The 70671-nt window shown below is 36.8% G+C and overlaps 7 protein-coding genes and 1 pseudogene across 9 annotated transcripts; 4 read left to right on the forward strand and 4 right to left on the reverse strand.

The window, feature by feature from the left end:
* Nucleotides 1-2309: 2309 nt before the first annotated feature.
* Nucleotides 2310-6629, forward strand: LOC132282474 (probable phospholipid hydroperoxide glutathione peroxidase). The gene is made up of 6 exons (XM_059784180.1): nt 2310-2622; nt 4058-4134; nt 4645-4706; nt 4944-5062; nt 6133-6300; nt 6400-6629. The coding sequence occupies exons 1-6, from the start codon at nt 2365-2367 to the stop codon at nt 6430-6432; spliced, it is 717 nt and encodes a 238-aa protein (XP_059640163.1). The 5' UTR covers nt 2310-2364; the 3' UTR covers nt 6433-6629.
* Nucleotides 6630-8112: 1483 nt separating this feature from the next.
* LOC132282527 (probable glutathione peroxidase 8) lies at nt 8113-11406 on the forward strand. 2 transcript variants are annotated; one of them, XM_059784245.1, is made up of 6 exons: nt 8113-8275; nt 8629-8705; nt 9069-9130; nt 9461-9579; nt 10825-10992; nt 11099-11406. In XM_059784245.1, exons 1-6 carry the CDS (start codon nt 8222-8224, stop codon nt 11114-11116), a joined length of 498 nt encoding a protein of 165 aa, XP_059640228.1. In that variant the 5' UTR covers nt 8113-8221; the 3' UTR covers nt 11117-11406. The 2 variants fall into 2 exon arrangements, with proteins under 2 accessions (XP_059640228.1, XP_059640227.1); XM_059784244.1 differs by having other exon boundaries at nt 8115-8275; nt 11136-11406.
* A 1027-nt stretch (nt 11407-12433) lies between these two features.
* Nucleotides 12434-28789, forward strand: LOC132282528 (probable glutathione peroxidase 8). Its single transcript, XM_059784246.1, has 6 exons — nt 12434-12602; nt 26333-26409; nt 26749-26810; nt 27154-27272; nt 28151-28318; nt 28512-28789. The coding sequence occupies exons 1-6, from the start codon at nt 12549-12551 to the stop codon at nt 28542-28544; spliced, it is 513 nt and encodes a 170-aa protein (XP_059640229.1). The 5' UTR covers nt 12434-12548; the 3' UTR covers nt 28545-28789.
* Nucleotides 28790-29031: 242 nt separating this feature from the next.
* Nucleotides 29032-29763, reverse strand: LOC132282526 (putative ripening-related protein 2). Its single transcript, XM_059784243.1, has one exon. It carries the CDS (start codon nt 29706-29708, stop codon nt 29148-29150), a length of 561 nt encoding a protein of 186 aa, XP_059640226.1. The 5' UTR covers nt 29709-29763; the 3' UTR covers nt 29032-29147.
* Nucleotides 29764-31176: 1413 nt separating this feature from the next.
* LOC132282903 (AT-hook motif nuclear-localized protein 5-like) lies at nt 31177-38933 on the reverse strand. The gene is made up of 5 exons (XM_059784725.1): nt 37914-38933; nt 36753-36820; nt 34776-34907; nt 33961-34122; nt 31177-31787 (listed from the first exon to the last, which is right to left on the reverse strand). The coding sequence occupies exons 1-5, from the start codon at nt 38350-38352 to the stop codon at nt 31551-31553; spliced, it is 1038 nt and encodes a 345-aa protein (XP_059640708.1). The 5' UTR covers nt 38353-38933; the 3' UTR covers nt 31177-31550.
* A 3421-nt stretch (nt 38934-42354) lies between these two features.
* LOC132283160 (tubulin beta-7 chain) lies at nt 42355-44925 on the reverse strand. Its single transcript, XM_059785075.1, has 3 exons — nt 44435-44925; nt 44031-44300; nt 42355-43346 (listed from the first exon to the last, which is right to left on the reverse strand). The coding sequence occupies exons 1-3, from the start codon at nt 44826-44828 to the stop codon at nt 42676-42678; spliced, it is 1335 nt and encodes a 444-aa protein (XP_059641058.1). The 5' UTR covers nt 44829-44925; the 3' UTR covers nt 42355-42675.
* A 2645-nt stretch (nt 44926-47570) lies between these two features.
* Nucleotides 47571-58391, reverse strand: LOC132281175 (glutamate--cysteine ligase, chloroplastic). 2 transcript variants are annotated; one of them, XM_059782903.1, is made up of 16 exons: nt 58218-58391; nt 57290-57635; nt 56590-56740; nt 56248-56355; nt 55162-55254; nt 54449-54532; nt 54058-54126; nt 53907-53977; nt 53740-53808; nt 53111-53204; nt 52865-52954; nt 52697-52777; nt 52176-52268; nt 49925-50005; nt 49754-49823; nt 47571-47951 (listed from the first exon to the last, which is right to left on the reverse strand). In XM_059782903.1, exons 2-16 carry the CDS (start codon nt 57625-57627, stop codon nt 47863-47865), a joined length of 1581 nt encoding a protein of 526 aa, XP_059638886.1. In that variant the 5' UTR covers nt 57628-57635; nt 58218-58391; the 3' UTR covers nt 47571-47862. The 2 variants fall into 2 exon arrangements, with proteins under 2 accessions (XP_059638886.1, XP_059638887.1); XM_059782904.1 differs by having other exon boundaries at nt 58155-58391.
* A 10821-nt stretch (nt 58392-69212) lies between these two features.
* Nucleotides 69213-70671, forward strand: part of LOC132286209 (protein REPRESSOR OF VERNALIZATION 1-like) — an 8030-nt pseudogene continuing 6571 nt past the window's right edge.

The raw sequence follows: 70671 nt of genomic DNA on the forward strand, positions 1-70671 counted from the left end.
ATATATTTGGTAATATCATTCACCATATTAATCTTTATTAGACAATTACACACTCCATACAAAATTTTATACAATATAGCATTTCATACTATATGTATGTAAATATTTGCACTGTACATGTACACACAAAATTATCATTGTATTTTTTTCACGTGCAGCGCAGGTGACAAACAACTTAGTATTATTAAATAAATAGTAAAATTGCAAGGACGAACGCAAGCAGTGAGCTCACCTCCATTGGATTCACATTCACTTAATGTCAGCTGACACTGAAAACGCATTCATTGTACACTTTGATTTTGTGTGAAAATGACTTACGGAGTATTTTAGACTATAAAAATGTCATTATCTTTTTCATTTATAGTACTGTACTAAAATATTTTATGTTATTTCACAGATTGTTCACTAGCGAACTAGGGTCCATCTAAACAAATACTACTTGTGAAGGAGCCGAAAGTGGACTGGGTCATCTTTGGGCCGGTCCACCCAGTCCAAAGCGTTCTTGAGCCTTTGAACCAATTACAGAGAGAGTTTTTAGGCCCAGAGGGCCATTGGACCACCTCCAAGCCCAACCTCTTCGGCATTATGAAGGGCCCCCCATCCAACACAGCCCGAGAATAAGACCCATTGAAAACAGGCCCAGATTTGAGAGTTTTGAGATAGATTTTAGGGCAAATGTACACTTCTATAAATAAAAAAATTAGAGAGATGAAAAGAGGCCGATTGTGTGAAATGTAAGAATATACTTTCGGAATATAGAGAGTAATTTCTTGCATCTTCAACTTGTTATTCCACAGTAAAAATATGTTTGGAAAAGAAAAAACAACTATTAGAAGCCTTTTTACCACTATAAATAGATATATAATTTGAAAACCTATAGTATTTTGGCATTGATATAAAATCCATTATTATTTGAGCAAATCAACTCGAACATGTTTTGAACTGTATTTTTTTTTTTTTTTTTTTTTTTTACCATGACCCAATTTTTAAAATTAATAGTCAAACTTAATAACTTGATTTAATTGCTTATGTACTATGCTATTAAAGTAGGTAATTATAAGATCGGCTTCAAGACATTTAATGACAACAATTAATTAAATTAGACTACCCTTTAAGATAAAAGTATTATTATTCCAATAAAAAATAATATCATTGACAGACTTTAATACTCGACTTAAAATCGACAAAGATAAAAATCTGATGTGTAAATAAGCATCATTACTATCCTTGTTTGTTTCTATAAAATACTCTTGTTTATTTCCATAAAATACGTCATTTTTTCCTTCCTTAATTTGTACAAAATCTAGAATAAAAACTATAATGTTTTTATAATTTTTCAATACTTTGCAATTTAAAAAAATAAAATAAAAATTCCTCCCATTATTTTTGTTTCTATGAGTCATATAAATTATTAATTTTGATCATTATAGAATCTAACAAATGCCTATCAAAATAATAGATGAATATTAATGATCAAAGACATAATCTTTTATAACTAAAGAGAGATACACAATCTAATTATATATAGAACATGTAATCTGAAGTATCTCAGAGTCATTACACATGCTCTAAGGAAGAAAAGAAAAAGAAGAAAAAAAAAAAGAGTCGTTAGAGAGAGATGCAATGTGATATGGTGATTGAAACTTTAATTATCAATAAAGATATAAGATTAAGATAGAAATCTAAAAAGATTATAACTTTTCAAATAGTTAATTAACTTATATTTTAAAACAGATCTCGTTATTTTTGACACATAAATAATCATATAGTCTCAATAAAATAGTAAGTTTTTATTTATGGAGGTAAATAGCATAACTCTTTTTTTAATCTGAACTCCTCCTCTGATTGCTCATTTTCAACATTGAATTGAAAACAATTGTAATTTGTGAAAACATTTCATCCCTTCTAAAGATTTACCAATCTCATAAACATTAGAAAAGACTTCTCTATCCATCGAAAATTTGTTCTAGAAGTTGTTTGCAAACGTTCAAATAGGAGTGCCAAACGAATCAAAAAGCATCCAACACCTCGACCTAATTCACACTCTGTGTTCACACCTAGCCTCAATCTCCACCGCACATCAGATCACCTGATCACACCGCCGCCGCCATCACCGTTGAATCAGTGCACAAACATCATTCGTTACGTAGCTCTGATGCACCATTTCTTTGACTGACAAGTGACACGTCTGGTATATACTGCCACGTGGTTAATTTGTATGCCGCTACTTGTAAATCATATCTTCACGTCTCCGCATCACAAAACAGAACAAGGTTGTCTCTCTCTCTCTCTCTCTCTCTCTCTCTCTCTTTCTATATATATATTATACATATATATCCTATTGCATCCCTTCGTTTATCGTCAATGCTCTGTTCTTCGGCTCGTATTCTTATCCGGAAAAATTTTAGCATACCGAAGCAAACCCTTTTCGCTTCTCCAAAGATTTATTCGAGTTCTCTGTTTTCTCAGCCAATCAAAAGAGGGTTTTTGCGTCCTTCATCGTTTCCTCCTATACATCACCGAATCAATTCAACAAAAACTCCTTCGTTGGGTTTGAGATCAGATCGCACAATGGCCAGCCAATCAGAGAAGCCCACATCAGTTCATGAATTTACCGTTAAGGTTTGTTTTTTAAACCTCTCCATATGGGGTCTCTGATTTACAATTTGTGTATGTATGTATACGCCTTTGTATCTTTGAATATATGCACACACACACACATACACATATAGATAGATAGATAGATATAGATACATGTATATATTTAGAGGGTTATGGTTAGTTGGTGAATGGTGATGATGTTAATTAGGAGTGTCAAGATCCGAGTTTTTGGCATCTTTTACCCAACTGGGATTCTTTTAATTTTTATTTTCATATGAGATTGTATATCTTGTTTAATGATCTACCCGTTCGTGTTTGTGTTTTAACTGAAATTGAGGGAGTATTAGGTGTAGAAAGTGTTCAAATATTAGAAATATGTGGTCACAATTGGTAACACATTTAAGGACTAGTAGGGTAGCATATTCATGAAGCAAAGAAAGTATATAATAGGAAGTTCAGATTTTTAGCATGTTCACAATTGAGGCAAGTGTACATTTTTAGCTATCTTTCTAACATTTTGTGATATTCTTTTTCAAATTCCTTTTGATTCCATATTCTATGGATTGCCCTTTTAATTATCAATTGGGATGTCTTTTTAGGTGTCATCTTTGTTATATATGCTGTTTGAATATCAATACTGCTCTGTTTACTCAAATGGAAGGTGAATTGCAGGTTACAAGTTTAGGAATGTGGTCACAAGTAACATGAATTTGGATCGAAATTTGATATTATGAGAGGGATTCATAACCATCCTTGTAGATTCTGTGAAGTTGTCATTTTGTATTTGCTAAATACCAACTTGTTTTTATAATTGTTTCCCTTATGATCCACGGGACAATTCTTCTAAGTTATCTGCAAGTTAGTGGTTTTTGAGAAAATGAAAAAGAAAATGTTCTCTTTTTGTCTTTTTAATTGGAGCCTCAATCCTTGGGAGTTACCTACAAGTTAGTGGTTTTCGAGAAAAAAGAAAAAGAAATAAATGTTCTCCTTTTGTCTTTTAAATGGGAGCCTCAACCCTTGGGAGCAAGCAGTTAGATTTTGTCTCCTACTGTGGAATTAAATTTTCTTTCCCAATGAAGATGTGGTAGGTTTCTATTGTCATCTTGGATATTGAGTAGTTTTGGAAGTTGATACTAATATTTTACTCGAGGAAATGATAAAAGTATCGAATCGGTTTTAAAACCAACCGAGGTGTCAAACATTGATTGAAACACTATAATAGGAGAGAGTGCCTATCTTATTGATTGTTGTGTAAGAATCCTTGTTGGGCACTGCTTATTGCAGTCGCCATAAAACTGATTCGGGCATCGTATCATTACTCTTTACTTAAATAGAAGTGAATTTTTGTTACTGTCATGTGTGTGCTCAATTGAAATGTTTTCAAGCAGTAAGCCATTAGTAGGAGGGCAATTTTACTTACGAGTTTCATATGTTATCATATTCCTCTTCTTTGCAGGATGCCAGAGGGAATGATGTTGACCTGAGCTCTTACAAGGGGAAGGTCCTACTAATTGTCAATGTTGCATCACAATGGTATAGTTGGCTCCTCATCCTTTTTCTTGTAGGATTTTAATCTCAAATATTTTCCTTTTTAGGTTGGGCTGGATTGTTAATTCAATAGAGAGCTGACTTTTGCATGATTAGTCCCCATTTGATTTTCACCAGCTGGAAGATGTCATTAGGTTCCTTGACTACTTTACTCATAATCATCCTTACACATCATAGATTCGGAATGATCCATATACACTCATATATGTACATATATGATGTATATACATGTTTGTTGATAGCCACTAGTGGGACCTGAAAAGTTTTATTTTTTTATTTTTAAAATCTACAATGGACAAGAAGTTACAAACCATTAAACCCAGAATTTCTTTCAGCCAATAGCTTAGTTTCCTCAAACTACATCTTTCCGAATTAACATCCAGTATAGCTCATTTTCTTTTTAGAAATTATTCAATATCTAACTACAGTAGATCGGTTATATAGCAATTTGCCAAAAAAATGTTTGTCATTGAGTGCTCAATTTTTTTTATGCAGTGGCTTAACCAATTCAAATTACACCGAATTGAGTCAGATATACGAGAAGTACAAAAATCAAGGTAATTTTGGTATTCTTTTTCTTTGGGCCTGGCACATTCTAGTAATACCAACTTTTTTTTTCTATTAGTATGTGATAGCATTTTCCTGCCCTATGTTATAGGTCTTACGATTTCCTTTGCAACTGATATGCTATTACTTATATTATATTATATATATATATATATATAGATGTAGAAATATTTAAATGCAGACGTTTCTCCATCTTGAAATCGACTCATCCTTTTATCTGAATGCAGGTCTTGAGATTCTGGCATTTCCCTGCAACCAGTTTGGAGCTCAGGAGCCAGGGGATAATGAACAGATATTAGAGTTTGCTTGCACTCGCTTTAAGGCTGAATATCCTATTTTTGATAAGGTAGGAACTTCTATGGAGATGATTAAAAATTCTCACTTTTATGTTTTTTGTCAAAACATAGTTTTGTATCTAATCTTCTCAACTTTAAGGGGAGCTGTCATTGAACTTTGTTTTCATGCAAAAATGTGGTAGATATGCAACAATTTAGATTTAATTAAATTTTTAATACTTGAGCTTTAAACTTCAATTAGCTGCTACCTCTTTAGCATCAGGTATCTAAGAGTATCCATTAATATGTTACATTTATATATATTGTGTACTTGCAAAATTATCCAAAACCTGGAGCGTAGGTATTTGACTCATACCTTAAATCTAGTAAGCAATTGTATAGGAATGACAAGTTATATGTTTCTTGTCTCCATCAATGTGATGATAGTTAATTCTGAACACTAATTTGTTTGAGCTGATACAATTGGGTTGTTACATTTGTGCATGTGAGTGCCTGTTTTCCTTTAGTTCATTTTCTGATGATACTTAAGACAATTACTGATACCTGATTTATCTGGACCGACTCATTCTAGATCAGCAAGTTGGGCTGTATATCTTTGTTTTAATTTCTAAGTAGCATTCTGATGATACTTAAGACAATTACTGATACCTGATTTATCTGGACCGACTCATTCTAGATCAGCAAGTTGGGCTTTATATCTTTGTTTTAATTTCTAAGTAGCAGAAATACAAAGTTCATCAAGACGGTATGCTAAGGGTTTGGTGGGTGGGGTTGGGGTTTTTGAGTTGGTTTAGGAGGAGGTTGAATAAAACTTTTGTTGCTTACATGTCCTTCCTTGTGTATCATTCTCTTTAACCAAGAAATTAGGAAGTCTTAAGACCATAGAAGAATAAACTTATTCCACTGGCTATGTAATAACTTGATGAAGATTGTATAAACTTTTTACTAGTCATCGGCAAGTCCTGGTATACCAATGAGACGTCACCTGTCAGACGGGCACTATGCCATCTCTCTTTACAAATTTATTCCACTAGTTATGTACGCGATGCCCCTCTGCCAAATTTACGACTTTCCTCTCTATTTTGAAGAATAATTTACTTTTTGTGTTCTTTAAACACAGGTTGAAGTGAATGGTTCAAATGCTGCACCGCTTTACAAATATCTGAAGTCAAGCAAAGGTGGACTTTTCGGAGACAACATCAAATGGAATTTCTCTAAGTTCTTGGTTGATAAAGAGGGGAAAGTGGTTGACCGTTATGCGCCGACAACTTCTCCTCTTGGCATCGAGGTGAAGGCCTAAACCCGTTTATTCCCGTTGCGTCCATATTCATTGAGTTATATGATAGCTGACAAAAACTTTCTGGTTTTTGTTGTTTTTATTTTGCAGAAGGATGTGAAGAAATTGCTGGGGGTTGAATGAAGGTTGAATGTGGTTTCTTTTCCAGCTTATTAGTAAATAATCGTCACCGATGATGATAATTCCCATGAATAAATAATGTACGAGGGATCTCGCAATTTTCACACCCTTGTTTGTAATAGAATTGCAGTTATGTTATGACACCCTTGTTTGTAATAGAATTGCAGTTATGTTATGAAATGGATAGTTTTCCTTTTCTATATTTTGTATTAGAAATTTAGAAGTCACACACACACAGATAGATATATATATATATATTCGCTTATATGGAGGAACTTTTATATTGATGGTTTAGGGATAACTATGCACCCTCTTGGGAGAAAGTATACAATCACCTTGTATACCTGTAAAGGCACAGTTACATGTTTTTTTTTTTTTTTTTTTTTACCTTGTTGAAAATTACATAGTTTTCGCGTGAGTTTTCATAAGCGATTTGTCATTTGTTTGAAAACGGTTTCTTGCTTTTTTACGATGATGTGGTATATCAGGGTAAGCTGTTTTTTTATGAGTATTTCTAGAAGTTAAGAAGTTCTTTTTGGTACAACAAGGTATATTTTTTTAAAGACAATAGTTAGATCTACATTAGTGAGGATATATAACATATTCATTATTGATGTGGACTAATAATAAATGGGCGTGTCATTTTTAATTACCAAATCAAATATTACAATTTTAAATTTACATGTTATATTCATAAACCTTTAGGTCTACAAATTACTAGTAATCAACCTAAAATTTTTCACTACTTTTTAATCCCAGTTTAATAAATATTTTAGGAGATGAGTGTGACTCTCTTTTTCTTTTAATAAGAGAACATATTCATAGGTGCTTTCTCCTCTTGCTGGCTTTGTCTCATTTCAAAAAGGATTAGCTAAAAGGTCAGGAACAACTTATGTATAAGTTGTGATTCAGGAGTTGAAACATGCGTTTTGATCTAGATAAAGAGGGCTCACTGGAGCATCCGCCCGGCAACTACAAATAAATTCAAAATCCCTTTTTATTTTTATTTTTTATTTTTGTGGTGATTATTTAGGTCCTACAGCCAAATAAATCACATAAAAAGTCTCACCTGATTCATATGTACCCTTTTATCAACTTTTTATCAAAATAATTAACATTTTAGTCTGAAATCTCGGATAACTTTAATTAGAATTTATCAGTATTTAGACTATTGCAAGAAACAATCCTAAACTACTAATTTGTTACAAAATATTATTCTACCTCAGTTTCAATTAAATAGCAACTTAATTTGAAAGTAACTTGCACAAAGAGTAAACTTGTACATCTTCTTTTTGTACCAAAAGTCAGCAGTGTGGTAGTGGTGGTGATGGACGGTAGGGGGATGGGGAAAGTTTGGGTTGGGTGGGTGGTGGGTTGTTGGTGGTGGTGATGGTTCATAAATGGTTTGTAAATATTTTGCATAATGTATGAAATAATTTGGATCAAATATATAAATCTTTCTCAAATACAAAATTATTAGCATAAAGTTATCCTATTTATAATATATTGTATTAAACACTCATTCTTTTAAAAATATGATACTTTTGTAATATATAAGCGGTAATTTATTAAATAATTCCTTAATATTATTACTTTAACATTTTGCAATATCATTGTTAGTGGAATAAACACGTGGAAGTAGATTACAGGTTCAAGTAAAGTCAAAAACCATGTTCATACTTCCTATCTCTGTCTTTCTCCTTCCCACCTTCCCAATTCCCAGTGTCAGTGTCACTCAGACTTCTATTGTCTGCCTACAGAGTTATTCTTCTTTCCCAGATCAGCTTCTATAATGGCAAGCCAATCCACCAAGGATCAAGAAACAATCTACGACTTCACTGTTAAGGTTAGATTATCCTCTAATGTCCTAATATTATATTTGTGTTTGTATTTGTATTTGTGTAATATAATTTGGGAATGTTTTATTTTTCTTTTCAGTATTTCTGACTGTAAAACCCTTAATATCATATTTGTAATATATTTTATTTTGTTTTGTAATATTTTATTTTGAGGTAGAAGCATAATATTGGTTGCTTTCTGTTTAGCTATGAGAAATATCATATACGTGTGCGCATGTGTGTGTGTCAATGAACAGCTGCGCATGGATCTATGAGACTTGTTAGACATCTTTAAGGAGAATTTTCCTTTTTAATATTATAAACCAAATTATTCATATATTATGCTTCCTTTTGGTAGCAGGATGCTAAAGGAAATGATGTAGATCTTAGCATTTACAAGGGAAAAGTCCTACTGATCATTAATGTTGCTTCCAAATGGTATAAGTCCATTTGCTTTTCTTTTTCTCCATACTTTCTTATTCATCTTTGTGGTGATTCTTTTCTAATTGGGCTCCTCTTATACGGTAGACTATATTTCCCAAATTTACTACATCTCAAATTATATATTGGTTTCGCTGAAAATTATGGGGCTGATCGATCTTCTCATATGGATTTTACTGATTAAATTGATCACCAAACTTCATTAGTTTTTAAATTATAAAATTTTGTTAAGGGAAATCTTATGGGCTCGGCTTCTCCTATTGTTTCTACCTGGTTCTTCAATTCATTTTCATTATATCATCTGCCCTAATAAGTTTTTTTATTTGTCATTTATTTATTTACTTTTGTTAATTATGACAGTGGATTGACCAACTCCAACTACAAAGAACTGAATCAATTACATGAGAAGTACAAAGATCAAGGTTTGTGTTTTGGACCTTTTGTAGTTGCTTTATGAATGGATGTTATTTCTTTTCTTTCTTTCTCTTTTCCCAGGTAAACTTTATGCATGCCATTTTTTTTATTTATTTCCACAACCACATGGTAATAATTATGGATCTATGGCATTGTAGCAAAGCGTAGTAAAGAATTTTGCTTCTCTCTATGTGTAGATCATAAAATGTTTCTTATATACAGAGGCATCAGGATTGATATGAAATTTTATTTGACTATGCTTATATGTTTCCATAAAGTTGAAACTAAGTGATAATTGTTCGACTTAATAAGCCTTTTTTTTTTTTTTTTTGGTGCAGGCTTGGAGATATTAGCATTTCCATGCAATCAATTTGGTGAGCAGGAACCAGGAAGCAATGATCAGATCTTAGATTTTGTCTGCACTCAATTCAAATCAGAATTTCCCATCTTTGATAAGGTACACGAAAAATAAAATAGAACTTTGTATTTCCCATTATCTTAAGCTGACTGCTAACTATAGTTCTAAACTCCTTTTTTCACGATAAGGTTTCTCCTGCATATATAGACCTTTTCTTTCATGTCATACTCATGGTGAATAAATTAAAAATATATATATAGAGTAGCTAACTTACCATTTAATTCAGTCTTCACAACTTAAAGTTCGCTAAATGTTTTTTTCCCCCGCTACCCTAGGGTGTCCCTAACCCATTTAGAGTCTATAATACCTTTGGGTGATGAGTTATTGTTTGGCGTAATGGTAAAAGTTTGAGATGACAAGCATGAGGACAGAAGTCTTAAAGGTTAAGTTTGTCTCGTGTCTTCCCCTCCAAGCATCCTGAGCAAGAGAGACATTCGCTGGGTAATACACTTGCACTTATATCTTTAGATGCATACAATCTCCCACAAACCAAGCACGTGACCGATAAGTAGAGGACAGAGCTGCATGTAAGATGTCTAGTTTTTGAGCCGTTGTCTCAGCCAACTCAGCTACCATATGGGTTAGATAGAAATAATTCTTATGTTGATGAACCCTTAAGCTTCGTTCCATAGGAATGAAAAAATTTGGATGGAAGGGAGAGAAAAAGGGATGGATGAGATATCGAGATTGTGTCCTTCCCTCTTTTTGTTTGGTTGAATGGAAGATTAGAGAATAAGCTCACAAATTATTGTGTTCGTTAAAAGAGAAGAGAAGAGGATGTTTTAAATTGTTTTTACCATTATACCCATCACTATCTATGGTATTGTAATTTATGGAGGATAGTATTGCAACTTAAAACTTGTATAATAGCCTCACTCGTTTTCCCTCCTCTCTTCCGCCGATATTAGGAAGGATAAAAATTTGTGAAGGAGGAAGGATGACTTGTCTATCCTTTCTCTCCTTGTCTTCTCCCTATGGAACAAACGAAGAAAGTTTATTCCTTCCTTTCTATCTTCCTTTTCCTTCCTCCCTACCGCACAAAGCATTAATGTGATGGAGCTCTCTATTCAACTTTAAGTCGGACATATGGTATACCAGTAGCAGTTTACAGAGCTATCATTATCGTATGAGCTATATCAATTCTATTTTCAGGATGTATGCTATATGATTTCTCATCCTTCACTTTGGAGCATCAATATATGAAGGGTCTGAAATTTTGATACAACCTTTTCCTTTTTAGTTGTGTCATATTGTATTTGGCTTCACTTTCTATTCTTTTTCCAGATTGAAGTGAATGGAGACAATGCTGCTCCTCTATATAGGTTCCTAAAATCAGGGAAATGGGGAATCTTTGGAGATGATATTCAATGGAACTTCACAAAGTTCCTTGTTGATAAGAATGGGCATGCTGTTGATCGCTATTATCCCACAACTTCTCCTCTTACCATTGAGGTAAAGTCGACTTTCCATTCTTCTGATTTTGGTAGTTCATTTCAGTTGTACTCTCTTTCTGTTGCTTTGCAGCAACTCATATGATAAATGATATATATATATATAGGTGATGGCATTCTGCTGACTTTGTGACACTATTGCAGATAGATGTCAAGAAGTTGTTGGGGGTCATGTAAGTGCTGAGATTTGAAGGCTTCACGAGGTCATAATAAATGTAAAGCAAGTGGATGCTTGACTTGTGTTTGGTGTCTGGTTCTGTGCCGTTGAGATGCATGAAAGTTGTAATGGATAATATTATACTTAAAAATCTAATTGCAGTTCCTGAAAATGCAGTTCCAAATTCAAGTTTTTGTTGTTGTGTGTTTAATCATGACATTTTATTGATACCTCTAATGGTAGAGATTGATTTTCTCACTTCTGGTTCAAACTGAACCATACCTTGTCCATTTTTATATCACTGAATTGACCAACAGATCATGTAAATACTCGAGGTTCTAGTATTTTCTCTGAGGCCTGTCTGAAATTGAGTACATTTAGTTGCTTTTTTCACCTTTTAGCAAAATTTTCATCTCTTGAGGTTATTTTTTTACATATGGTTCCTTTTGTGATCGTGCTCAATGCCTTAACAGCTATTTATTGCAGAAAGCATAAGCAATTGAGCAGTTGAAGGGATCAGGCTACTTTCAAGTCTTGTTTGATTTTAACTTTTTTGTTTTTTATAATTAAAAATTGTATAAAAAGCCCTCAAAAGGGGAGTGAATCCCAAGAGAAATACACAAAGCCAAAGAGAGCTCTTCAAAAAGGCCAAAAAATCAACAATCTCGTCTAAAGGAGATTTTAGAGGAGATTTTAACTTCTTTTTAAACATTGATTATTGGCCGGCTATACTATAATGCTTACATAAATAGGAGGTTGTAACACACAAACAAGACTTATTGCAGCAACCATGCAACATCACACAAAAGTAAATATTTTTTAAGTGGTAATTAAAAATAAATAATATTTTTGATAACTTTTTGAATTTTCAGCATGTTCTTCTTTCAAATTGTATTTAATTTTTAATTAAATAAGTTCTTCATCCTATCAAAACAAAGTGCAGTACCTTAGTCCAAAATCTCAAAAAAATTATTTTTAGAAAAATATCATTATTTAAACTATTGCATGAAACAACCCTAAAAATTTGTCACAAATTAGTTATGGACTTCTCGGATGGCACTAGAAAAATGTGTCATTTTTCTTGTACCAAAAATCACTAGGTGAAATAATTTTAATCTTATAAAATTGATATAGATGTGGTGCCGACTCACACCACTACCATGGCCTCCTAATCTTATTGTCCTTAGTTTTATTTTATTTCATTAACAGGGTCACTTAACATTTTGCAATATCATTGTTAGTGGAATGAATAAACACGTGGAAGTAGATTACAGGTTCAAATAAACTCAAAACCATATTCATACCCTCTCTCTGTCTCTCTTTCCCAGTGTCTGTGTCACTCGAAATCCCTTTTATTGTCTGCGTATTACCTACTCTTCTTTAGCAGATCAGCCTGTATAATGGCAAGCCAATCCAAGAAGGATCAAGAAACAATCTACGACTTCACTGTTAAGGTTAGTTTCGTCAAATATACTAATATTATATATGTATTTGTGTATGTATATGTGTGTGTGAATTTGTTTGTGTGTGTATATATATGTGTGTGATAGGTCCTGTTTTCCTGGTCTGTGGACGAGGCCGACAAGTTTTCATAATCTGGGAATCTTTTATTTTCCTGTTCAATTTTTCTGACTGAAAACCCTCTGGTCATCAAATGAGAAACATCATCTATTGTAAAGGGGTGTCTATTTCTGACCCTTTGGCTTATCAGTGGTTTCTGAGATTATTTATTTATTTTTTTAGTAAAGTGCTTTACGCTTGTAAGTTAGCAACCCATATGAACAGCATAATATTGGTTGCTTTCTGTTTAGCTATGAGAAATATCATATACATGAATTTGTGTGTGTAGGTGCAAAATTTCGCTCAACCAATAATGACCGAGAAAAATAAAACAACTCACTCAAAAACAATAAAAATAAATAAGAACAATGTGTAGAGAAGTGTGGAATTACTTGATCCTTTATTGAAGGTCTTAGCCTCTATTTATATACAAAAGATTGCAGAATTATGGTAGGACTCGCGTTGCTTGCCCTCCAATTCTTTCTATATAACCATTCTTTTCTAATAGAGTTCTTTCCATTGTTGAATTTTCCATACATAGAACTTGCCTTGTACAGAACTTCCTATCCGAATTTTCCTTCTATGGTAAATTCTTCAAATGGTAGGATTTGTGCATTCTTGGGCTGAATATATTTTGATCCGGCTGGGCTTGGGTAACAGGCCGGATGTTAAATACTCATATCTGGGCTAACGACAAGCTGGGCTGATGGCTTCTTGATTCGGCCTTGATGGAATGGTCTTGGGCTGTAAATACCCTCAACTTGGGCTTGAGCATGATGGGCCTTATATGTCCTTGGCCTGTAGATATGGGTAGTGGTGACGTGTGTGTTTTTTATTGGAGGGAGTTTTTTTCCCTCCACACTTTGCCCCAAATTCCATTTTTAATTGAGTGACGGCTCCTATTAAAGAGGGAATTGAAACCGGTTTTCACTTTGCTTCAGAAACGGTTCGTGGCCTTTCGTTATTACTTCCTTCGCACAAGATTTTGCAAGAGTTACATTTGCCCTTGCTGCACTTCTGCGTCCTTCATTTCATCGCTTCCTTCGCTTTGTCAGGTTAGTCTCGCATCTTTCTCTTCAATCTTTCATTATGAGTACTTCATCTACTCCCGAACGTGTAGATATCGGGGATTCTGAATCCACACCTTCGTCTTCCCCCATTCGCATTAGGGCTCCCCCTCCTAGGGTTTCTACAGATCGCCCTTCGTTGAATTTGTCAGGTACTTCCCCTCTTCCAACCGAAACATCCACCTCAGGCTCTGATTACGTTCTTACCCATGAAGAGAAGAAAGCAATCATCTCTATTCGCCGCATCAAATTCTCTATTGCTTCGGTAATGGAAGAATTTGATGTTCCTGAAGGAGTAGACATTGCAGAATATCCCGAGGGTGCCGATTTCACCTCCGGCGAGGGAATTGAGGAGGATGAGTTGCTTCTTTCTGTAGGGCACCTTAACGCCCTCCGATTCCCTCTTCATCCCTTCTATCATTTAGTTTTCAATAAGCTAGGTCTTGCCCCTCTTCAAGTAAATCCCAATTTCTTTCGCATCCTTTCGGCGTTGTTGGTGCGCCGGAAATTAGAGGCTCTGGATTTGACCCTTGCCGACCTTCTGCTTACATACAATATATCTAAGCATGGGACCGAGCCTGGTCGCTTCTTTTTTACCTCTCCCCTTCATCAAAGGATATGCACGAACCTTCCTTCATCCGAAAAGAAATGGAAAGAAAGGATGGTTGTAGTTAAAGGGAAATGGTTCGTGTCCCAATCAATTGCGCTTCCCATTCCGCGCAAATTCGGGAAATTAGGTATAGAATATTTAACCTCCCTTCATACCAAGTGTTCTGGCTGTTTTCCTTGCCAAGTCTTAATATTTCGCCGTATTTATGAATTTCTTGGTGTTTTTTTAGCTACATTCCCGGCCTCCGCAGCAAGGAACAGACTTTCTTTTCTTGAGGAACGAGTCTGGAGTAACCCCTCGCCTATCGAGGACCTGGTAACTTCCTCCAACCTCAAGGACATTGCCTCCAGTGCCGTTGCTGCAGACCTCATGGACCTGGCTTTACTATCCTTTGACAGTTTCCCTATGACCGAGGAGGAGATACGGCGGGCTGAGGCTTTAAAAAAGAAAGCCGGAGATGCCCAACCCTTGGTCGTCATTGGATCAACTGAGGAAGAGGTGGAGGTTGAGGAACCACCATTGAAGAAATCTCGCCTCAACCCCTCTTCCTCTGGCAAGGGCAAAGTCCCCTCTAAAAGCAGAGGGAAAAAAGCTGGGGAGGCTGAACCTGAAGATGAAGTCAGGGCCTTTGTTCTTGCTGAGACTGGAGCTCCTTGGACTCCTTCCTTCACCAGGGCTGACAGGTCAGTCCTACACTCAGGGGATTCTGTGGTTACAGACCCTTCAGCTGCACTGGCGGTGGCTCGAGGAATGTGGCTCCCAAAGGACGAGGAAGCCATCAGCCAAATGGGGTTGGAGCAACTTCTCCCCTCTGCCCCAGTCCGGGCCATAGAGGTTTGCATTGCACCTTCAGAATTATGCTACTCTTGCCTGCTTGTGTTTCTATTTATGCTTATATTCGTTTCCCTGTTAAACAGAGTCTATACCACACCATGGCCCTCTGCGCCACTGCTGAAGCTCAATCCCTCTCCATTAAGAAGTTGGAAAAGGATCTTGACAGCGCAGAGAAGAGAGCCACTACTGCCTCTACCAATCTGAAAATAGCGTCTGAAGCCAAGGATGCGTATAAGAGGCAGTTGTCAACCTCTGAGGTTAAGGTGGATTCTCTTCAGGCCGAGGTTCAACGCCTGACCGAGGCTCTTACTACTTGCTTCAAGGCGGGGAAGCAAATGCAGGGGCGTTACTCCTGTCTGGCACACCTGGCTAGTGCGAAGGCGTTCCGGTCTGGCTATAATCAGGGCTCAGGCCCTAAGACGATGGATCCGGACGCCTTTGACAAGCAGGTAGGGGTGCACTTCCCATATGATGAAGGGCCAGAGGCTTTGGAAGCTGAAATTCGCTTTGCCGAGATGGTGAAGGCACACCTGAAGGGTACTCCTAGCCCCCCTGCTCCTGCGGCTACCTCAAGTCCTAATGTAGTGGATGCTTTTGAATCTACTCCCTTCGATCCGAAGAGGAAGTAGAACTATGTATTTTTTTTTTTTTGTTTTTATGAACAGCCTATTTTGGGATAATGAATATAACTTTTCGTTTTAGGTTTACCTGACCTGTTTTTGCTGTATGCTCTTGATATATTTCTCTGACTGGTAATGTGTTTAAATACTAAACATTGTCTTTATACTTCGGATTTATGTTATCCGTAAAAATGCAAGGATTGTGGGAAGAAGGAGATCCTTTTAACAGTTTAGTTGATATCGCAGGATGAGTCGTATGGACAATGATTTAACTGTTAAATGAACCTTCCTCGCCTTCTACTTGCCTTCAGTATACATACTCTTTCCTTCTCATGTGTTCCTGATGTGGGGTGGAATATGATGAACTTATGACATATCCGTATACACAAGGTATTAAACACTTGGAGTCCGGAGGAAAGAGTTCTGATCTGAATAGGACACTTAGGGTCCGAAGCCGCCTCGGATATTCAGGATCCGAGGCGAATTATACATTCCCTGGCGTGGAGCCGGAGGGGGGTTTTGCCGAACCGAACGCGTAGGGTCCGAGGCGAGATTTTCGCCGGGCCGAACACTTAGGGTCCGAGGCGAATGACCTATTCTCCGGCGCTGAGCCCGAGGGGAGGTTTAAATGAATCACTCCCCGGCGCTGAGCCAAAGGGGAGGTTTTGCCGAGCCGGACACTTAGGGTCCGAGGCGAGAGAACTACTCCCCGGCCCTGAGCCTGAGGGGAGGTTGTGCCGTACCGAACACTTGAGGTCCGAGGCGAATGAACTACTCCCCGGCGCTGAGCCCGAGGGGAGGTTTAAATGAATCACTCCCCGCGGCGCTGAGCCTGAGGAGAGGTTGTGCCGAACCGAACACTTGAGGTCCGAGGCGAATGAATTACTCCCCGGCGCTGAGCTCGAGGGGAGGCTTAAATGAATCCCTCCCCGGCGCTGAGCCAGAGGGGAGGTTTTGCCAAGCCGGACACTTAGAGTCCGAGGCGAATGAACTACTCCCCGGCCCTGAGCCTGAGGGGAGGTTGTGCCGTACCGAACACTTGAGGTCCGAGACGAATGAACTACTCCCCGGCGCTGAGCCCGAGGGGAGGTTTAAATGAATCACTCCCCGCAGCGCTGAGCCTGAGGGGAGGTTGTGCCGAACCGAACACTTGAGGTCCGAGGCGAATGAATTACTCCCCGGCGCTGAGCTCGAGGGGAGGCTTAAATGAATCCCTCCCCGGCGCTGAGCCAGAGGGGAGGTTTTGCCAAGCCGGACACTTAGGGTCCGAGGCGAATGAATTACTCCCCAGCGCTGAGCCTGAGGGGAGGTTTATTTCATATTTTTCCTCAAATCAGTTATTATGAGGCTGAAGACTCAAAAATGATAGGAAGCCAAGAAAGCGAGTAACAGTGGCTGTGAAGTTCTCCATTTGTCGACTTTAGAGACCTGCGTCCACTGATACTCCCTTCTTGGCAGCCAAATGTTGTGGACCGCGCACATTTATTCTCTATCTCTATCCGATGTGGGACATAGACTAAATTTTGTCAAAAAAGTCGGTGTAAGGAATGCCTCTGGTATTGAGCTTGACAGCTTTAAATACCAGTGGGCCCTCCTTACACCGTAATTAACTATTTGAATATTCCCATATATAACAGAATGTAGCACATACTGTTTTATCGATGTGGGATAGAAAGTTTTAAGCACAGGCCATAATTCATGTGTTTTGTGTTTGTGTGCTTGTTGGGTTTTGTGTTTGTGTTTTGTTCGTTTTTGTTTTTGTTTTGTAAAAATCATTGTTTTGTGCGACTTGGCATGCATAAAAATTGCGTAATCATAGAGTTCGTATGACTCCCCATTTTTATAAAAAGAAACAAAAACAAAGGAGAGTGATATTGAATAGAGAAGCAAAATAAAGAAAAGTTTGGCTAACTGCGGACATATTCAGCCTTATTTGTGAAGAACTTATAGCAAAATTGACAAACTTAACTAATGGAAATACCTTTTCAGGTGTATTGCGTTCCAAGGACGCGCAATGGTGCGTCCGCCAGCTTCGGCCAAACGATATGCTCCTTTCCCCACTACTTCGGTAACTCTGTAGGGTCCGGTCCAATGAGGTTCCAGTTTCTTTACATGAGCTGTCTCCTGCTTCAACACCCAATCGCCTACCACAAAACTCCTGATCCTGACGCGTTTGTTATAACTGTTACACACCTGTTGTTGGTAGGCCGCGAGTCGAATTGCTGCTGCATCTCTCCTTTCGTCCACCAAATCAAGGCTATGTTCGAGTTGTTGCTCATTGTTCCCCTCCAGCACCAAGGATGTCCGAAGGGTTGGGATTATGGACTCGGTAGGAATGACAGCTTCGGACCCATATGCCATAGCAAATGGGCTTTCTCCCGTGGGTCGTCTTGGAGTGGTTCGATAGGCCCAAAGCACTTGAGGGAGATTCTCGTACCACTTTGTCTTCAATTTCTCCAATTTTTTCTTTAAGCACCCGAATATCGTGCGATTAGTTATTTCAGCTTGCCCATTGCCTTGTGGATGACTAACTGCAGCCAACTTTTGCAAGATTCCATGTTCGCTAAAGAATTTCCTTGTACTTCTGTTATCGAGGTTCTTACCATTGTCCATTACGATGACTTTTGGTACCCCAAACCGGCAAATAATGTTGCTCCAAATGAAATGCTTTACTTCTTCGTGGGTGATGCTAGAGAAGGCTTCAGCTTCTACCCACTTGGTGAAGTAATCCGTAGCCAGAAGCACATGCTCCTTTTTGTCCATGGTTTTGGGCAATGGTCCTACTATATCAATCCCCCATTGGGCGAACGGCCATGGATTAGCCATGGCGTGCAAACCCTCGGCAGGTTGGTGCTTTATTAGACCATGACGCTGACACTTGTCACATCGTCTTGAGTACTCCTCGGCATTCCGAGCCAAGTATGGCCAGAAATAACCTTGGGTCAGAACTTTGTGTGCAAGGGATCTTCCTCCGGAGTGGTTTCCACAGTCTCCTGCATGAACTTGTTTTAGAATTGTGAGAGCCTCAGTAGGGGTTACACACTTGAGATAGGGACCGGAGAATGACCTTCGGTACAACTGGTTATTGATGATGGCATAGTTGGCCGCGGTAAGCCTAATGTCACGAAGTGATTCCTAAGACGCTTGGAGGATGGAAGACACGCATGTTGGTTGGCAAAGAGCAGAGTTTGACTGGGAATGGTTCCAGGGAAGGGGCGTGCAGGAGCACAGGATGGTACCTCTTCAGAGTTCAGGCAGGTCGACTCGGTTCAGTTCGAGGTGCTTGTCGCTGGTCGTGGACTTGACTATGAAGAAGGGAGTTGGCCATCCCTGCACAAACTGGTCGGGAGCTGGAACCGTTCCCCTGACGAGGCCATGGCAGGCTGAAACCAGTCAGCATGTATCCTTGGGAGGGCAGGTCGTGGTGGCTGACCAGGGCGCTTGCGCGAGCTGAAGCAACGCCTTGGTGCCGCACGGGCCGTGTCGCTGAGCCAAATCTCTAGGCCCGTGACAAATGGTATCAGAGCAGGACTTGGGGTAAGCACGGTGGGGTGCCCCCTTGTCGGTCCGGGAGGGGTCAGAGAATGAAGACGGTGCATTGAAGTTGCGTCGATGTGGAGGAATCAATGCAGTTGGGGGGGAGAGCCTCCATCTCCCCAGGAAGAGGCGTCCGTTGAAGTTGCGCATTGAAGGGCCGGAGGGCCGCGCGCACCAAAGTTCGTGCTTAGTCCTTGGGTGATGCAAACCATGGTGAAGGGCGAGCATCAGGTCGGCAGAAGGCCATTGCTTGCTCGGGATGTCGCGGAGGCGGCATGACGGAGAAGAGTCACGTCCTTGAGGAGTGGACGTCCCCTTGGTCCGAGGCCTATCATTGGGCGAGTGCAGTGCAGGGAGCTGCACAAGGAAGCGATGGTGGGAAGGCGAGCATACCGCATGGAGGCAGACTTTGGAAGGGAGTGGACGCAGTAGTGAAGCGCCGCACTGCGACGAGGACGTCGCAGGATTTGGGTGGGGGAGAATGTCACGAAGTGATTCCTAAGACGCTTGGAGGATGGAAGACACGCATGCTGGTTGGCAAAGAGTAGAGTTTGACTGGGAATGGTTCCAGGGAAGGGGCGTGCAGGAGCACAGGATGGTACCTCTTCAGAGTTCAGGCAGGTCGACTCGGTTCAGTTCGAGGTGCTTGTCGCTGGTCGTGGACTTGACTATGAAGAAGGGAGTTGGCCATCCCTGCACAAACTGGTCGGGAGCTGGAGCCGTTCCCCTGACGAGGCCATGGCAGGCCGAAACCAGTCAGCATGTATCCTTGGGAGGGCAGGTCGTGGTGGCTGACCAGGGCGCTTGCGCGAGCTGAAGCAACGCCTTGGTGCCGCACGGGCCGTGCCGCTGCGCCAAATCTCTAGGCCCGTGACACTAAGCTTCCTTGCCTCAGCTTTCTGATTCGGGAGAACCCCTTCCTTGAGGTAGGCTTCGATTGAATCAATCCAGCAGGGCTAGCGTGGTACTTCCGGGATCGTCATCACCTCTTGCTAGGGATTAATGCTAGGTCCTTCGAGAACATCGATTGGAACAAGCCGAACCAATTCTTCATCTGAAGACGATGCGGCTGCGGCCAATCGATCTGCTTCGGCATTTTCATCTCGTGGTACCTGATGGAACTCGATTTGATCGAACTCTCGGATAGCACTCTCTACAACATCTTTGTATGACTTCATACGTTCCTCCTTGGGAGAATATTGCCCTGTCACTTGATTGATCACAAGCTGTGAATCACTAAAAACTTTTAAACATCGTACCTGTAGCTGTTTAGCTAGCCGAAGTCCGGCGAGCATTGCCTCATACTCGGCCTCGTTATTAGTAGATGGGAAATCTAGCAGAATTGACTGCTGCAGCGTGGTACCCTCGGGTGTTGTGATGTCAATACCAGCCCCTGCCCTCTTCCGGTTGGACGAGCCATCAACTCGTAACTCCCAGTATGGCTCTGGAAGTGTCGGTTTCTCAGGTTGATCTTCGTACTCTAGTAGGAAATCCGCTACCGACTGCCCCTTGTGAGATACCTTCGGTGCATAGGTGATGTCAAAAGAGCTAAGTTCAATAGCCCATTTTGTAATTCGACCAGACAGGTCTGGTTTAGCTAGGATAGCCCGTATAGGGTAATTTGTAAGTACCACTATGCTGTGAGACTCGAAGTAATGTCGAAGTTTCCTCTTGGCATAAATTAACGCCAGGATTACCTTTTCTGTCTTGCTGTACCGTGTCTCGGCATCCGTCATAGTTTTGCTTGTGTAAAAGATTGGGTGCTGAACCTTGTCTTCTTCTTTGATCAACACTGCACTTGTTGCTACAGCTGATACTGCCAGGTACAGGATGAGAGTGTCTCCGGGCGTTGGAGCAGAAAGGATTGGGGGTTTTGCCATGTAGCTTCTCAATTGATTGAGAGCTTCCTGCTGCTGAGGTCCCCACATATCTTTGTTTTTGGATCGAATAGCATCAAAGAAAGGTTTATACTTATCAGATAATCGGGATATGAACCGGCTGAGAGCCGCAATTCGGCCGGTTAGAACTTGCACTTCCCTGCGAGTTTTCGGTTCCTGGTTATGTATGAGTGCCTTTGCCTGAGCTGGGCTTACTTCTATTCCTTTTTTATTTACGACGTGCCTAAGGAACTGTCCTGACGAAACGGCGAAGGAGCACTTGGTGGGGTTCAGCTTCATATTGTATCTCTTGAGAGTATCAAAGACCTCCTGGAGGTGCTTCGGGTGGTCCTCTTTCCGTATACTTTTAACCACCATATCATCGATATAGGCTTCAACTGTATTGCCCAGTAGATTACTGAAAATTTTATTGACAAGTCGCTGGTAGGTGGCTCCGGCATTCTTTAGACCGAAGGGCATCACTCTGTAGCAGTAAGTGCCCGTTTCTGTGATGAAAGCAGTTTTCTCCTCATCTTCAGGATTCATGGGAATCTGATTATAGCCAGAGTATGCGTCGAGGAATGTGAGCCTTTCATAACCCGTCGTAGCATCCACCATTTGATCAATCTTGGGCAGAGGATAGCTATCTTTTGGGCAAGCTTTGTTAAGGTTGGTATAATCTACGCACACCCTCCATTTCCCATTCTTTTTTTGAACGACTACTACATTCGAGAGCCATTGTGGGTATTGCACCTCTCGTATGACTCCTGCTTGTAACAGTTTATTCACTTCCTCGGCTATTATGCGATTGCGTTCAGGTGCGAACCGTCGGTGCCTCTGTTTGACTAGCCTGAATTCTGGGTTAACCCTCAGACTATGGCATGAGACTGTAGGATTGATCCCCACCATATCTGAGTGATCCCAGGCAAAGACATCCGAATTGCACCGAATAACCCTGATCAATGCTTCCTTCTCTTCGGCTGTGCAAGATGAGCCAATGTAGGTGATCTTCTGAGGGTCTCCGAGGACTACCTCTACAGCTTCGAGGGACTCCTCGGTAGGTGCCTCAACTTCGGCTTCTTCCTCTGCCTTGAGATACTTAGGCAGAGGATACTGTAGCTGCTATTTGATTTCGTCTTTGGGATTCGCCTCTGACTGAGGTGATTTCGACGCTTTCTTTGCTTCGTGTAGCGTTAGCATGTAACATTCTTTGGCAGCAACCTGGTCTCCCTAGAGGTCGATGACCTCCCTGCCATCCGGGGATAAACACCTCATTACTTGATGAAGTGTAGAAGGGACTCCATTCATACGATGGATCCAACCTCTTCCCATAATGAGGTTATAAGATGGATGAATCTCTGTCACGACGAAGTTTTCCTTTAGAGTTCTCTTTGCTGCAGTAACAGATAGATCGACCACCCCAAGCGGATTCACCTTAGTACCATCAAATCCCATTAGGGGGCCGGAAGTTGGCCTGATGGATGATGGCGAAATCCCCAACTGATCAAAAGCTGTTTTTGTAATGATGTTGGCGCTACTTCCCGGATCTACCAGCACTCTCCTGATCATGTAATTCGCTACCAGGAGGCTGATGACCAAGGGGTCCTCATGCGGGCGCTGGACTCTAGAAAGGTCATTGTTACCGAATCCAATGTTGATGCTGCCTGGTGCAACTGTGTTTACCGAAGACAACCTGCGTAACTTATGAGCCTCTCGCAGCCTGGATCTGTACAACTCTTCAGATTCTTCATCATCCTCTGATCTTCCGTGTATGGCATGGATAACCTTTACCTGACCGCTTTCTACCCGTCGAGGGTTAACCTCCCGAGGTCTGACGTGCTCCTTTGTGGCGAGATACTCCACCAATTCTCCTCTCGCTATCATGCTTTCTACTTGTCGCTGTAGGGACCTGCAGTCATTGGTGGTATGTCCATAATCTCTATGGTAGGCGCAATGTTTGCTTTTGTCCCTCTGCTCCAAGGGTTGCTTCATGGGCTGAGGAGTTGCGAACCTCGTCTTATTCTCTTGGAATAGGCGCGCCAAGGTAGTACGGAGAGGGGTAAGCCTGTCCTCTGTCCTTCGCCTTTTCTCAGACGCTTGGGTGACTTGTGTGGCGGTATGAGGGACCTTCTGCATCCTTGTGCTCGTAGCTTTCTCTCGAGACTTGTTTTCCACCGTGACGAGGGTAGCGTGCTGTGCACGGTGGGCTACGTTTTCCTCCAACCGGATGTAGATTTGTGCCCTAGCGTTCAAAGTCTGCATATCCGGGGGGGAATATTTGACTAAGGATGTGTGAAACTTGGTTCCCTGGATCATCGCCAACTTAAACGTTTCGATTGCCGTGGCAGGATGGCAATCTGCTATCTCCGAGGCCTCCATGTTAAACCTGGATAAAAAATCTTGCAAAGTTTCTCCCTTCCTTTGCCTTATGGTGAAAAGGCTGGCGATACTTTTCTTCTGCTTCTTATTTCCGCAATACTGGGCTAAGAACATGGTGCACAAGGTCTCATAGTCAGGGATAGACTTGTGTGGCCTATTCCTGAACCATTCTAACGCTGCTCCGGTTAAACTGGTAGGAAAAACATTACACATCCACGGATCGTTATGATCGTCCAGTGCCATCTTTTGCGCATAATGATCAAAATGCCGAGAGGGGTCTCCTGCCCCATCGAACTGGGTGAAGGATGGCATAGTGAACTTCTTCGGCCTCTCCACAAGGTACACCTCGTCAGTAAAGGGGGTCTTGACCAAGGAATTCTTGTGCTCTCTAGCCATCTCGGCTGGTGTCTGGACTCTCAAGAGCTTCTTTTCGTCGAAGGCATCTTGTACACGTGCGCCATCCGGAACGCCATTGGACCATACCGTAAGCCTATGGCTGGACTCGGCCTGTTCGTCCTGAGTGCGATGCGGGAGATTATCCGAAGCAACCGCCTTGGACCTCGTCCCTTGCTTTTGCTGAACCTCACTAGGTCAAGCCCCGTTGGGTGGTGTCTCGTTGGCTGGAGGCTCGTGAACCGGAGCTAAATTCCGGGTGGGAGGTGGTGCCGCAGCATCGCCTGGTGGTGGTTGTGGCGTTAGCCTGGCCATGGCCGTGTGCAGCGTATGAGTCTGCTGCTGAAGCGTAGCTATCTGGGCGACACTCGTATCGTTCGCTTGCCGGAGTGTCTCAAATTGGTGCAAGAACTCTTCTCGCATCTTTTGCATCAATTCTATCTGTTGATTCATTATTGACTCTCCGTTTGACATTCCAGACACGATTAAAGGAAGAACAAGTGGGAGTATATTTCTATACGATTCCCACAAACGGCGCTAAAGTGTAGGTGCAAAATTTCGCTCAACCAATAATGACTGAGAAAAATAAAACAACTCACTCAAAAACAATAAAAATAAATAAGAACAATGTGTAGAGAAGTGTGGAATTACTTGATCCTTTATTGGAGGTCTTAGCCTCTATTTATATACAAAAGATTGCAGAATTATGGTAGGACTCGCGTTGCTTGCCCTCCAATTCTTTCTATATAACCATTCTTTTCTAATAGAGTTCTTTCCATTGTTGAATTTTCCATACATAGAACTTGCCTTGTACAGAACTTCTTATCCGAATTTTCCTTCTATGGTAAATTCTTCAAATGGTAAGATTTGTGCATTCTTGGGCTGAATATATTTTGATCCGGCTGGGCTTGGGTAACAGGCCGGATGTTAAATACTCATATCTGGGCTGACGACAAGCTGGGCTGATGGCTTCTTGATTCAGCCTTGATGGAATGGTCTTGGGCTGTAAATACCCTCAACTTGGGCTTGAGCATGATGGGCCTTATATGTCCTTGGCCTGTAGATATGGGTAGTGGTGACGTGTGTGTTTTTTATTGGAGGGAGTTTTTTTCCCTCCACAGTGTGTGTATTTGTCAATGAACAGCTGAGACATTCATGTTATCCTTTTACTTTTGGAAGAAACTGTATATATCTGTTTGTAGGCATGAAAATTTTATTTTCATTTATTTTAATTTATTTTTTCTTCTTCCGGTTCGAAATGAGGACTCGTTATGCATTTGTCTGACAGAGACATAAGAGTATTTGATAGTATGAACAGTTGAGAATTAACTTCAACTTCATATTCTTATTCACATGCTTAGTTTGGAAAATTCTATTTCTTCCACCCCGGGGAATCTTCCCGGTAATTGCCTGGTGCATGTGGGACGGGGGACCGCATGTGCCCAGTGGTGGATTATTGGGTTCCCTAAAAGGGCCGACACCACCATCGTCGAAAAAAGAGAGAAAAAGTTAGAAGTCAATTTGCCCATAATTAGTGCTTGCTGACAATTTGCGACTCAGATTTGTTGTGAGATACATGAAACACACAAATGATTCTTAACCCACTAGTTTATTAACTTTGGCTTGGGAAATTCCAAGTGTTTTTCCAAAAGAGTGGTGTTGGTTCGTTGTTAAAGGGTTTTGAGAGGGACTAATTGGATATAACCCTGATCTTTGCATTATTTGTGCGAAGTAGATACTATTGAACTCGAACTCGCATTCCCATGCCTGGCAACCTGATTTTATCAATGCACCAAAGAATCATTAAACTCATCATCCTGCAGTAAATGTTTCATCTCAAAGGCCAGAATCTGTGTTAACTTTTTTCTGCCAGAGTTCAAACTATATGCTCTTCGTGTTGTCACCGGATTAATGAACTCCTATGTTGGTACATGTTAGATTTGGACATTACTTAAATCTCTAGCTCATTAAGAAAGTCATAGAGAGAGAATAAGGGGGAAAGAGAGTTCTTATTCCTCGCGCAGAATCAATGCAGTTCCAATTTAGACTTCCAACTACGAATCGGATAGAGTACTTTATTTTAATGTTTTTTTTTTATTAAATCTTTTGAAGGAAGTTGGAAACTGTTATCATCTTCTCCTCAAAGAAGTAATCTTTGAAGCAACTCCTCATAAAAGTGATTCTGTTTTTTTGAAATAATTGTTTATGGTCAGATCTATGAGACTTGTTGGACATCTGTACTAAGAATTTTCCTTTTTAATATCATGAACCAAAGTATTCATATATTATGCTTCCTTTTGCAACCAGGATGCTAAAGGAAATGATGTAGATCTTAGCATTTACAAGGGAAAAGTCCTACTGATCGTTAATGTTGCTTCCAAATGGTATAGCCCATTTGCTTTTCTTTTTCTCCATACTTTCTTATTCATCTTTGTGATTCTTTTCTAATTGGGCTCCCGAGACTGAATGTCCGAACCTTACTGCATCTCAAATTATATAACTTTGGTTTGCTAAAAATTGTGGGGCTCATCTTCTCTTATAGATTTTACTGATTAAATGATCACCAAACTTCATTAGTTCTTAAATTATAAAAATTTGTTAAGGGAAAACTTATGGGACTCGGATTCTCCTATTGTTTCTACCTGGTTCTTCAATTCATTTTCAATATATCATCTGCCCTAATAAGTTTATTATTAGTCATTTATTTTCGTTAATTATGACAGTGGAATGACCAACTCCAACTACAAAGAACTGAATCAGTTATATGAGAAGTACAAAGATCAAGGTTTGTGTTTTGGACCTTTTGTAGTTGCTTTATGAATGAATGTTACGGAGTATTTCTTTTCTTTCTTTTTTCCCAGGTAAAATTAATGCATGCCATTTTTGTTCATTTCAACAAGCACACGGTAATAATTATGGTTCTATGGCATGGTAGCAAAGCATAGAAAAGAAATTTGCTTCTCTCTGTGTAAATCATAAAATGTTTCTTATCGACAGAGGCATCAGGATTGATATGAAATTTTATTTGACTAAGCTAATATGTTTCCATAAAGTTGAAACTAAATGATAATTGTTTGATTTAATAAGCATATGTGTTTGTTTTTTCTTTTCTTTTGTTTTTTGTGCAGGCTTGGAGATATTAGCATTTCCATGCAATCAATTTGGTGAGGAGGAACCAGGAAGCAATGATCAGATCTTAGACTTTGTCTGCAGTAGGTTCAAATCAGAATTTCCCGTCTTTGATAAGGTAAATGAAGAGTCAATCTTCCACAAAGCTTGCCTTAATCCCCCAAAAAAGAAGGAAACCACCATAGCACACAATGTCTACCGTTATCTTAATCTAACTACTAAGTATAGTTCTAAACACCTTTATGGCACAAAAAGGTTTCTCCTGTTTATATAAACCTTTTCTTTCATGTCATACTGACCGTGAATAAATTAAAAAAATTAGAGTAGCTAACTTGCCATTTAATTCAGTCTTCACAGCTTAAGGTTCGCTAAATGTTTTTCCCCCGGTTACCGTAGGGTGTCCCAGACCCATTTAGAGTCTATAATACCTTTGGGTGATGAGTCATTGATTGGTGTAATGGAAAATGTTTGAGCTGACAAGCATGAGGACGGAAGTCTTAAAGCAGTCACTTTGTGCAAAATATTACCAAAGGTTAATCCTGTCTCGTGTCTTCCCCTCCAAGAACCCTGTGCAAGAGAGACATTCGCTGGGTAATACACTTGCACTTATCTCTTCAGATGCATGCAATCTCCCACAAATCAAGTATGTGACCGATAAGTAGAGGACAGAGCTGCATATAAGGCATATAGTTTCTGAGCCATTGCCTCCGTTTACTCAGCTACCTTTTGGATTGGTTAGAAATAACTCTTTTATTTTCATGAACCCTTTAAGTGATGGAGCTCTATTCAACTTGAGTCCGACGTATGTTATACCAGTAGCAGTTTACAGATCTATCATTATTTAATGAGCTATATTAATCTTACCAACAAAATTATATGATCTCTCATCCATCACTTTGAAACATCCATATATGAAGAGTCTGAACTCTTGATATAACCTCTCATTTTTGAGGCGTGTGATGCTGTATTCCGCTTCACTTGCTGTTCTTTTTCCAGATTGAAGTGAATGGAGACGATGCTGCTCCTCTCTATAGGTTCCTAAAATCAGGAAAATGGGGAATCTTTGGAGACGATATTCAATGGAACTTTGCAAAGTTCCTTGTTGATAAGAATGGGCATGCTGTTGATCGCTATTATCCCACAACTTCTCCTCTTACCATTGAGGTAAAATCCACTTGCCATTCTTCTGATTTTGGTAGTTGATTTTGGTTGTACTTTCTTTCTGTTGCTTTGCAGCAGCTCATATGATAAATGATATATATATATATATATATAGATATATATATATATAGATATATATATAGGTGTATATATATATAGGTGATTTGATTCTACCGACTTTCTGACACTATTGCAGATAGATGTCAAGAAGTTGTTGGGGGTCATGTAAGTGCTGAGATTTGAAGGCTATATGAGATCATAGTAAATGTAAAGCAAGCCGATGCTTGACTTGCCTTTGGTGTCTGGATCTGTGCTGTTATGTTTCATGAAAGTTGTAACAAATTATACTATACTCAAAAATCTAATTGCAGCAGTTGTTGAAAGTTGAAACTGCAGTTCCAAATTCAAGTTTTTGTTGTGTGTATAATCATGAGATTTTGTTGATACCCCTAATGGCAGAAATTGATTTTCTCACTCTTGATTAAAACTGAACCATACCTTGTCCATCCTTATATCACTGAATTGACACAGATCATGTAAATAGTTGAGGTTTTAATTAATTTATCTGAGACCTGTCTGAAATTGAGTAGATTATTTAGTGTCTTTGTTCACCTTTTAGCAAAATTTGCTTCTCTTGAGGTTATTATGTACATATCCTTCCTTCTGTGATCCAAAAAGGGCACTTCATCTATAATAGAGGTGCCCTGCAACTGCGTTGTTTTTTCTTGTATTTTGTGGAAACTGAACAGCAATTTATTGCAGAAAGCATTTGTAACACATAAACAAGACTTATTGCAGTAGCTATGCAACATCACAAAAAAGTAAATAGAAATCATTCAGACCAGTAGATCTCCATCCATCCCCAGTCTTTTTTAGGGACTCCCAAAGCTTTCCAAACTGCTTCGGAACCATCAACAATATTATTGGGGCACGGCGGCTGGTATGCATGAACGGAGTCACACCCAACAGTCGAGTCACACTCATCCACCACCATTGCCGCCACACTCTTTCCCTTTGCATGGATGGTGATGTTCTTGTGGCACCTTTTCATCTTATTGAACCATCCTGTGGATAGAGCAACCACTGGTGTTTTGTTGGAGTGGAACTTGCCGTCACATTCAGAAGGTGCGCCGCCATCTCCACCCTTCTCAAAGTTGTTAATGGTCAGAATTGCCTTTGTACGCCGCGACACGGGTGGTGAACACTTGTAAGTGGGGTAAAACTTGCCGGCTTCACAGCATTCGTCCCCGCACTCGTTTTTGGGTGGTTTCTTCCCCTTGAGTTTGCCACTTGGCTTGCACTTTTGAGCTTCAACCATTGTAAAACCAATCACAACCATGAAAAGGAAGACTAGTACTAGATGGGTTACTCTAAAGCAAACTTTCTTCTCCATTTTCTCAGTTTATTGCTTTCATGCAATGTGTTTAATGTTTTTGGTGCAGTGAGGGTGTATCTGTTAAAGGGCTTAAAAACATAGCATGAAGTCACTCATGAAACAATTGTTTTGGATTTATGTTACTATTATTTTACTAGAAAATGGGAAATTGTTATCCTGGACACAAACAGCTGGTTTGCTATATATGTTAAATGTCATTATCTTCTATATTTATTATAGTCTTTTACAGCATTGTGAAATTTACTAGGGAAGTGTCTAAATGTGATTCCTCGGTGGATTCAGTGTCCAAAAAGGTCGGAGTCTAATGTGATTCCTCGGTGGATTCAGTGTCCAAAAAGGTTGGAGTTTACAATATATTGGGAGCATAGGACACGACTTCTTGAGCTGGAGGCACATTTGCAAACCAACGAGTAATAATATCATGTCTGATTGGTTTTTAGTGTCTGATTGGTTTTTAGTGTAGCTCTAATAGATAGTATTCAACAAAGACGTAAGCCGTAATAGATAAGATGGAGTTTCTGTTCTAATAGAGTATTTATCTCAATGATTGTCACATCAATCGGTAACAAAAACCAAGGGGGATTCCTTCACTTGCAGTAAATTGGGGCAGTGGTAGGGGCACAATGTCAATTTTTGTGGGAAAAAATAGTGATCATACATGCTAAAGCTTTAATTATGTATATAGCTCATTATATGGTCTTACACAGCACATTTGAGTACCAATTGTAGGAAGTGCTGTTCATTCCCAGGTCTCTCAAGGAAAAATGGTTGGTTTTTAGCTCTGCATTGGCATGGATTGAATTTGATGAAACCCTGTTCATCCATGTGATATAGCAGACAGAGTTGGTACTCTCCATGTTTGTTGTTGACTCTTCAGTTCCATTCACATTAGTGATGAATGTGACAGTCACATGAGACAGTTGTCATTCGAACAATGTTGCATCATACCGCCTTTATCTTGGTGGCCTTGGAACCTTAGGTAAAAGATTTCGAGACTGGTAGAGAGAAGAAAGAAAAGTTTCTTACCATCTCTATGCCCAAATTTTACCTTTGTAGTGAACACTTCACGTCTTCATCATGGCGCATGGTCTCCTAGTACCACTTTACATAATTTTACATTTTAAAAGGTACTTTGTAATGCAAAATAGAGTTTGCATTCCCCAGTTTAGAATGATTGGATTGTATTTGTTGCTATATGTGACCAATTCCACAATTATCCTATCAGTCATTTATCTAACCCTGTTTGTTGAATTAATTTACACAAACGTAATTCTTTGCCCAGTAGACCTTTAAACATTCCTTGATACAACAAAATCAAGAATTAATGAGAATTGTAGACTCCAAGATGCCTTTGGGCTGCTTTCAACGAAAAATACTGCCAACAAATAAATTGCTCTTTTCAGTAGTTTGGCGTCGAAGCTTGTTTCATCCATATCCGTTGCGCAAAAATGATTTTTTAAGTTCGTAATTTCTAAGAGGAAACCAAAATAGAATACTAGCATTGTCAATTTTTACAAACTGAAAATGAAGTGCATCACAGCAGCATCTGAAGGCCAAAAGAACACCACCCTTCATCATTTGCATCAGTTCAATTTGAAGAAATAACACTCATAACTGCAACGATTGGTAACAACAATGCATCAAATTGCAACCTACCACAGAATATTCTACAATGGTTATTTTGAAATCTCAAAATGGGCAGTGTGTAACTATGTTAAATTACTCATCATCTAATGGTGGGCACACAAGGTGAGCTTAGGAGTATGCAGATCCGAGTGGTCCGGTTCATTTACAACAAATATACACAGAATTGCCTTGGGCCTACGGCAGCAAGTTAGATCATCCACGCGTCAGGTCAATCTCTGTGTGAGGGTTTCTCAGATCTGGCCGAGAACCAGGCGGCCACACATCCAATGCTGAATTCGGAGTTGATTTTTGACCAGGAGCAGCATTAGCTGGTGTAGCTGATTTTTCACGAGGCTCAAGCGCAGAATTCTCCTCACCTTTGTCTTTTGGACCAACCTTGATTTTGTCCTTTGTCTTAGAACCACCATATACAAAACTGCATACAACCACCTGCAGCAAGTGACGTCTATTACTTGGTTAAAACTCTTAAACATGCATGGAAAGTTGTACCATGAACCCTGTTCCCACCACTAAGCCAAATGCACGATACAGACAATTCCCATCAACCCACCACCTTGATTACTTGAGGCACAAAATTTGCTTGCTATATAATGAATATACTAGCTTTTGGTTGAATACTTGAATGCTCAAAATTTATGTCCATCATCATCATCAACCTTGTACGAATGAGGTCGGCACATGAATTCTCTTTTTCCATTCTAGTCTATTACACGATCTAACCTATTATATTTAACTTTTTAAAATAATTTTTAATACTTTCATTCCACGTTAATTTAGGTTGTACTCTCCCACATTAATTTAGGTTGCCCCCACTCTCTTACCTTCTATTATATTTAACTTTTTAAAATTATTTTTAATACTTTCATTCCGCATTAATTTTGGTCGTCCTCTCTTATCTCTTACCTTCAATGAAAACTAATTTTCCTCTTCTTAGTAACTCTTATCTCTTCTAGTTACTCTGAGCATCCATCTTAAAATTAGCATTTCCATTACATGAATGTGTTATTCTTACTTCTTTTTTAAAACCCAACACTCTGTCTCATATAGAATAGTTGGTCTAATCATCTAAGATCAATTTTATAGAGTTTTTCTTTTAACCAATTTGTTTTTTATCACATAAAATGAACTTGTCTCCATTTTGTCCACTCTGATCCAATTCTACTCACTATATCACTATGTATCTCTCATCCTTTTGTATTATCAATCCTAAATATTGGAAGTCGTTATTTTGAATAATCATTTGTTTTGAGGTGTGCTCATTATATTACCAAGATCCGATTTTTTTATTAAATTTACATTCCATATACTCTGTTTTAGTTCTACAAACTCTCAATCCTTTTGATTCCAAGGCATTTCTTCACATTTCTAATCTTATTGCTAAATTTCCCTATAGAAGCATCCAGTATCACCAATCATCGGCAAACAACATGCATTATGGAATGTCTCCTTGAAAGTCTTGTTATTTTATCTTAAACTTATATAACAAATAACTATGGGCTTAACATTGATCCTTGGTGCAAGCCTACAATCATAGAAAACTCACTAGTCTCACCACATATAAAATAAACTCTAGTTTGTTTCTTTATAACGCCCGTCAAATTATCTCTTAGAACCCTACTATATGCTTTTTCAAAAACTATAAAAACCATATGTAGACCTCTTTGCTTACTCCTACATTCTTCAATTAATTTTCTTATTAAGAAATAGCTTCCATTGTTGATTTGGCATGAATCCAAGTTTCATTGTATGACTTATCAAATGTCGCGGATTCCTTCCTTAATCTTTGTTCTATTATCCTATCCCATAGTTTCATTGTATGACTCCTTAATTAAGTGCCTCTATAGTTACTATAAATCCAAGTTGCTTATCGAATGTCGTGGAGTCGTTCCTTAATCTTTGTTCTATTATCCTTTCCCATAGTTTCATTGTGTGACTCCTTAATTAAGTGCCTCTATAGTTGCCACAAATTTTGTATTATCCCTTCTTTCTTTTTTCTGCAAATTGAAACTATTATTCTTTCCTTCCATTTATTTGGCATCATGCCTTCTTTTAGAATGTTGTTAAATAACTTTGTTAACCACTCAATTCCTAACTTTCCTAAAATTCTCCAAACCTTTATAGGTATATTATCATTAAATACTGTTTTATATTTTCCCGCATTTTTTTCATTGTCTCCTCTACTTCCTTATTGGTGATTTTATCTATCATTATTATATTAAATTCAACACCTACTTCTGCTTCAGGTATTCCTCATTTAGTAGGTATTGAAAAAAAAATTCCATCTAGCTAATAAATTGTTTTCTTTTAACTAAAATTGTATTATTTTGTCAATATTAATGCACAATCAGCACAAAAGGGAAACTGGAAGCATCAAAATAAGAGAAAATGGCAGATGCCCATGTAGAAGGTTATAGTGAAGCTCAAGTGCTATACTTTGGCTTGGCCTTATAATGCAGCAATTATCCAACCAAAAACAAAATAAGATGATAGATGCAAATATAAACATGAGCAGTGAGTTCAAGGGACATATAAAAAGGATATAATCTACTTATCACAGAGACAGAGAGAGAGAGAGAGAGAGAGAGAGAGAGAGAGTATATACCTGAACTGGGCTTGCTGCAATAAACATGCCCTTCACTCCTCCTCCAAAGACATGGCCATTAGGACTACAAAGAGAAACACTTAGACCACCAGTTCGATTGTGAGTACCACCACTTTCAGAAAGCAAGTAAGAACCCGACAAGCATAATATCTCAAAACGTCCCTACAGAAGTCAAAACAAATAAGTTGCATTTGCACAAAAAGAACAAAGGATTTGGATAGTATTCTCGCAGAAGGGAAAGAAGGAACAACAATAAGTTTCTTATGCATGGAAAAGTAAATCTACAATATTACAGCAGAATCACAGGTGTTCAGCTTAATATCATCAGCCATATAAGCATATGATAATCTGTATTACTATGAGTTAGCCTTATAAAAAATCATACTCGTAACGAAAAAAAAAAAAAAAAAAAAAAAAGGATTTTTTTTTAATTACAAAATTGATTTATTTTTTTTAATTAAAAAAAGGACTTGTAAACCAAGATTTTGCGATCACCAATTGCATAGTTATTCTCCTATTCTTTTCAGCCATGCCACTGAGCATGCTGCAGGGCATAATAAAATTTACAATCACAATAAGAATTAAAGAAGGAATTTATCAAAATAGAAACTAAGATGTACTAGATTGTTAGATACCATTTAAGATCAGGACTTGACAGGGTTCAGTATAATGTCACTACATAATGTGGCTTTTATATGCAAATTTAAGGACCTAAATCATTGACACCTTGGTTAAATATCAGCAGAAAAGGGAAAGCATCTAAAAGTAATAACTTTCTATATGCAAAAAAGAAAAGAATTTGTGAGCTCTTCAACCTCATATGTGACAGTGCCGCTAAAAGATGCAGGCTGATATAGTGTTACTGCTGAAACTGCCCCATTGGCTGACAAGATGCACACAGCCCTTGGCCTCTGTTGTGAAAAGGATAATATTTTTGCCGCAATGTCCTGCAGTAGATGATAACTTGATTATCTTTGGTAAGCCAAAATCCACAAGTGCGAAAACAAAGAAGTGGGGTTATTACATTCTTTATCAACACCAAATAAACTAAGATTCAAAAATTGAGTTTAAAAATAATGATCAACATTCATGCCAAAATCAGATCTTTAATCCATCATATAACAGCTAAAACCTCTGTTCCCCTCCCCAACCCTGCCCAAACAAAAAAACAAAAAACAAAAAAAGAAGAAGAAGAAGAGCATATTAACTATTTGTATTACAAGCTTCTACTGAATTTTAGAAAACAACAGCTTGAGATCTAATATTGTTCTTCTTTACTTATTCTTTTCTAGTTCATGTTAAAGTGAAGGAAAATCTGTTTAATTCAATAGTATGTAATTCAGCAGACAAGACATTTTGAATAAATAAAGCTTATGGATGTTCACCACATTAAATTCGTAAGTTCTAAAGAAGAAAGAGGCAACTTCAAACCAGACTTGCACTATATTATGAAGATACTACTCAAAACATTATATTAAATCACAATACCTGTTGCAGTGGCAATGCTAAATTGGGTGTATAAATCAATGATTAATATGAATCAATATTGATCTGTTTCCTTTCTCTTTTCCTCTTCTTTTTATTTTCTTTTTTTACGCCTTAAAAACCAAACTGACATGCATGTTAGAGAAGGGGAAGAATGCATTTACTAAATTCTAATCCTTCATTTTTAAAAAATGATTTTCATTGAATTTATGATATTTAAGGACATGATTAAGTAATGGATATGGAAAAGAAGACCAGACCAATTCTAAATTCTTAAGCCCGTGCCTAGCCTGTCAGGTTATAAATAGTAATTGGACCACTACAGGCTAATCTGAAGTTTTAGTCGAAGACCCAGGCCTGACCCACAGGTAACCTCTGAGCCAGCTCTAGGGTTGGGCTGGATTTTTATTTTAAAAGAAAAAAAGGTTTTGTTTTCATACATAAATACAAGGTTGCGAAGGCCCATGGGGTTGCAACTGATGGGACCTTTTAGCATGCTATCAAGTGCTGTACCACTAATCAATCAACCGAAATTGTTTATATACTTCTATACATAAACATAAACTAAAGTATAACATATATATACTAATAAACATATATGTGTGTGTGTGTGTGTGTGTGTGTGCAATGCTTATATATACATTTATAGAAGCGTATATATAAGTTGAAATCCTGGCTCAGAAGTGGACCCCTTAGACCATGGCTGGTTACATCCAGTTAAGCACTCACTTAACTTTAGTTTTAACATATTTCGCAATCTTATCCTAGCCAGAAAAACCCAATATTGGGTCACTCAGGCCAGGCCGTGTACTTCAACCATCAGGCTTCCTTTTCATCCATCGTAATGAATCGTAGTTTGGTATCAAAGTCAATGTTAGTTCAAGCCACTTCCTATTGTTCACCTCTGCACTAGTTTTTATCACTAAAATCACAAGTAACATTCTGAAATTAGAAATGTAATCAAATATAGTCAAATATTCATTGGATGCAGCTAAATACACAGAAGATATGTACTTTTATCTGGAGACTTAAATTTATTAAATGCTACACTGAGCTCTTATAGTGTAAATTAATATAAAATTTCACATGATGTAGAACAGCTTTTACACTGTAATGGACCAAAATAGATGCTATCGTACAATAATTTTCTGCAACAGCCATATGACTGATTTTCATCCCAAATGATAATCTACATATAATGGTAGCAAACCCCAAATAATCAATCTATGACAGAAAGGCCTAGTGACATCATTAAGGGCAGTGGCCAATTTTAAAACTGGTTACAAATTGCTAGGGATCTGGCATACCTCTCCTACAGCAATATTGATGACATGTGGTGTAAAAGCGAGTCCTGCTGAATCGCTCATCCATTCACCTGACAAAGACAATTAATCATTTGAAAGTTACATTATATTCTCCAACAACCAAATATATCAAAAATTTACAATATACAGAGTACATGGTTAACAGTAAATAAAAAATCAGTTAGGGGAGTTAACAAACTTTTGCCACTTTGAAGGAGGAATCGTTAAACCAGAAAACTAAGAAATCAACATCCAGAATATTGGTATCTTGTCCCCAAAGATGCAGAGACTGACATAATTCCGTTTCCCAAACATGAAACTCTGTATGTCAAGGCCTTTTGTGTCTATATAATACACAGTGGTTAAACTTATTCGAGTTCCCTTTGACGTCACGAAGAGTGATTTAATGAGTAAAGATTGAATATTTGAATGAAAATATCTCAATTAAGGTACCTTTTAAGTCACTAGACCTTTTTATTGTATAAATATTGAATCTTTGAAAGAAAATGAGAGTTTTTAGTTAAACTTATTTGAGTTTTCTTTGAAGTCACAAAGAATTTTTTAGTAAGTAAAAATTGAATCTTCGAATGAAAATACCTCAATCGAGGTACCTATTATGTCATTAGACCTTTTTAATGTAAATTTGACAATTTTGGGGCATGTTTAGATCAAAATTTTGCTACCATTTGACGAATTAGTAGATGAGGGATTCCAAAGGAGTTATAAGTCAAGATTCTGCTACGCTTGATGTCTTTGTCAATGAGGGGTCTATGGCAGTCATCAGTGACTTCCAGTACCAAATAGATATGTTTCAGAAAAGTAATATAACCCCATGGCTTCACCCCAACAAAAAAATGTTAACAAAATACTAAATTAATGAATCCAATAATACCAAGAAGATTAATAAACCTCAGGGGGAATTTACATCACTGAGAATATCATTATATTTGGTTATTGTAATCCATCCCTATAGCCGGGCAGCATTACAGTTGCAATGTAAAACATAAATTAGAAATTACTGTCACGAAAATGCATTGTATGCCATCAGAATGGATCCTTGAGAACAAAGAAACACATTTAAAAGTTAAACTGTTGCTAAGGTGGTCTCATATGCAACCCAGAATAACACATTGAAAGCAACTCAACTTCAATGGGAGAACTTACCAAGAGACGCCAATCGCTGTTTCTTACCGGTCCCAGGTGGCCGACCTCTAACCTTCAGGATTTGTGTGACTGACCCTGATGAAGGGGCCAATGACATAGGAGACAGTCCCAGGGACATATTGGCACCCTCAGTCTCGGGTCTGTATTTTCGAGGCCTCCCTCTTTTCTTCTTCGCTGGCTCGCTCAGTGGCACACCAGAGGCCACACCAATGTTAAGGCCATGAGGAAAATTGGGTGATGGGTTTTCTACTGGAATTGTTGACTCTACAGAGCTACCCCTTACATTAATCTGAAATGAACTACTAGGGTTGTTGGATAAGTTCCTGAAACCAGGAGGGACATGCAAATCAGTGTCTGTTCCAGACCCAGAACCACTAGCCCCTCCATGGAGGTAAAAAGGAGCAAACCCAGATAGTGCCATGCCTTCTCTTCCATCCATGCATTTAGTCGGTGAATATTCACACAAAACACTTTGTTCCTGGATGCCAATATATGTACTTGTGTGTCGTCTTAAAACCTAAATCTACAACTCAGAAATTCCTAGATGCCAATTAATGAAATTACTGAAAACCTAAATCTGAACCAGAAATTCAACCATCACCTACACACAAGGGTTTTACAAGGGTTTTTCTCTGAATATGAAAAACCCAGAGAAGGAAAGAGCAGATTTTGAAACCTCTAGACCAAAGAAAGAAAGAAAAGACAACAAAGGCCGCTAATTTTGAAGCTAGAAAACTGGAATTAATGTTTGAGCATGAACAATTTTACTGACATGAACATAGAAAAGAGCTTACTGGCAAAGAATGTTGAAAATCTGAAGCTACTCAAATAACATGCTAACCGTTGCTGAACTGTTAGCTGTTCTTGGACACACCAAGGAAAGAAAGAAAGAAAAAGCAAGAAACCCTAGAATTGAAATCAAATAGGAATGAAGGGGAGAGAGTTTAGGAAAGAGAAAAGGAAAACTAAAGACAAAAGGTAAAGTTAAATGGTAAAAAAATGAGATTTGATCGAAGAAAGGGAAGACCTTTTTCTTTTTAATAATAATTTATTGTAGAGTTAGTAGTCAAGACTACAAGGACTGTGATTGCAAGTAGTGAGTGAGTTCAGATTGTGCAGTGGACTAGGACTAATCTAGGTAGGGTCAGAGAGGTCAGTTGTGCCCTACAAATTTACCAAAATGGCCATACGTCCTTACAAAATACTGTACTACTGGAATTCTTAGAGCTCCAATGTAAAAATGTCAAGTTTAAATGCCAAATCTATATTTTGACAGTACTACAGTGTCAAAATGCTATATTTTAGCAATTCTGCTCTAATGATGAAAATGTAATTTTTTAACACAACCATTATTCTTTTTCAACTACCATTCTCGCCATATATATTTGCATCAGCAATGTTAATATTAGGCACATTCCAAGTCAAATTGTATACCGTAGAAGGAAACTAAAATTAAATTTAATTAAAAAGAATCAAAAATCTAAAATATTTGGTCAAAAAAGGACCCAAATATATATATGTATAAATTTTATTTATTTGATTATATTATTATATAATTCTTTTTTCTTTTTAGGAAATTTATATATTATATATATATATATATATATGTATATTATATATATTTGATTATATTATTATTAAAAATATATATATTTTTAGGGCAAATCATTTCAGCCTCCCCAATCGCCTCCATCTCTATTCTCGCAGCTCTGAAATTGCCCCCCCTCGCTGTTTCAGTTCAGTTTCGCCGTTCGCAAGCTCCAGTTGTTGGCTCTCAACTCTCAAGCTTGCCCCTCTCTCTCTCTCTCTGCAACTGCTAACTTGTATGTATGGATTTTGATTTAATTTTTTTTCTAAATCAACTAATGAAGCTCTGTAATTATTTTCTAAATCAACTAATCCATGGCAAGGGCGACCTCTGCTCTCTTCCTTCTTGACATCAAAGGCCGAGAATCTCTTCACCAAACCCATTGAGAAAGAGGTTCCATTTTTGTTTACTTTTTTTAATCAAGGTCTGTAATTCTTGTTTTGCAAACTAAATATTATTTGGTGAAATTTTTTATGATCTTTATATATATATATATATATATATATATATATATATGCAAAATCTGAGAACCCCTTCCTCCTTCTTTCTTTCTCTCTCTGAAATAGCAATAACTATTTCTTATGTTACAATTGGCAAAATTTTTAGCAAAGTTAAAAATTAACAGTCCTTTTAACATTGCATTGAAGAGTCTCTTTTAAAATCTCGTCGCTATATTTCGCTATATTTTAGAAATAACGAGTCTTTTAGCTTTGGATTGGAGATGCTGCTAGGGTAGAGAGCCCCCCCTCCCCCTCTACCCTTACTTTTATAATGAATTTATGACACCTTTGACCTTTTATGAGTTTTGTTTTACTTCCTCTTTGGGTATAAGACAGAGTATGAAAGGTAAAAATAATTACAGTGGTACAGAAATCTAAGAGTAATTTAGTCCACAACTAAAAATATATGGGACAAAATCGTGTACTCCGTAATTTTTTCTTCATGATAACGTGAAGAGTACTACAAAAGTACATGGAGCTGTTTGCTGAATTGATAATTTAGGAGGTCATTTATAAATATGAGTAGTACTTTCAGGCTTCACACAGAGATTGAAAGTCCAAGGTAAGCAAAGTGGGTATGTTAGTGGATGGCCCAATCATTGTCATATCTTGGGCTTTGGGCCACTAATGTCACAAAATTGCTATAAATACGGAGTAACATGCACTCCCCCACTATCAATCTCTTCATTAGGTAGGCTTTTTATTGGCGCTTATTTTGTTGAGAAGAAATTAATTTAATTCGGAAATGTTTATACCTATGAATCATAGAAGAAAACTTTAGATTCATTTCGATTAAGCATTTTTCTTATTAAACTGTAAGTTCTTCTCAAAGAGGAGGAAATAATTCAGTTTTGGAACTAAAGATTATAGTTCTCATATGAGTAATTGAAAAGATTCTAGAATTGTTGTTTCAATTGTTGTACTTTCAAGTATTTTCCAACGAGTTTTAATATGCTCAAATTTATAAGTGAGCATCTTTCGTAAAATATGAGTAACACTAAATTTTAAGTCACACAATCTTTTTCAACTGCTCTTACTTTCGCTTCCAATCTTGCTGTTTGTCACTTAATTTTGTTATTTTCGTACACTCATTTTCAAATTCGCTCCCACTTTCGTTTTCACTTTATGTGACTTAGACCAACCCCCTCATATATTCTATTTTTGCTCTCTTATTCTTTTCTTCCTTTTCGGGATTTTTGATTGGTGGTCTAAATGATTTCAAATTATTTTGATTTTTCATATTTAGTAGGTTTAGGCGGCCCAAATGGCAATTCCATATAATTGTTAAAGAAATTCAGCCGGTACAATGAAAGTGTGACAACCATAGAATGTGTTGGACTCTCAACTCTACCTTACACAAAACTTATTTCTGAATTATTGAGTATGGAGTACCCCATTCATTTTTATATAATATTTTAATAAAAATTGTTATTTTGAGTTATAGTTACAACCATAACGTTAATCATTTCATGGTGAACTCCCTGTTTTTTTCTAAATGCTCCACACTAGATGATGTGTTTTAATTTAAAAATGATACATAAATTGTGAATAAAATCATTCAAATTCAATTGACATCCCATTGACATTAAGTTGCAACAATATCTCAGTATGAAAATTTCAATTTAAGTTTCATTCGAAACTACATTTTTTTCTGTACATAATGTTTTTTGGAAAGAAAAAAGAAAAAAGAAATACATGTCATTATACATGTTAATTTAGTGATGAAGTTTAGATCTCTAATTGATTTAGATTATTTTTAAAATAAGAAAGATAATATTTTGAGTTGTAATTAACTAATTGTTAATTACCAACTCAATTTTAGTTAGTTGACATTATATTAAAGAGTTTTTGCTTTGTTCCCTTTTACCTGTTCCACGAACTCTAATGTAGTTTATTAATTAAAAAGGAATTATTACATATAAATGGTATTAATGGTCCATATTTATTATTTGGAGCGAAAGACTCATAGTTTCAAAAAAAATGAAAACATGAAAAAACACTCTTTACCCTCATTGAAGTATCACTTTTGGACACATAGGTACCACTTTTTGTGCATGCAGGTACCACTTTTTGTCATTAGGTACCACTTTTTGTGTTGCACAAAAAAGTGGTACTTATGTAAATAAAAGTGGTACCTGTTTTATAAAAAATGGTACCTCCATGCATAAAAAGTTGTACCTATATAAATAAAAGTGCATGTCAGTGAGGGTAAACAGTGTTTTAATTTCCATGTCCACGTCAGTATTTTGGTCAACTTCATTTTTTTTGAAATGATGAGATTTGGACTCTATTAAATGATAAATACGAGCCATTAACACCATTCATTTGTAATAATTCTTATTAAAAAATAAAATAAGAAAGATATTGAGACATCTTATTAAAAATTAATAAAGAGAGACAACATATATAGACATATTTAAATACAACAATTAAACAACCCATCAGACAAAATATTGTGTAAAACTTATACAAAATGGAACATATATAGAGAATCCAATATTCCAAAAAAGAAACAAAAAAAAGAAAAGAAAATCAATCATCTCCTTATTTAATTACCACCAAATTAAGATTTAAGCATATGCAATGACAATATATATATATATATATATAGCCCCAACATATACAACTTAAAATTTAATTTTCAAACCATGAATGATCAAACCCTAGCTCTTAGCTAGTTCTCCATCACCTCCTCATCATACTCTTCTTCTTCATTATCTGCCACCGCCTCTTGATACTGCTGATACTCCGAAACCAAATCATTCATGTTACTCTCCGCCTCTGTGAATTCCATCTCATCCATTCCCTCCCCAGTGTACCAATGCAGGAAAGCCTTCCGCCGGAACATGACCGTGAACTGCTCGGAGACTCGCCGGAACATCTCCTGAATCGACGTCGAGTTGCCCATGAACGTGGACGACATGGTCAACCCGGTGGGCGGGATGTCACACACACTTGACTTCACATTGTTGGGGATCCACTCAACAAAGTAGGATGAGTTCTTGTTCTGCACATTGATCATCTGCTCGTCCACCTCCTTGGTGCTCATCTTGCCACGGAACATGGCGGAGGCGGTGAGGTAGCGGCCGTGGCGTGGATCCGCGGCGCACATCATGTTCTTTACGTCCCACATTTGTTGGGTGAGTTCTGGGATTGTTAGGACACGGTAATCATGTGATCCACGTGAAGTCAAGGGCGCAAAGCCTACCATGAAGAAGTGTAAGCGCGGGAAGGGGATGAGGTTTACGGCGAGTTTCCGGAGATCGGAGTTGAGTTGACCGGGGAACCGGAGGCAGCATGTCACTCCACTCATGGTTGTTGAGATCAAGTGGTTCAAATCTCCAACTGCACCATATATATATATATATATATATATATATATATATATATATATATATGTCACGGCTTATCAAAGCTATACATACTATGAAATTACAGCATGTATATATATATATATATGTATATGTCACGGCTTATCAAAGCTATACATACTATGAAATTACAGCATGCTGTACATATTCTCATTTTTATACCTCTAGATGTGTTGCAATGATTCTATTTAAGTTTATTTTATTCTATGGAGGTTTTGTGTGCTATATGGGGATAGATTGAAATAAGGTTTGTGTGCTGATTCTAACAAAACTTTAACTAAACACCTCTATCATTTTGAAGTAAATATTTAAAAAAAAAAAAAAAAAACTTTTATCATATTAATTATTGCATAAGAATTCGGCCATTCTTTGAATTATGAAAAATAATTGAAACCGATGAAAACGACGCATGTTTTAAAGTGGGACCATGTGGATTTCCTGTCACCCGTCCACTTGTATTTGACCCATCATTTTCGAAGGAATAGAATTATAATAGTAATATTGATGGTTAAGATTGCAATTCATTGATGAAGAGAGTCCACCTTATGAAATACAGTATATTGGTAGGCTTGTTGTGGTTGTGTGTATATACGGTGGACCATTAATTGGTGCAAACTAAGATATGGGACTGTCTTGTGCAAAGTAATAGTTGACTTACAGCTTGGATTGGTAAGCTTGAGCGTGCGAAAGCAGATATCATAGAGAGCCTCATTGTCAAGAACCATGCATTCATCTGCATTTTCAACCAGCTGGTGGACGGAGAGGGTGGCATTATAAGGCTCCACAACGGTGTCGGAGACCTTAGGTGAAGGGAAGACGGAGAATGTCAACATCATCCGATCAGGGTATTCTTCTCTGATCTTAGATATCAACAGAGTCCCCATTCCCGAACCCGTCCCACCTCCAAGCGAATGACAAATCTGAAACCCTATAATGCAATGAACAAATATAAACATTATTCTCGTGATCAAAATATAATTAACTGTCAATCATTGAAAGATGTGTTTTTGTACGTACATTGTTAATGTTTTACTAGTTCAATCACTAAAATTTAAATTTTACCTTGTAAGCAATCACAATTTTCTGCCTCTTTACGGACAACATCGAGGACTGAATCTATTAGTTCAGCTCCTTCGGTGTAATGTCCCTTGGCCCAATTGTTTCCGGCACCATTTTGGCCGAAAACAAAGTTATCGGGCCTGAAGATTTTACCGTAGGGCCCAGTACGTAGGCTGTCCATTGTACCGGGCTCAAGATCCATAAGCACGGCCCTTGGGACATACCGGCCACCACTAGCCTCATTGTAGTACACATTCACCCTTTCAATTTGGTGTTGAGATTCTCCGACGAAATTTCCGGTGGCATCGATGCCGTGTTCGTCGCACACAACCTCCCAAAACTTGCCACCAATTTGGTTGCCACATTGGCCAGCTTGGATGTGGAGAATTTCTCTCATTTTTGGATGAAAATGTGGTGTAATTTTGTTATGCCAATTGGGGGTACAAAAACAAAGAAAAGAGAGGCATAGGAGGATGAAATGGGGGGATGGGTTTTTGTAGTGGTGGATGGGATAGGATTTTGATTGGGACACTGATATTTTTTTCTCTCTCTAGGAAGAAAAAAATAATGTGTGAGAGAAAATGGAATTAATAATTTTCATGTGGGCGTGTCTGGAGGAGGAGGCCATGTCAAAAAGCCCAACAAGAGTTGTGAGCTGGACTTGGATAGAGACAACAAGAACCCTTGTGTTGTGTTTGCTAAGTCATCTCTCTATCCAGCTTCATTCTTTCTAAAATTACCAATCCATCCTTGCCAGTCTTCCCATTAATTTATTTATATTTGATTATTTGGAGTATTACTATTAACAATAAGTTGCAATTAGATCATCAGGATTTCATATTCTTGGAGGACTTTTTTGGAAATTTTATTCGAAATAATGCAGCAATAGTAAAATCACATGTTTGTGTTCCAAAGAAATCCTATCTCACTGTCAATGAGGGCAGTTTTGGTATTTGATGATTATACAGTTGTACCATATAAATATGAAAGATTATACCAGTGATTAAGAGATCAAATTAGGTAGTATATGAGTAATATATATGCAAGTTTGATTCATGATTGAGATAAAATAAGGTGAGAGGTAGGAAGCTACAATAATTGAAGGCATGAGTGTCTCTGTCAGTTTGTCTCTTCTCATGTGAGTATTATTTCTCTTTCCAGCTCCCACAAAGGACTGTTTGGATGGTTGGTGTAGGAATCCAATGCTACAATCTCTCCATTTTAACATAAAACCATAAAATATTAAGGCATGTGAGAATAAAAATGGATAAAAAGAAAGAGGAGTGAACTCATATATTCTTCTTTGAATTGGCAAATAAACCATAAATTCATCTATTTGTTGAGATAATAAGATGAGTTTAAACATTGCATAACCAAAGACACATTAAAGATGTTGGATTCAAGTATTCTGAAAAGTTTGAAAATAAAAAAATACATGTAATTATTTTTTATTTTATTTTTGGTCAAATAAATACTCTTGATTTAAACCCTTACATCCCCTTCGAGAGAAGAGAGGTTATACCAGCTGAGTTAATACTTAATAGCCATCACATGACTAAGTAGAAAAGCAACATAAGCCAGTTTCGTTTACAATTTTGTTTAGAGATGTAATAAAATAATATATTTTATTAATATTGACTAAAAATATGAATAAGATCCAAAGATTTTGTCACGGTTTGGACAATTGTTGTCGTTGGGGCATTGTTTTCAACTTAATTTATTTACAGTGACGTATATAATTAGGCTGTCATTGAAGTACTAGGTGCTAATATTGAGAGGTAAGATGTCTGTATCTAAATCAATACTCCATACCATAATAATGCTAAGACGTCCTCCCTCCCTAAAGTAGCCACCCCACCAATCAGTCCCAGTTGCCTCTGCTTTTGACAGTAGTTCTAACTCTAGTTATTTAAATAAGTTACTCATTTTTTTCAGGATGCATTGCTTGATACATTGATGGTGTAAGTAATACTATGTATCAGTTATATATCTTATGAAGATCATGTGTCTTGGTCCTGTATCTTGGTACAATGCACTACATTGTAGTACAACACCATAAGATAACGATATAATATAAATTATAATTATTGTCGCGTAAAAGATATCTTGGTACAATGCACTACATTGTAGTACAACACCATAAGATAACGATATAATATAAATTATAATTATTATTGCGTAAAAGATATAAATGTAAGATGAAACGATACATGAAAGGATCCAAGTTCCTAATGCTGAAATCTCTGAATCATAAGTCAACAAGAGGGTGAGGCATGAAAATGACCAGATCCAGCACAACCGAGTCAACACAGCCCGGGAAATACTTGACTCGCCTGGTTTTGGAAATATCCTTATCCCCTATTAAGTTTGATAGGTATAGGTTGCAACATTTGATGATGATGATAGGGCTGTTTACCACATATGTTGCTAACATGGTGGGGTAACAGAACAGTAGTGGGAATGGGAGAGCACATGGCATGTGTTAACGTACACATGATCTGGGCAAGAAGATATGGAACCCTAGGTAACAGATCTGAAACACAACCTTATATGATAGGTCGATTCCCAAAGATATTATGATAAAATACTACAGGAATTGTAAGAAGAATATCCCATATGGAGTTGAACAAGATGATTGAAGGAGACTAGGACCAAGTGAAGAAATTGGTGTTACATGCAAATCGGCCTAGTACAAGAGCACTTGAGACTCTGCCAGGCCTTTTTCTGCTAGGGTTTTTTCTAAGACGAGGAACTTTTCAAAATGACTTCTAATCTTCACTATCAAACAATACATATAAATCTATCTGCAGTACTTGACCTAATATTTCACCCACATTCTCATAAAATCCTGACACTGCCATAATGTATTCCACTACTCGTGGCACGGTATCATTCTGAAATTTAATTAAGTGTAGTTTGATGTAAAGGAGATCAGACCTGTTGGTGTACTACATTTTACAGATGAAAAAATTGAGATACCAGCCTAATCATTTTAGTGGTATAATGGTGCAGCATGTTGCAAGTAACAGCATTCCAGACTAGAATAACATAGGAGAGGTCCTGAAGTTCTTGAGAGAGATTAACATGTCAAGTTAGCTACAATAAAGTCTCATAAAGAGCATACACAAGTAAGCCACCATTTACTGTAATTGTATTTGGAAATTCAATTTAATTTCTTCACTTTCACCACAAGCTCAACATACAATATTGAATCAAGTTGAAAGAAGTTTGATCTAATAGTAACAGGTAAGAGCAGGATGAAAAGCTTCATCACAAGCATACACATTACAATTTATTCCTGCAAGACAATCTGGCAGTGGGCCTTATATGAAAAGAGTTCAGGACAGAAACAACAGAGAATACACCCAAAATTGGAGAGAAGTGTATACACAAAGGACACCACCTAATATTGAATTGATACTTAAATCAATTCAGTATAGCAGCTCCTCAAATACGGGATCTACAGATCGTCCCCACTTCCCATGGTACATTTCCAAAAGCCTCTCGGCTGGTGTCACCCCTGCCACAACGAAATCATATCGTGAGAGCCAAGCAAAAGGAGATACAAACCTGCCCATCAGAACAACTAAGAAATGCATCTAAACAGAATAATAGCCCATAAGCTAGCTTTTAAGAATATCATCTCAAAATTCTTATCATGGATGACCAACAGCAAGATTAAACTTTCATAGGGAAAATTTAAAATTTAAAGATAAGCCTACAGCTTTTGAGCTTCAATCCTGAATATATGCTGAAGATTCAGGGTTCATTCCTCTCTTTTTTCTTTCCTTTCCTTTTCCACTTTTATTCCTCTTCTTTCGTTTACCGTTTGGTTCATAGGCCCAAGGGGGAAAGGGAGGAAAAGTTTTTCTTGTTCTTTTGAAAACATTTCATTCATTTATACAATCAACCATTAGCCGATTATCAGTTACATGTATGTGACAATACTTTTTTCTAAAAAAATTCAATTTTAGAATTTATATTAGCATTTCAACTTCGTAAATGCTAACATACAAGTGAGTTCAAGTCTTGAGAGCATCCATTTTGAGCAAAATAAAGTGAAAGATTAGGTCCATCTCCAGTCTTCCCATTCCAGCACCCCAAGTAGGTAGGACATATGATGTGTAGATCCATTTTCATTTTGCAAAAGAGGGAAAATTAATTCTGTTCCGAAATTCCTTGGGCTTCCTATATATTTGAATTCACATATTATGAGGCATTAAGTCTTACAGTCAACCTGGAAGGCTGGAACCACTAAGTACTAGGTTGAACCAGTCAACCAAGATGTTTATAATGTAAACCTGTCAGTTCAAAGGCGGTTTGGCCCACCTTGATCCAGAATGATTCAAGGTTAGACACCCTCTAATATACCACATTCAAGAACACTCAGTTATGGCCCAATGTGTGTTCATTTATTGCCAACCTAAAAGAAATCATATCATAAAAGTACAAACAACTATGATTCAGTAACAACCCTGTTCCCAGAAATTCTAATAATTATGGTGTAATGGCACACAGACAATAAGTTAATCTTTTCAACATTACTTTTCTCTTGTATTGAGTTGTTGAGCTAAGGTGGCTTATCCTAATTATCAGCACTCAAAATCAAGAACACTCTGTTTTTCCTTCTAAATCTAAGCTTTTCTTTTTTTCTTTTCTGTTTTTTTTTTCCCCCCTGTATTTCACTATTTCTTTGTCTTACCTAAATTTTTCTTATATTTTAATGATTTGAAGAATTGAAGCCTTTTTCAAGTTATATTCAAACTATATACCATATTCAAATATTATTTTATTTTTACTATTTACCTGCCAAGGAAAATGCAAAACCAACCAGAAAAACAAAAGCTAAAGAGAGGGCAAAGAACAGATAACAACGCAAGCAAACAAGAGAACTGTTAGCTGAGGCTAGAGAACTACCGGAATTGCCTAACTTATCATAGTGATAACTATATGAATGTCTAGAAGTTCTGTTTGAAGTTCACAATATGTCTTACATAACTAAATTCATCATTTGTCCTAAGCTTTTTAAAGTAGGTGTTTTTCTAATTTTCAAAGTAACAATTGACATTAGAGCTGTGAAGGATTTTGATGTATCATGTGATCCAGTTTTACATTAGGAAGCATGGATTGGAAGGAAAAGTTTTGTAGATCTCTAACTGACAAAAAACAAAAAATAAATCGAAAACAAAACTCAGCTGATCACTTCTTTCCCATGTCTTAGAACTTCATGAATTATTGATTCCCCCACCCCATCCCAGGCACCCAGTCAGAGCCCAAGATAATAGAGGATAAATAGATGAAAAAAATAAACTTGATCTGTACCTGTTCTAACCACCTCAGTTACTTCATTCAAGAATCCAGTTTCCTTATAGCCTCGCCTTTCCAAGCCATCCTGCATAAAGAACAGATGAATTGTTATATCATAATCATCACCACCATTGTCATTAGAAAACAAAGAACAAGAAGAAAGTGCAATAGTAACTTCCAAGTCACCTTTGCGAACTTCACAACATCCTCAGCAATATGTTTCAGCAATCCATCTCGAAATGGTGTCTTTAGACCAGTAATTGGTACCTAGTAAACAATTATGGAATTAGATTGCCATCTTTGTTGCCAAACAAAAAAAAAAAAATTGATGTTTGTAGTCTTTATATCAACATTATAATAATAAATTTAAAGTATGCAAGGCATCTTCAGTTTCAGTCAATCATTGATCATTTGTTTACACCACAGTTACTAATATATATAGTGATGGAAATTACTGGTGCATAGCACGAAAGTAGGATGTTATTGATACAGAATGTTTATTACATCTGCATGTGAATTTCACAGGAAAATTTTCAATGGAGATAATTGTATGAAGACGACATTTTATTAAGTGAAGGTTTCTGTCATCCACAAAATTGTAGCCTGAGAAACAAGAATAGGTAAGCCTCTAAAAAGATTAAATTATTGTTTGAGCTTCATTCCTGATAATCATCTCTAAATCCTTGACAGCTCAACCGAACTCAGTTCAATTCAAATAAACCTTTTCCCAACTCCTCAACTCCAACACCAGGAAGTGCAACACGAAGCATTCGATATATAAGACTGCCAGGAAAATTTAAGGTGTAATTGGATGTTGCACTGGCTCTTTTCCCATTTCTTATTTAGGATTGCCTTTGGGTGCCCCTTCGAGATGTGTGGGAGCTGGGATCCGGTAGTGGACAGATTCGAGAGGAGGTTGGCGGGTTGGAAAAAGCAGTACCTGTCCAAGGGGGGTCAGGTTACCCTGATTAAGAGCACCCTTTCTAGCCTTCCTACATACTTCTTATCTCTGTTTCAGATTCCTTCTTCAGTGGCGGAGAGAATTGAAAGATTGCAGTGCAACTTTCTTTTGGGGGGGGGGAGTTCAAGTTTCACTTGGTTCAGCGGGATCAAGTGTGCCGTCCAATTCGGTTTCGAGGCTTAGGGTTTCGGAGGTTGTTGCCTTTTAATAAGGCTTTCCTTGGTAAATGGCTCTGGAGGTTTGGGATCGAGAGGCATTGGTTATGGAGGAAAGTTATTGCTAGCAAATTTGGGGAAAGTCGTGGTGGGTGGTGCTCTCTGGCGACGCGTGGTCCAAGGGGGGTGGGAGTTTGGCATTTCATTCGGAGGGGTTGGGATGACTTCTGCAAGCATGTTCGTTTTCGTATTAAAGATGGAAGGAGGATCAGTTTTTGGAAGGATCTCTGGTGTGGGGAACTCCCTCTTGCTCTCGCGTTCCCACGGCTTTATAGGATAGCTTCTCATCGACAGGCCATGGTTGCTGACTATTATCATCTTGATAATGGGAGACTGTCTTGGGATGTTCGTTTCAGGAGGCATTTTCAGGATTGGGAGATCGATGATGTTTCTCGTTTTCTAAAGCTATTGTATAGCCAGGTGATTTCTTTTGGGGAATCGGATTGGTGGTTCCGGATTCCTAACTCGCAAGGCCGTTTTGAATTTAGGTCCTTTTTCAGATGCCTTTCGGTTGGTCATGGAGATCCCTTCCCTTGGAAGTCTATTTGGCGGTCCAAGGCTCCCCGCAAGGTCGCCTTTTTTGCTTGGACCTCTGTCCTGGATAAGATTTTAACCCAGGATAATCTGAGGAGGAGGAATCAAGTGGTGGTCAATCACTGTTACATGTGTTTGTGTAATGAGGAGTCTGTTGATCACCTCTTTTTACATTGCAGCATGGCCAGAGATTGTTGGGATTTGATGCTTCGATTATTTGGGGTCCATTGGGCCATGCCTTCTTCCTCTAGAGGGTTGATTGAGGCTTGGAGAGGCGTCTCTGTTGGGGCTGGCATTAAAGATGCTTGGAGGGCTACGCCGCTTTGTATCTGGTGGTGTATTTGGCTTGAGAAAAATAGGAGATATTTTGACAGAAAAAAGAAGCCTGTTTCTATGCTTAAGTTCTCTGTTATTTCTACTCTTTTTTGTTGGGTTTCAGGGAGAGATTATAGATCTATGGAGGAAATTATTGTTTTCTTGGCCTCTTTGAAGGTCTAAGGCACCCCTTGGCCCTTTTGTTTCTTTGGGCTTTGCTCCCCTTTTGAGCGTTTTTAATAAAATCTTACTTATAAAAAATAATAATAATTTAAGGTGTAAGGTAATGTACAATGTGTTTCTGTAGCAACCATTTTAACCAGATTTCATTACAGTGTGGACCAAAAAGTAGAATAAATAGATGCAAATCATCCTCACGCCAGCTTTAGCTTGTCTATAGCTTTTATATTACCTTATTCCTCAACATTTCTCTTTCTTCTGTGGTCCAATCAGCAATTATGTCTAGTACATTTTGTAGAGAAATTTCATCATATAACAGACCCACCTGAAATTCAAATATAACATCAGGGTAATTTCTATAGCTGGAATGAAGAAAATATAACATAATTTACACAAAACTAAACACAGGTGGCAATAAGATAGATGATGTCGGTCTACAAATTTAAATCAGATGATGAAAGGAATCCGGTAAAAGGTAAAGAAGTCCAATAAGTGTATCACACGTTATTTTTATGCACTTACAAGAAAATTGTCTCAAAAATGAAAGTAGACACAACACCCCCCAAACTTATACAAAACATATGCTACATAGCTGTTAAGCACGGTAGAAAGGCACAAACATCACTACAACGTTCATTTATGCATCTGTAAATTCTGTTGTGTTCTGTTTTGAAGAATTCTCAGGAAACTAATGTTTATTTAGTTGAAGAATTTGGCTGATTTAAACATAGAGAAATCAGAAAGGCCAAATACCCAAAACGCAGGCAATGCACATAACCTCCTCCAAGGTCCTCCATCAGCGCCCCTCATCTCCAGGTATCTTTTCAGCCTGACCTGAATGGAAGAGGAACACAAGACTAATTAAGCAATGTACTGAGAATTCAGAAATCCGCCAATCAATTTCAGATGCATTTAATAAACCTCGGGAAATATTGTTGTCAGGTGATTCTCCCAATCATTGTACGTAGGCAATTCACCTGGAATAGAAGGGAGTTTTCCTGCCATGAAATCCTGCAAAAATATTATACAACTACATGAGTATTATATGCCAAATATATATATATATATTTTAAAGACTGCTCTAATGATTAAGCAAAAAAAGAAAAGTTGCAGCCCACAAAAAAAAAAAGAAGATAAGCAAGAGAAACTGCAAGGATAGATGGATACCCGGAAGGACAGTCCAGCACAATCAATGTACTTCTTGTTTCGATAGACAAAATACATTGGAACATCTAGAGCATAATCTACATACTGCTCAAACCTGTGCCCAGAAAGGGATTGTCAAGGGATTGTCACTGTAGTCATTATCTAATCTACGTCAACAGATTCCTCAAGATATATATATAAAACTTTGTCCATGAGAAGTTGTAAAGAAAAAAAAGAAGTTGTAAAAGAATATTCATCTTTATGCGAACAAATTTTGCTGAAGAAGAAATTAAAGAAGATGTATAGAAAATGTAAAGATTTTTTATTAATTGATCCAAAATCAATCTTTTCTAGTTTTTGATAAACTATTATCCAGGCAAGAATGGAAAGATATAAACTATTATATTTTATTTTTATATACAATAATGATCAATATGTCCTACTTTACACTCTATAAATGATGCACAAAAAAAATCTTTAATCAGATATTTATTAGCACATGTTGTTGATGGTTTTTTGCTAAATTATCTGCTAACATGATTTTAGTAAATCATTTTCCAAAATGGCACATGGAGATGGAGTTGAACACAATTCATTTTTTATTTATTTTTATATATTTATTTTAATCACAAACAAAATTGTTAACTTACCCAAAGGAGTCATCAAAAACAAAGGGAATCATGCCACTGCGGTTCTTATCGGTATCAGTCCAAATTTGGCTGGTGAAACAAAAAGGGCAAAAAAAAAAAAAAGAATTAATATATAAAACCTAGTGAAATATATAAAAGGTTTTTATTTTCATAGACAAAACAAAGACCTTCTCATGCTAAGATAACCATTTGGTTTTCCTTCAGTGAAAGGTGAATTGGCAAATAGCGCTGTTGCAATCTATTTCATTTACCACGAGTTAGATTCCGTAGAAACAAATAAATTTCTAGTAAGAGCTGAAAAGACAAAAGGCTTCTTACAGGCTGCAAAGCAAGACCAGCACGAAATTTCCTGATCATGTCAGCTTCAGAACTGAAGTCCAGATTAACCTATCAAAGCCAAAAATTGATATCTAAAACTTTCCATATAGAACATCATGATAGAAATGGATTTAGAAAATCCTTTTCAAAAAACAAGGGATAAGATCACCGAAAGTAGCCTTCCCGGAGTCAAATTTGAAATGTATAGATCATCAAAATTATTTTATTTTCCTCACCTGAAGATATCTAAAACTTTCCATATAGAACATCAATGATAGAAATGGGTTTAGAAAATCCTTTTCAAAAAACAAGGGATAAGATCACCGAAAGTAGCCTTCCCGGAGTCAAATTTGAAATGTATAGATCATCAAAATCATTTTACTTTCCTCACCTGAACAGTGCATGTCCGAAACATCATATCAAGTCCAAGAGAGCCAACCTTTGGCATGTAGTTCCTCATAATCTCATATCTTCCCTGAGACAAAATAATCTGTCAGTATACCTTTTATTGAAGTTCAAAAAAGTTAAAATAGAATTATGGTGAGAGAAAACACTATAACGGTTAAATTAAATGTTTTATCATTGTTTGGAACATGGTAATATTTCAAGCTAATATTTTTTCACAAGTAAATCTCACTTGTTTACAATCAATAGATGTTGGGTTGTGAATACTGGTGATCCTAGGTTTGCATGGCATATAAGACATCACGATTAAGGCTTATCCGCACTAATCCTATTTTCTCCATCAACCTAAGGCTGTGCACTCCATTAAATATTGGCAAGTATATAATTAATGACCCCGTTACCACAGACCATTTTATGTGCTTGATTATCAAATGTGTATACAGACTCTGAAACATTACAATCAAACAGAAACCAGTTCAGGAGTCAAAGGTGTTACAGATTGTGAGGGGCAAATTTGCAATGATATGAAACACTTTATAATTTTTTAATTACTATTTCAATAAGTGACGATATTAAACACATTCTAGTGACAAAGGAACTAAAGACGACAAAAGAATGCTAAAAGAGCAAATATTTATGATAGGAAACTAAATAGTGAGACACTACAGATGGAATAATATAACATTTGGAAAATTATACCTTAGGCATTATAGGTATGTCTTTCACTCCCCATTTGGGCTGGAAACCAATTCCTAAGAATCCGATTCCCATTTCCTCAGCAACAGCTTTAACCTGTTCAGTAGTATCATGTAAAGGCAAGTGCTAAGTTCAACAGCATTTATATATTTTTAACTCAAACCTTAGTTTGATCCTGAATGAATGAATACAAAATAATCAAAAATATTAATGAAAATATTAATGAAAAAAACCTGGTGTTTTAAAACAGAAATAGCAAAATTCAAAGCTCAACCTAAAAGTACCAAGTACTAATTAGACAAATGAAAGTGGAATAACATATTTTAAGGACCACAAAAAAATTAAAAATGAATCAGGAAAGTCCAACGCATCCAAAAGGGAGAACGCATGCCAAAGAAAACAAACACCACCGAGAAAGGAGACTTGATGGGTTAAACTTAAAACTGGGTTGTACAAGTACAAAGGCACCCAAATACCTTTGAGTCCAACCCCATCCACCGTTACTAGTAATTTGGACAAGAGATTAATCTGTTTCAGTCAATACAAGCTTCCATTTATAATCCGAACTCAAATGACCAAAGGTAGGAATGTTTATTTTATTTTTTTCCTTGGCACAAAACTCACACACCCATTTTCCCCTATGGGACTTGAACCCTCACCTTCCGCTTTGGAAGGTAGAGAAGATACCATAAGGCTACAATGCCATTGGTAAGGTAGGAAATTCATTTGCAGAATCAGCCAAACTCAGACCCAACTTCAATTTATTCACATAATTTCTGCAACCAGTAAACCTTTACAAATATTAAGCCAACTTCAGTAGCTCCGATTGTAAAGTCTGTCACCTACGACTACAATGAGAAAATGTTTTTTTATTAATATATATATATATATATATATATATATATATATAAACTTCTCCCATAAAACTCTTTAAACGAACAAAAACAGCTGCACAAACATGCAGGCATGCATTTTCTAAAAATTTACTCTTCCTTAACATCATATTCATTTTCTCATAAATAAAAAAATAAACAAACACTTGAAAACAACCTTGTACATTAGTCCATATACTAAAAGTTTCAGACAAACCTGATAAAGGTGTGAATTGACCTCAGCACAAGTTTGATGCAAAGTCTCAAGAGGTGCTCCACTAAGCTCGAATTGACCTCCAGGTTCCAATGATATGCTTTGTTTCCCCTGCCCAAATGGTAATATAAATTTTCTCTATAGAAATACACGAAAAATAGGAAACCAAATTTTCTTGAAAGTTACTTCAGTGGAAATGTATTTGAAAAGAAAAAGAATGGAATAGTTTCCAACCAAGGCGTCAAGCATCACCATTCATACCAACGTAATATAGGAAAAGGAAAAGTACTATATATTTAGAGAAGCAGTTTGTTATTAACAAACACAACTGAAGAAGCAGTGTACCTGTTTGAGTCCGATAATTTTGTCACCCTCCATTATTTTATCCCATTCAAATCTCTCAGAAATACCATAGAGCAAATCTGCTATTTGTTCATACTTCATGGGGCGTAAAGTATCAATTTCAAAACCAAACTTTTCATGCTCTGTACCTATTCTGTGAATCCACATGATTTGAGTCAATATTTCACAAGATGATTGAAGAAAGAAAAGGAATTGATTGGTTGGAAGTAATATAAATCTGAAAAATGTTCTGTGCAACCAAACAGTGGATGTGGAATCCTTATCACATAGTAAAAGAAAAGAAGAAATAGAATTGGAGCTGGTGCGATTCCAGAAGAAACCTGAATTGAATCAATCAGTGGGATTCCAGTTTATTTTATTTTATTTTTTATTACAATATAGAGCAAGTACATGCTGCCGCCAAAACACCTCTTTCAACTCATTCGGACAAAGTTAACACCAAAAGTAAAAATTTCTGGCAGTTCAAAACTTTAAGAAATACATATATATTCTTTCAACTCATGCACATTTTTTAACCCAATCATATTCTTTAAAGCTCAAGAATTATGAAACAAAATTATGATCATGTAAGTTCCAACGGTGATTTGACTAAAAGATAAATGATCAAAGCATCTGTAAGTAAAATATATGGCAAATTATATGTTATTCAAATCTGAGTACCGAAAAGAGCTAGAAGTTGAACCTCCAATTCTCCTTAGTCTTGCACCCAGAAGCAAGGTATGCCACAAGGTCCTTTTTTGTCAGTGGTTCTGTAGCAATTACAGCATCCTCCGTAGGAGGGCTTGCAGCGACAATTGCACGATGCCCTCGTTTGCATCCCCCTCGAGCACTATCTAAATGCAAACCCTGCATTGTCTTTGTGGAACTCCATGATAAAGAAGGCAAGCCAATGCAAGGTTCCTTCAATTTGGATATCTCCATATTGTTTACCATGTTAAAGGCCACACTATGTCCAGCTTTACATTGTACAGTCTCGGTACGAATGCAGCACGATGGACCTGCCCGAGATATGAGCGCCATGAGGTCCCCTGAAAAATAAAACAAATAACCTCACACTTACAGCAAAAATTAACCACCAAAAATCACCAACACCCAGCATACAGGTTCACAGGGGAAGGGACAAATTGAAATCCCCTCCCACCCATTAGTAAATTACTCATCAAATTAGCTAGAGAACTCAACTAATTGCGTCTGTTCTACTAATTCTCAATGAGAAAGTAAAAATTTTGATAAACCAACTCAAATGGAACAGACCCAATAAAGGATAATAAACATGTAAGTCAGTGAAGGAACAAAGATAATTATAAAATGAGTAAATTAGTCATTTATATATATATATATATATATATATATATATAGATATATATATACATACATGCAATTAATCAGAGATACAATAGAAACTTGTAGAAAAAAATCTAAAAACTGGGAAAATCATGAACACCACATAAATATGATGCAAAATTAACAGGAAATGGAGATGGAAAACAGAAAATCAGAGATAAATGAAGATATATAACACAAGCACAAGTGTAAATCAAAGTGACCTTGCAAAAAATCTGTAAGATGAGATGGGATTATTATTGTGGGTACAGAAACAGAGGCCTCACCTGGTTGTATGAGAGTGGAATTTTCTAGGGCTTATTGTGTTTGGAATCGATTGGCGTAGTGGGTTTCAGACTTTTTGCGGATGCCACAAAATTGAATAGGCGGGTCTAGAGAGAGAAAGCAATTGCTGCTTTCTTTTCCTAGCTCGGTTGTGGAAGGAGCGATGATGGTGACGACGGGGACGATGTGTATTAAATAGTGCAGCACTATCCTAACTTTTCTCCCGTGGTCCCCCCTTTTTTTCGGATGCCGCCACGCTACACATTACAAGATTCCAATTTCATTTGCATAGGTATGAGTGAGTGTGTGAGTGGACCGTTTACTTTCATTGTCATCATGTTTAAATAATAGATACAACATTTATGTAATATATTGTGTTCCAGGATAATTACAATCACATCTCCTGAAATTTAATATATTGTTAGAATATACAAATTGATTTTTTTTTAAATAATAACGTCATCATATCAAAAATTTCATCCACACAATCCCTAAAAGGTTATGAAAAGTTGAAATTGTCCTTTAATATTTTATTACTATTAATGAGAAAATATCAAAATTCTTTAAAGACCAAATTGCCCTTTGTGTGAAATCAATACCAGTCACCCATTTTGTCTTTCCTCGTCATCTTCTGTCTACCCAAACCCACCGGATCACTCACCATCACAGCCGCCACCCGACCACCACCTCTTCACCCACAACCTTTGGATTCAAAATTTTGATGAAGACATTCATAGTTCATGAGATCGCTCGAGATGAGAGAAGATTAGATTGTTTGGAACTTCTGCAAGTCTTTATCTTGGGCTCCGGTGATGGTGACGACCATGGCGACGAGATTAGGTTCCGATGATGGTGACTAGCTAGCAGCGGGATGACACGGTGATGATGCATTTTGCGACGTCGACGGCATCTAGGGTTATATATATATATATATATAAAGAAAAGTGGTAGATGTGGCTGTGGGTAGCGGTGGTATGGTAGGTGCTTTTGGGAGGATGGAGAGAACTTGGGAAGAAAGGGAAAAAATTATTTGGTCACTTGATACACTTGTGGTATGGGTGAGGGTGGCGCCGCTGAGGCCGATGCACTCGAGGCGGCCGCCGATGTTGCAGGATAAGCGGCCGGCGGTGTTGTTGCAACCAGTGCTAGGTCAGCATCAGGAAGGATCTCGTTCTTCAACTCACCGGATCTCTTAGCGATGACTTTTGTCTCCGTAATGACCTCGTGATCTGCCGTGGGCAACCACGCCTCAATTTGGGGGTTCACCGCCGCCGCCAACAACTCAACCTTCGCCTACGCAGGCACGAGCGAAGCAACAACTGCCGTTGAAGATGATTCGAGAGACGCCGATGGCGCCAACGATGTCGGGGAACCACCGGACCTGCGGTGAAATGTGTCGATGAAGAGGCAGTCGGGGCGTCGACCAAGAAGGAGCTGCTTGAGGGGTTCTTGGAGGATGGAGATGATGGAAGGTTGATGCCGTTGACGATAGGGATATGAACTGAGAGTCTAATGAAGAATCCATGATCGCAGAGCTGATTAAATCAGAGTCTTGAACCCAATGAGAGTGTACAGAGGAAGTTGGGAGAAGAGAGAACATAGATGGCGAAGATGTGTAAAATGCTGAAAACATATTTTCTTATATGTGTGGCTAGGATTGTCTGGGACCGTAGATTGGTTTGAGGGTTAAATTGGTCAATTCAAATGATTAGAAAGGTTAAAAAGGTAATTTTATAATTCAAAAGGGTTAATTCATAAGTGAAAGGGCATTAAGGTCATTTTAGCTTGTCTGTGGTGTCTTTGTTAACTTTATCAAACTTGAGGGGGTCTTATTGTTCAAAAAGAGGTTAACTTGTATATAACTGTCATTATGACAAACCTCAGAGGGTGTCATTGTAATTAATCCTTAATTCTAATTTAACTCACTCCTAATAAATTGAAAAAATGTGAATTCTTTACTAATACGTGGGATAATGGATAACGGATTGAATTGGATTCACAAATTTGTATTTTCTAAAACAACTCAATATTATTTTTGATAAATTTTTAATTTATTAATATTAATTCATATATTTAAAGTTTCAGTTTTCAAAGTAGACAAATATTATAGCACAGAGAATATGTATAAATTTTACGAATCAGTTTAAATCGAATTTTTAACAGTTCAATATATAATCCAATTCTATATAATTGAATTCACCCAAATTCACGAATTACGAATTCTATATTATTGAATTCACCCCAATCCGCAAATCTAACAATCCAATATGATTCACAGATCGAATCGGACCGAACTCGCTAATTAGCAAATCAAATGTCACCCTTACATGCTACAATATTAATAAAACTCCCTCCTTTAAGCCCTATTCGATAATGTTACTGTTTGTTTATATTTATTTACGTTTCGGTAAAAAGGGGGAACTTGTACGGTGCAACTTAAAACGGAAAGGTTCTTGCAGCACCAAATTATTGCCCAAAAAAATGGCAATTTGTTTTGATTTTTTTTTTTTCTTAAATCGAAAAGCAAATTGTGGTCACCAAAGGCGATTTTTGTTGCCGATTCTCAGTTTTTTTTAAGTGGCAGCAGAAAACTAAAAATGACAGCATTACCAAACATGGTCTACTTATTAGTTGCTTCGTTGTTAATAAAAATTATTACTCGTTGATTTGAAGTTATTGTGTAACCGTTGTTTTGTCAATATAAATAATTTAAATTTACTAGACTGTACTAAAATAAAATTACACTAAGAGAGATCTGAATTCCAGAGTGAGTGTATTTATGGACAGTCTAGTGCATAAGTTTGGGAGTTTATTGGTAAAGGGTTCTTGTCCTATCAAATCCGAATGAAATTTTTTGACTTTACGCTACTTAATAGCTTAAGTAAAAAATAAAACAGATATCACTAAGTTCGAGCCTTTAATGATAAATTTGGAATTAGATAGGATGGTTCGGGCCTTACAATACACACACTCCCTTGTGCAACACATGACATATAATTTTTGGTTGAGTGATGATTGCTTATTGTGCAACACATGACATAAAATGTTTGGTTGATTGATGATTACAACGACCCTTGGTTGGGTTCTCCACTGTTTCTTTTTTCTTTTCCCAATTCTCTGTCAAGAGCTTGGTGTATTACTTTTACAACACTGTTCTATCATTTTGTACTTTATGCCCTACATATTCTATCTATAAATGATACGTTGTCAAACTATAATTTTCTCTACTTGCTTTTTTCTATTTTGGGTAAGTAAATGAGAGAATTTTTAAGAAAATGGGACATAAAAAGAAAGTAAGATCAAATTAGATATGAGCTTGGGGAGCCATCATGCAATGTTAATATTGTTGAACCAAGGGGAAAGGAGTTGTAACATAATGGATAACATTAATGGATAGCAAGCATGCCAAGGTTGAAAATTTTACTTGGAGAATAAAGAGACGCGCATGCCAAGATTGACCATTCACAAACAGATAATATTAATATATGCGAGTGTAGTCGTGTTGTTCGAGTTATTAGATTGCTCCCCATGTTCAAAAGCCTGTATTCGAGTTTTGTAACCTCTCCTCTCCTCTCCTCTCCTCTCCTCTAATTCTTAACATTCTTGCCATAAAAATAAATAAATAATAATAATAATAAAGGCAACATCAATGCATATTATTGCATCCACCAATCCAAAATAATAATAATAAATAAATAACACAGAATAAAAATCCTATAAGTAGCTTGGCTGCTTTGATAACCATCCATAGAGATTGGATCATCATTGTATAGCAACCAGCTCTAGCAATAAAGTTTTTTAAGTTCCACTTGTCTCAAATTCAATGTCCCTGAAAAAATATAAAGGAAAACCATATTCAACCTCCATTTTTATATTCTTTTGTTCCACTTTTTATTTATTTATTTTTATTTATGAAAATATTGTCTTTCGAAAGAACTTTTACACTTTTATACTGGACCACTGGGATTCTCCAAAATAAAAATAAAAATAAAAAAGGGTATCTTGCAACCCACTTAGTGATGATTGTGTTATTTCATTTATTTAAGGAAAAATTCAAGTGGATCAGTAAAATTAACTTTCTTTCTCAACAGTAATAAAATTTTAAATACAAAAGTCTTTTAGCTTTTGCTTTTACATTGTTTTCATTACATCATCCTCTCAAATTAGGACAATTATGATGGATCCTGCTAATCCTTCATTAATTTAATACTTTATAAATTACTTTCATTCATGTCCCGTCTACTCTGGAGAAGAAAAAAAATTTGCAAGGGCATAGTCGTTAAACGTGAGCTTAAAGTCCAAAAAATTTTCAAAGACGTCATGATTTAGTTGGAGTGCCTCAACTTAGAATTCAGCCAAGCTTATAAAAAGTCGCACCTCGTGCTTTTTAGTAAACTCCATAATAAAAACCATATCGTATCAGGATCATGTTGTTCAATCTTATGACATATTTGATAAAATTCATAAATTTACCATTCACTTTTTATATTAATTGCACCTAGTGCTGAATATTTATGATAAGAAAAATTATATTTTGTTACAACAGGTAAACTGTTGCACCACTTGAAATGTATCATAACTTGCTTGTAAGTGTTGTAATAGTTATGTGTCGTAATAAATAGTAGTACTCTTATGATATATATGTGGGAAAAAAAAAAATGATGATCATATCTAATTGATCGTTTCATATTTCTGTAATTATATTTAATTTTGTTAATGTACATCAAGGAATTATAAGCATTAATTTACCTGATTCTCTCAGCTAAATGTGTCAAAATTTTCATTTTTAGAGAACTTTTTATTTTTTATGCTGCATATATATATATATATCTTGAATTGTTCCAATTATATATTTTTTTAATTCATATGTAAGTTAAAAAATACATATATGTTAGTTTAATACTAATATGAGTTGTGAGCAAAAAACACCCCATGGTATGTATATAGAGTGTAGAACCCTCTAAACATTCTAAAAAGACCCTAACATTCAATTTGGGTGCAAACAATAACCTAAATACTGAAAAGACTAAAATGTTCCTTTATAACTGAATAAAAAAATAGGTAAAAAACTAATTAAATGTGAAATAACTAGTTTGTCTCTCTCTTCTTTTTTTTTTTTTATAAGTAATATAGGGTTGAAAAATACTCTTATGGTTTGCATCTAGAGTGTATAACTTCTTATACGTTCTAAAAACTCTTTAATATTCAAATTTTTTTTTTTTTTTGTCCCTTTATAAATGTGACAAGTGTATGCATATATAAGGGCATTATCGGAAGAGACAATAGTATTTTTGAAATTTTATATCTTAAAAATGTCATATGTAATACACATGAATGTATTTTTAACGAAACAATGACCTCAAGCTATTCTTTACCATATTTTTTCAAACTTAAAGGGTTTATATACTCAAATAAATGATAGGGTTGTTATTTGTCAAAAATGTAAACTAGGAATATTTTTTTCACTTTGCCCTTATAAGTGTATTATCGAGAGAGAAAAAGATGTTTTCAAAATTTTATATTCAAGTCCTTATTTGCTCTTTAAAAATTAAACAGATTTATATACACAACATAACTTCTTATTTGTACATTTTTCCAAACTTAATTGATACACAATAATACAATATAAAGAATAAAATGTATTACTTATTCAAAATATAAACATGAAAGGTGTTTTTTTCGCTTTATCCTCGTAATATTATTATTTTCTGTCGTATTTCTACTTTATACGGCAGAAGGAGGTGCTAGTCTGAGTCACGAAATTTGATAAGTAGTACTTATATATTGTTGGATAAAGCCCATACAATATTACAATATCAATGTTCAATGGCAGTAACGTGTTCGTTTTTTCTAACACGTGACTACTGTTTGGCTGCTTCTCCGAAGTTTTTCCTCCCCTCCACAACATGCATTAGCCACCAAAACAAACACACGTCACATATATACATACATTGTGTACATTTATATATATATATATATATATATATAGCCGCCATCACTACCATCCAAACCCTCTCAAAAAATTTCTTATCCATGTTGGGATGACTTCAGGTGCATGCATATGAGTGAGACTATAGTCACATTTTGTTGAAACTTAGTCTAATAAGGACAATTTCAACCACTAGAGTGTGATTGCTTAACCTATGGTCCTAGTCTCCAATTTCCAAATCATGGAGCAATGTGAATGTTTAAGTTTCGATTTCAATTATATTTTATAAGTTGCTCGATTGTAATAAGATACTATATTATATTAGATTTAAGATGTTATACAGTTTTATCATAACTTTCACCCTTTTTAAAGAGAATTTCAAATTGAGAAATAATAAATCTTTCGACCTTAATTGTCAACTACTCCTCTGAATACAACATGGTTGGATCCCGTTGAAATTCTTAAATTTTTTTTCATAAACATCTCTTTCTCTCCGACTCATTCCTAACTACGTTATATTCGGAAGAGTAGTCGACAATTAAAGTTAAAAAATCTATCACTTCTTTTTCAAATTTGTTCTTCACAATGAGTTAGACTGCTGAAGGAAGGTTCCTATCTTTAATTTTCTAATTGGGGCAATTGCAAAAACTCCCTTCCTATTATCCTATACAAGATTTTGCAAGTTGCCCCTACATTATTGAATTTTGTCCCACTCAAATGTGGAAAATGTTACAAGTTGTCTATCATCTCTAAAGGAAGGTACCCCAGAACATGTTTATGAGTGGTTGGTTGAGGCCAAATTGACTTGAATCTTAGTCACAGAATCCTTCTTAATGGGTGTCGTTCTCACGTTTCGAACGCGCTCCCGCTTTCACGCTCTGATTTAAATTTTCACTATTTATAATTTAATTGTGCCACTCTCCTGTTTTCGCTCTCGAATTTACTCTCGTTCTTGCTTTATATGACTTACCTGAATAGCACCGTTCCAGGATTTTTTTTTTTTTGACAAATTGCCCATGCACGAATTTTGTCCCCTCAAATATTGAAAATGTTACAAAATGTCTATTCTCCTCCAAAGGGAGGTACCCGGCAACATTTTCAATAATTAACGGGGGCAAATCAAAAAGAGTTACAAAAACTTGTATTACAATGTTGTTGGTCTCACATGTTTTGTGAGTGGTCGGCTTCGGTTGAATTGACCTGGGTAGCACCACTCGAGCACGGATGATAACCAACTTGTCAGTGTCAGCTAGACCTGCTGCGCCAACCCTTACATCGACATTCTTCAACAATGTGCTAGCTTGCCCAAACGGTCCCCCTTAATCCTTGGCAAACCGTTCTACATAAACCGGAATCCGATCAAAACAAAAAAAATTCGGCTCTTGAGGTCTAGGACAAAATATGAGACATTCTCAGTACCAATTTCTTCACATCAACATGAAAAGGGTTCCCCACAAAGTAGACAAGGCAATCAATTTTACAAAGGCCAGACAATCTTCTTCTATAATCTCTAGTTTGGATTTGGACAAGTCCCATTATAAATGTGTGATAGCTTATTTTGAATTTGCATAAAAGAAAAATGAAATTTATACTTAGATGTCCGCCCTAACAAATCAGATATGTATTAGTATAAAGATTTTAATTCATTTATGTGAATTGTGATTGGATTCTGATGAAAATCAATGAGTAGTTTGGGATGAGGGTTTTTTTTTCCAAACCCTTCTCAAGGAGATGACTGCAAAGCTGTTTTGTTTTCAACTTTTCATACGAGTCAATTAACTTGAAATAGAATAGATTGATCTTTGATGGTTCTAGTTTACTTGGTCCAAATCAAGGAAGATTGTCGATTCAATATTATGATTAGGGACTGAATTTCACGATGGAGTAGACCTATCAGCTTGGGCAATTAGGACAGAATAACTTAATAAAATTAATATTTTTTAATTCATAAAATTTTGAACACTTGACAAAATTCCACATCGATAAAATATATTATTACATCCATTTTAATCACAGACTTCTTTGCTTCTTATGATTGCCGAGTTTGTGACCAACTGAAACATTAAAATGGTTGGTTATGGAGAAAAAATATATTGTTTAGATTTTTCTTAATAGCTTTGCTTAATTTTTTTTAGATTTGATAAATAAATTACATAAAATGGAAGCTTGTTTATATCAATCAAATATAACATCTATGCAATTGAATTGTTTTTTTCTTAATAAATATACCTAGCAAATAATCTTTTGGCAAATTTTACCACCTTCTCTTCTTCATAACATTTTTTTTTTTTCACTTCTTTAAAACTTAAGATGACAAGAGACGCAGGACTAATATGCTGTCCATGTTCCAAACTTTGTAACTATTTCCTTTAGTAGGGCAAACTCTAATACAGTAGAACTTATCTATATCTAGCATAAGAAGAATCAAGTGGTACTCGGCTTCTTTTAAAACTGGTTGGTAATGAAGAATCAGTGGGTCAGGCCCTGTTTGGTTTGTGTAGTATAGTGTTCCGTGCTGTTCCCTACAGTGCTACAGTAACCTATTTTGAGTCCACAATATGTTTGGCCCGCAATGTATTATTCTCAATAGTACGAGTACACTCCAACTTTCAAGGCCCAAAGTTGAAACATAAAAAAGATGTTCTAGTTTGTTCCAACATTTTTTGGGCTACAAAAAGCACTGTAGCGGTGAGAACCAATTGGCCCATGGCAGAACAAGTATAAAGGAAAGATGGAACACAAAGTAGGGTTTGTGTATCTTTCTATAATTGTCAACTAGTTATCTTAATAGGCTATGAAATCTTTTATCATAAATCACACTTGAAAACGGTGGAAAGTTAACTAAAATAGCGGTGCTATAGCGAAATTGATTACAAAAGAAGAAAAATCTGTCACATTAAAATTACCTTCTAGAAAGATCGGTTTGATATCCAAAATTGTTCCCTAACAAACTAGAGATATCTACCTCATCGGATAAGTACTTTAGATAAATGTTTCATAGTCAAGTTTAGTAACTTACATACAACACCTCTGTTTATATTGTTTTCTAGGAGATGTTTTTCTCTCTCAGTGGTATTCTTCTAGCTACTTCATTAGATTTTACGTTTCTATTTAAACTAGATCCCAAATCAGCCTAAACCAATTGAAGTTGGACAAACCAAGCCCAAGTCCCTGACCCACTTAAAGGATCAAGTTAAAAACCATTACCCAACCCAGATTCAGATTGGGTTGTCAAAAATTGCCCCTCATAATCCATAACCCAAGAAGGAAGAGCTGGAGCACCTTATAATTATATAAACCAACCCGGCCACATGAATTAAACAAGCAACCCATGGGTGTTGATAATATTTTTTCCCTTTGGGTCGGGACAAGTAAAAGAATATGAATCATATAGCTTTGCAATACATTTAAGAAGATTATCGAATTCGTAATTTGGATTTGAAATTATAAAAAATTTAATTAAAATTTTAAACTAATTTTTTTTTTTGCCTGGACTCAATTCATGTCACAGTTGTCAGATTAATGTACAGTATATTATATGGAATGAAAACCTAAATTCCTTTTATAATTACAAAAATAAAAAAATATTCCCAATTAAATTTTAATATAATTATCATTTTTCATAAAATATATAATTAAAAAATTAAATATTATTACTTATTCATTATATATAAACAATATATATTTAATTTTTTAAACTTTAAAATTTGTAATAAATTTTCACAAATATATATATATATGTATTCTTTACATAGCAACAAACTGGTGTTCAATATTTATTGGAAAAAAAATAAATAAATGAGTGTTCAATCACCTACCGTCAATATACTATTTAAATTGCAATAAAACTACGTTCTCAATGAAATCTAATCTTAAAGTTCAAAAATTCAAAACAATAATAGTTTATAAAATGCAGAAAACAACTTTATAGTATGTTTACAGTGCGGATCACACCCCTCATGTGTTAAAAGACCATTTTTATCATTTTATAAAATGATGCACTTTTAAATAATATGTAAAATGTGTATATAAGGGCAATTTAGTCAAACGATAGTTTAAATTAGGGGTGCAACTTGGGTACGGTAACCCGAACCTAACCCGACTCCAGCCCAAATTTTTATGAGGTTGAACAATTATTTTTATAATTTGGGTTGGACTTGGATTGAAAAATCTCAACCCGAATTTAATTAGGGTTGGGCTTGGGTTGAAGTGCTAGCAACCTGAGCCAACCCGAACCCGAATTCTAATATTATTTTCATATATATATTTTTACTTTTAAATACATTATATATAATATTTAAACTATAATTACTTTTTTTCTTTTCAACTTCTTTTTGTAAAATCTTAACTTATTATTTTATGTTAACATTTAGGAGAATTAACTTGAATTAATCCAAAGTTTTTACCCGAAATTTAAGTCGGAGTTGCAAGTCGAAGGATGAGTTGGGCTTAGGTTGAGTAGTTAAGGTGGAGGTTAGGGTTATGGTTGAGTTTGGGTTTAGTATTTAATATGGTGAGTTAGACTCAAGTTATATCTTAAATCCGTTTGACTTACCGTCTTAGTTTAAATGTGCGAATCAATTTGTACCCAGTTGAAACTTTAAGCATGATTGTTAAAGTAAAAGGTGTGATATGCACTTGAAACATTACATAGAGGTGTTTTATGCTCTTGACATCAAATAAAAAATCTAATCCCCTTAAATAATTTGAAACAATGGAGTCCAGTAAATAAAATAAAAAATTGAAACAATGGAAAAAAAAAGTGTATATATATATTTGTATAATAAATGTTTATTACGGGATACATCATATTTATTCGAGGAACCAAGAACACCTCTTTTTTTCCTTCATTTTCCTCTTCTTTTAGTTACCCTTTTACTAAATCTTTCATCTTCGTTTCTTTACCCAGTTACCCTTTCCTTTTTCAACTCCAGCGTCAAACACCCATCCATTCCAAATCCACCGTGGCAGTTGAGACGCGCCAAGATGGCAAATCCGCAATTCAACCAACCTCCACGACCATCTTCAAAACAAAACACCATCTAGTCTTAAGTTTTGACCTCCACATGTCGTTGGCGAGTTAAATCGAGAAGCCACTTGGCGGTTCATTCACAGCCGAAGCACGATGCGCAACACACGTATCGCACCAATCAATGCCGACGCACCACCACGTACCACCACCACCACCACCACCGTCACATTCGTTAAACACTGGACGAAGAACCAACGCTTCATGGAGAGCAAGAAGATGAAGCTCAACGAAGACGAAGTAGAGAGAGAAAAAGATATTGAAGCAAGTGTAGCAAACCAGCCGCCGACCGCCGCCGCCGACGACAACAAGGCAGAGACAGTGATAGAGGACGCCAAAACCAAGCCCCTCGGCGACGTCGTTAGGGTTTCTGTCAGGGGCGGAGAGAGGCGGAACCACTACGAAGCCTTCCAGTGGAATGGAATTCGCTATGATCTTGTCAGTCAGAGTTTCTCTCTCCGTGTTTTTGTATATTCTCTTATATACATATATATGTACACACACACTTACACATATATATTGTGTATTGGTGATGGTGATGTAGGATGATCCTGTGCTATTAGTTCCTGAGGATTCAAATCAGAAGCCTTATGTGGCCATAATCAAGGTGATTGCTAACTTCAATTACTCATTTGACAAAGTTTCGCTTGGTAATTATGAGTTTTTGAGATCTCAGTGTCTCACACTCATAAATTGTTTGCATGTGGTATCAACAGAGTTGGAATCCAACTCTTAGAGTTAGAGAATTGTTTATCAACAATTTGGTTATTAGAAGGGATAGGAATCATAGCTTTGCTTTCAAAATTTTTTTTTTTTTAATCCATTTTGAGTTGAATATGAAGTGGAAATTATATGTAATCGGAAGTATTTCATTTTTCAATTTGCTAAAGCATGAAACTTAGGGTTTATGTATTGGTATGCAATGGGAGAAGATAACCCCCTTTTAAAAGACATGGTACCACTTTAAACTTTCTGTGAGAAGATTAAGAAATGAAGCTAATCATATATTAGAATCCTACAATGATAATGCCAAAAATGACTTGTCACTGTGGATCTTTACAAGGTTGTCTACATATGCTTTATCAATTAGGTGCAAGCATAGGTTTTTTCCCCCTTTAAAATGTTGCAGGGCCAGGGTAATTAAGTTTCTAGGGTTAGGTGACCACTATTATTATTCCCTTTTCCATTCCAGGAGCGTGTATGCTTTTATTTATTTATTAATTTTTTTTAAGGATTAACTGATAAGTATTTGTTTGAATTTCTTTTCAAACATTTTATTGGATGCTGTTGGACATTTTGCATATAAGCATAATCACCAATTCTATTTAAGACATCGCAGTCTTTCAAGTTAGAACAAGTAATTGTTTTTGTATATGCTTAATAAGTTCTCTCAGTTGTCAGATTTAAACAAATTGTTGTCATTTTTGTTGAAACTTATTTTTATATATATATATATATATATATTGATTATTTAACAAGACTTATGATGATATGGATG

Source organism: Cornus florida, unplaced genomic scaffold (genome assembly GCF_030987335.1).
Source record: "Cornus florida cultivar Cherokee Brave unplaced genomic scaffold, ASM3098733v1 CherokeeBrave_3.0.0_Hap2_Chr11, whole genome shotgun sequence".
In the NCBI taxonomy this organism is placed as follows: Eukaryota; Viridiplantae; Streptophyta; class Magnoliopsida; order Cornales; family Cornaceae; genus Cornus; species Cornus florida.

Bases quoted from the DNA above. Each gene is read 5' to 3' on its own strand.
- LOC132282528 (XM_059784246.1), top strand. From the start codon at position 12,549: ATGGCAAGCCAATCCAAGAAGGATCAAGAAACAATCTACGACTTCACT. The intron at 27,273-28,150 runs GTAAATGAAGAG...TTCTTTTTCCAG, and splicing joins AATTTCCCGTCTTTGATAAG to ATTGAAGTGAATGGAGACGA. The intron at 28,319-28,511 runs GTAAAATCCACT...ACACTATTGCAG, and splicing joins CTTCTCCTCTTACCATTGAG to ATAGATGTCAAGAAGTTGTT.
- LOC132282903 (XM_059784725.1), bottom strand. From the start codon at position 38,352: ATGGATGGAAGAGAAGGCATGGCACTATCTGGGTTTGCTCCTTTTTAC. The intron at 36,821-37,913 runs GTAAGTTCTCCC...TGTCTTTGTCAG, and splicing joins ACAGCGATTGGCGTCTCTTG to GTGAATGGATGAGCGATTCA. The intron at 34,908-36,752 runs GTATGCCAGATC...CATCTACTGCAG, and splicing joins TCAATATTGCTGTAGGAGAG to GACATTGCGGCAAAAATATT.
- LOC132282527 (XM_059784244.1), top strand. From the start codon at position 8,222: ATGGCAAGCCAATCCACCAAGGATCAAGAAACAATCTACGACTTCACT. The intron at 9,131-9,460 runs GTTTGTGTTTTG...TTTTTGGTGCAG, and splicing joins TGAGAAGTACAAAGATCAAG to GCTTGGAGATATTAGCATTT. The intron at 9,580-10,824 runs GTACACGAAAAA...TTCTTTTTCCAG, and splicing joins AATTTCCCATCTTTGATAAG to ATTGAAGTGAATGGAGACAA.
- LOC132282526 (XM_059784243.1), bottom strand. From the start codon at position 29,708: ATGGAGAAGAAAGTTTGCTTTAGAGTAACCCATCTAGTACTAGTCTTC.
- LOC132281175 (XM_059782903.1), bottom strand. From the start codon at position 57,627: ATGGCGCTCATATCTCGGGCAGGTCCATCGTGCTGCATTCGTACCGAG. The intron at 54,533-55,161 runs GTATAATTTTCC...ATTTTGTCTCAG, and splicing joins ACATACCTATAATGCCTAAG to GGAAGATATGAGATTATGAG. The intron at 53,205-53,739 runs GTAAGTTAACAA...TTCTGGGCACAG, and splicing joins GTTTTTGATGACTCCTTTGG to GTTTGAGCAGTATGTAGATT.
- LOC132282474 (XM_059784180.1), top strand. From the start codon at position 2,365: ATGCTCTGTTCTTCGGCTCGTATTCTTATCCGGAAAAATTTTAGCATA. The intron at 4,135-4,644 runs GTATAGTTGGCT...TTTTTTATGCAG, and splicing joins GTCAATGTTGCATCACAATG to TGGCTTAACCAATTCAAATT. The intron at 5,063-6,132 runs GTAGGAACTTCT...CTTTAAACACAG, and splicing joins AATATCCTATTTTTGATAAG to GTTGAAGTGAATGGTTCAAA.
- LOC132283160 (XM_059785075.1), bottom strand. From the start codon at position 44,828: ATGAGAGAAATTCTCCACATCCAAGCTGGCCAATGTGGCAACCAAATT. The intron at 44,301-44,434 runs GTAAAATTTAAA...ATTGCATTATAG, and splicing joins AAATTGTGATTGCTTACAAG to GGTTTCAGATTTGTCATTCG. The intron at 43,347-44,030 runs GTAAGTCAACTA...TATATGGTGCAG, and splicing joins CAAGCTTACCAATCCAAGCT to TTGGAGATTTGAACCACTTG.